General features: G+C 38.9%; 1 protein-coding gene across 4 annotated transcripts; it reads left to right on the top strand.

Annotated features, from left to right (window-relative positions):
* Positions 1 to 46953: 46953 nt before the first annotated feature.
* On the top strand, positions 46954 to 49258 carry LOC148880014 (uncharacterized). 4 transcript variants are annotated; one of them, XR_016104421.1, is made up of 4 exons: positions 46986 to 47500; positions 47780 to 47871; positions 48223 to 48707; positions 48910 to 49258. XR_016104421.1 is itself a non-coding variant. In XM_088961807.1 (4 exons), the coding sequence occupies exons 1-4, from the start codon at positions 47254 to 47256 to the stop codon at positions 48958 to 48960; spliced, it is 435 nt and encodes a 144-aa protein (XP_088817933.1). In that variant the 5' UTR covers positions 46986 to 47253; the 3' UTR covers positions 48961 to 49258. The 4 variants fall into 4 exon arrangements, 2 of the variants coding, with proteins under 2 accessions (XP_088817935.1, XP_088817933.1); XM_088961807.1 differs by having other exon boundaries at positions 48663 to 48707; XM_088961809.1 differs by lacking the exon at positions 48223 to 48707 and having other exon boundaries at positions 46954 to 47500.
* Positions 49259 to 72089: the final 22831 nt, after the last annotated feature.

Below are 72089 nucleotides of genomic sequence, written 5' to 3'. Positions count from 1 at the left end.
ATATCTGTGGAGACACAGAAAGACCGAGGTTTGTGTCTTCAAGGAAGCCCTCATTGTCGGGCTCTGCTTTCCCCTTCTTCTATTTATCCACGAAATCCTCCGACACTATGGCTTGACACTGGATCAACTGCACCTGAACTCTATTAGATCCATTGTAGGCACCATTTCTCTTAGCTATCACCTTGGTTTCCCCTTAGATATTGAGATCTTCAGTGAGATATGTCATGTAAAAAGAGTGCCAAACGAAAACCATTACTTCTACATCAGTTACCGACTTGGGTTTAGGCTTCTAGGCGGTTTTCCGTCCAATATCACAATCTAGAAGATGAAGTTCTTCTTTTTGAGCTGCTAGGAAGGATGGCCTATGCCGACGACTTGGAGGGCTGAGGCAAAAGGTATGAAGTTGAGTTTGACAACGAGTTGTTGAACGACCTTAGACTCCTCATTGAACGGTGCTCCTTGGTCGAACCGATGCTCATCAAGGCCGGCCTTAGCCCCATAGGTAGGTCATACTATATTCATTATCTTCGAATTTTATTTCTTGCCCTTCATATCTCAGTTGATTTGCTTTTCCTTTTAATCGTAGGGATGGCTATCTTTTCTTCGATTGTAAACGCATCATGAAAGCAGTCTAAGAAGAAGAGGAGGGGGTTTGGTGAGTCTAGACGCGAGGTCGAAGAGAGGTTGGTAGAAGGTTGTCGTGCTGCAGTTGACCTAGAGGAGGGCAATGACCCAATTCAGGTCGACCCTACTCACGTTGTTCCAGTACAACAAGCGAGCATGTCCCACTTCGATGAGACGATGAGTTTTTACGGCTCAGAGGTCCCTCCGTTTGTTCCCCAGGTGAATTGCTTGATCATTGATCATATTCATGACCCATACGTGGCACTTTGTATGGGAAGGGGCATTCTCCTTCCTTAAGATGTCCATGAGTATCATGAGCTTGATCCCTTTGAAGTAGGTACACAGATTATTCGAAATGCCATGCAGGTAGGCATCTTTGCGACACTTGCTTTGCTGCTTTATTTGTCCCTTACCAAGTTGTTTTTCTGTCCATTGATCAACTCGCTAGGTCAAGTCATACTGGACCAGGTCACCGCCTCAAGATGTGAGTCCCGTGAGATGAGAGCCAACATAGAGACCCTTTAATCTCAACTAGAGTGTGCCTGTCTCAGTGCCGAGGAGGACCACCAACGATATTGTTCCCTTAGTGCGAGTTTGAACCACGAGCTAGAGGAAGCTAGGGGGATGATTGCCAGTTTGAGCAGCGATTCAGCTATAGCAGGCCAGACACTAACGATATTCACCGAATTGAAGTTGCTGCTGTTGAGCACCTTCATCGATTTCCGGAGTTTGAATAGGAGTGAATTGAAGCGGTGATACCTTCTCTGAAGAGGGATTTCAAATTGTGCCATCGCTTTAGCCGACGCCAGTACTCGAACCTTGATTTAAGCTCTACCTTGCTTAGGTCAGTCCTAGACGATCTGACCTGAGAGGTCAAGGAAGAGGCAACTACTCCAAAGGAGGTAGATGGTGATGAGGACAATGGTGAGGGCAGCAATGAGAATGATGACTAGTAGTGAACTCCCCCTTTTTTAGACTATTGTACACCGAGCATGTGAGCTTGGTAAAACTTGAATTTGTTGTGACATGTCCTCTATTTCCTTGGTTGTAAGGAATTCTCTCTTGAATAGAACTTCTAAAGTCTTCCCTTACTCTTCGTTTCTTTCTTTTATTAGGTCGGCGATGAGATACCAACGTCCTTTAAGATCGATTCAAGTGTGGTAGCGACAAAGTCAAAACACTAACAAGCTAGGTAGATGGGGCCGACCTATATAGATCGGTCTACCTGTTGCTAACGCATTTCGAGGTCGGCTTGAGGAGGCCTTGAATCTGAAAGTGGTTTAGTTTCCTCTTAGAGTTCGGTTTGACCAAGTCCCCAAAGCGGATGGTCATTTTGTATTAGCTTTTCTACTCCACTTCAGTTGGACATATGTAGGTATTATACTCACCCTGCAAGCTAATCAATTGTCTTGAGGCTGTAGGTGCACCTGAAGCATCTGGAAGCTGAGTACGAAACATGGCTGCACCTATGCCATCACGAGGGAGTGACTCTCCCGGGTCTGCATTCACAGGTCAATGCCGCACATGTACTGCACTTGCTCTTGGAACTGCTAGCCATCCACTCCTACTAGATCCATGGGGGGCTCACCTTGAGGGGTGGCTCTACTATCTGTGAATCACCTACTCTCACAAGAACCATGAAAGGTTTGACCTATGAGGCTGGCACCACAGTTAGCTAGCTACTAACTCTCATGGGAGCCATGGAGGGCTCTAGGGGTGTTCACGAGTCAAGTTGGGTCAGTTTGAGTCATTTTCTTCAATCGACCCGACCTACTCGGTTTACTTATTGACTAAACTAAAACCGACCGACCCTGAAGCAAAACTGACCCAAACATGAAGGGTCAGTTGGGTCGGTTTATCGATTTAGTTGGTTTTTATATATATTTTGAAATATAATATCTATTTCTAAATATCTGTTTATATTTAAGTTTATTTATTTTTAGTTTTTCTACAAGATCAAAATATATATTTAAATCGATTAGTTTTTTATGCAAAACTGATTTTTTTTTGTTAATATATTTTTAAGTTTATACAAAATTGAATTAAATTTTGTACCATTGTATTAAATTTGTATTGGTTTTATTTTTTAGTTTTTATCATAAATAACCATTTTTTTCAAAGTTTAAACAAAATAAAAATAAAATATATCAACATTTAACATATAGGGTAGGGACTAATTAATAGTTACTTAAACATATAGGATCGGTTTGGTTCCGTTTGGTTTCAGTTTACTTATATAAAAATTGAAACGGAACCGAGTTGTCAGATTATTTTCTCATACAAACCGAAACCAACTGGTGGTTTTGAAAAACCGACCAACTCGGGTTGGGTCGGGCCGGTTTGGTCGGTATGGTCGGTTTGACATTTAATGTGAATACCCCTAGAGGGCTCGATCAATAGTGAGGCTTTGTAGTTAGGGCTGGGAGACTATCTAGGCCAAATCACCAAAGCTTGTCCGAGCTGGTCATTCAGATTATACCCCCTTGTGATAGCATCGTCAATACATATGTTGTTGTTGGCATTGGACGGCAGATCGGTGCCATGGCTACACTGAGTTAGCTCTCGGTGACACTGGTCGTCTACTCCTACGATAGCCATAGGGAGCTCAACCTATGGGGGCGGCTCTACTATCTGTAGGTCACCAACTCGCACGAGAGCCTTGAAAGGCTTGACCTGCAAGGGCAACTACATAGTCCGTTGGCTACTGACTCCTACGAGAGCCACAAAGGACTTGACTTGTAGAGTTGACCTCGTGAACAAAGCTGACAAGGCTCATTCGGGCTGATTACATTTGAGCATGAATTTAAAATGATTTGAGAACCTAGATTTTAAGTAGTGGTTCCCACAGGCGATGCCAATTGATGATGCGCGATCTGGTAGCTCTCTGCTGGAGGTAAGCTTGGATGCCGATCTGGCGAGTTCGTCGGGCCAATCTGCAAAAAGACAATATTAGAGTGAATGGGCTGCTTTACCCTGGGTGGGCACTCTGATGCATAAGTCAGCGAACTAGAGATTTTGGAGAGAGCTAAAGAGATAGAGAGCTGTAGGAGCTAAATTGTGCATACCTCTTGAAGTTGGAAATAAGACCTTTATATAAGTATTGTTTGGCGTGAGCTCCATGCACCGCAATCGAGATCTCTAGGAAGACGTGGCTGATTGGTCCAAAGTCCTCGGAGGTAGTTTCACATGCAGACTAGGCTTTTGTGCCTTCCTCCATAATATTTGGTATGGGAGTTGACTTTTGGAGGACCCAGGAATGGTGAGATGCCTACGAATGAAGTCAGCAAGCACGTCTCACAGGTTGCCACCTGGACCTCTGTTAGGTCGACAAGTCCTAGAGGGAGGTCGCTCCCCTCACTGATGTCCCTTGGACCGGTAACGACGAGGTACCACAAGTTGACCCTAAATGAGGAGCTGCTAGTCGCCCTGTCAAGGTGCCCGAGCTGTGTATGAGGTGCCTTGGACTGATTCTGAGGTGTGTCCCCTTGACTCGGCAAGATACGTGTCTATTTGTGTGGCGTTGAGGTGTCAAGCAACAAAGATGAATGGCACATGTTGCTAGGTCACTAGAGGACCAAATCACCCCTCATCATAAACTTCATTAGACCTAATGCTTTTGTAGAGTAAAATTACTTTGTTTTTTTTAATCTTAATCGAAAAAATTTAATTAAAAGTGAAAAATTATTTTGAAGGTATTTTAATAAAATTCCATATGAATTGATAGATATAATAGTAAAATTGGTAATTTTGAAAAATTAATACATATGGCCAACTTTTTCCCCATGGGAGGTAACTTAGGTTTTTTGAATACTACAAGAGAGGTTTTTGTGAAAACGAACCTCATGGGAGGTTTTTATATTTTACCCTTTCATAATGATACCAGGTGAGTGGATATGTCTTTCCTATCAAGGTTTAAAATATTGATGTGTGATGCAAAAACAAAATTGCAAATTGTACTTCAAATTATGGATACTTATTTTTTTTTATTTTTTATTTTTTGCCTTGATAACCGAAAGTTAGATTAATATGAGTTCCAACATCAAAAGTTTTAAACCCCCAAACTCCCAACATTTATGGTATTCATGACCTTTGATACCAATCTCTCTCTCTCTCTCTCTCTCTCTCTATCTATATATATATATATATATATATATATATATATATATATAACAAGAGGGTCCACGTCAACATGTCTCTCCTTGCTCCACTATCTTCACCCAGTATTCTCCTTAGCTCTTTCCTCTTCTCTTCCCACTAATACCATTAAGCCATGTCACCATTCCCAACCCAACTACCTATAAATATTCCTAAAATTTTTCTCCTAGTGTATCTCCTCTAAGTCATTAGTAACTTATCATGTTACCCCACTCCCCAATTAATTCCCAAAATCTCTCCTCCCAACCTATATCCACTTTCTATTATTTAAAATATTCGTATCAATTAATAAATAGTTAAATATGGTTAATATTTAATCCAACCCATATTCAATTAGTATTAAATAGTGTTATTACCAAAACTTAAAAAATACGGCTAGTAAATAACCAAAAATTAAGTATTCTTATTAGTACTATTAATAAATTACCAAAAATTAATAAATATTGTTATTAATTAACCCATCATGACTTTTTAAAAGTGTTTTGGGTAAATATTGTTATACTAATGTTAATTAACAACATTTTATAGAAATTGAAAACTCTTTAACTAATTTCTATAAAATTTAGAATTATATTTAACAAATATCAAACAATATAAAATTTTAGTTATTACTATTACTATAGTTAATAATCGAATGCAGATGGGGGAACAAAATATTATAATGTTGGAAAATGAAATTATTAATTAATTTATATTGGAAAATAAAAGATAAATTAGTGTAATTTTGTTAGTAAACTACCTAATAAAAATAAATATTTAATACCAATTTAAAATAATTTTCAATAAATCTCCATAATTACAAAAATGTAATAAAATTTTCATAAAACTACACTTTCGTAAAATAACATTTTTTAAATTAAAAGATGTAACATTTTTTTAAGTTTATTTAAATTGTATTAAATAATTATTGAAAATTATTGGAATATTTTGGAAATTTTAGGAAAAATTATTACATTTGATATATTTTGGAAAACTATTGAAAAATTATGTAATTTTCATTGTAAATTATTGAAAATTATTAAACGTAAATGAGTATGGAAAAGGGAAAATTGTAGTTTGAACTAATAATAATTACTCAAATTAGTATAATATTGGAAAAAGGAAATTATTGATTAGTTTATATTAGAAAATATAAGATAAATTAGTATAATTCTATAAATAAACTATTTAAAAAGAAAATAATTTATTTAATAAAATTGAAAAATAAATATGAATAAATTTTCAAAATTACACAAATGTAATTATTTTTCCAAAATTTTTATAAAATTATATTTTTGAAAAAAGACAATTTAGTGTACTTTTAGAAATTTACCATGTAGTTGATACTCAATATATCCTTTTGATCATTTTTGTCATCAAATTGAATATTGGGTTGATGGGGAGTGGGTGTCATGCCTTGAACTCGCTCAACAGTGGGGACAGGGTGGGAAAATTCGAGGATTCCCCATCCTTGATGGGGAGTGGGTGCCTTGCCTTGAACCCACTTGACACTAGGGGCGGGGATGGGGTAGAGTGCCTTGATTATGGGGAAGGGACAGGGATGGAGTTAGGGTTGTTCATGAGAATGCCTAACCCGACCAAACCGACCAACTCGGACCGACCCAACCTGAGTCGGCCGGGATTTCATCAGTATCGGTCGATTTCGGGTTGGGCAAATATATAAACCGATATATCGGGTCGGTTTCGATTTTCTTGTGTGAAAACCGAAACCAATCTGACTCGAACCGAACTAGTAGTTTCTACTAGAACTAGAAGGCCCATTAGGCAATTACAATTAGAATAGGCAATCTATCATAGTTTCTAACTTTCTATAATCTTTTACACAAAATAGGCAACCCATTAGGCAATTACAATTAGAATAGTAGTTTCTACTAGAACTAGAAGGCCCATTAGGCAATTACAATTAGAATAGGCAATCTATCATAGTTTCTAACTTTCTATAATCTTTTACACAAAATAGGCAACCCATTAGGCAATTACAATTAGAATTCAATTAGGTGTCCTTTTGCACAGGAGCAAAACTGAAACCAACCCAAACCGACCAACCCGACTCAAACCGACTAGGTCGATTTGGCCTATCAGCGGGTCGGTTTCGGTTTCCACCTCAGGTAACCCGACTAGGTCGGGTCGGTTGGGAAAACCCCAATAAACCAACCCAACCCGACCCATGAACACCCCTAGATGGAGTGCTCCGCTCCATTGCCATTCATATATAATTGTTAAATATTAGTAGCATTAATAAAAATGTTAGCTTTTATAATTATTTTTATTTCAGTACTACAAATGATTAATAAAATTAAATTTATTAAAAGTTATGTATTCATATTAAATTAATAATAATTATTTTATGTAAATAAACATTAAATGAAAAATACAATTATTAAAATTTTAAATATTAACAATAACTTCAAATACTTTTAGTTAATTAACAACAAATTTTGATTATTAATTTATCCATTAATTAATAATAAATAAAATTATTCAATCTTTCAGATTTTTTCTGCATTGCACGGGTCCGTACTAGTATATATATATAGCAAGACGGTCCACGTTACCATGCCTCTCCTTGCTCCAAACCGCCATGCTGCTCTCTCCTTAACTCTCTCTCTCCTTTTTTCTTCTCAACCCTCTATTAAGCCAAGTCACCAATGCTTTTAGCCTATCCCATTAGGCCACATCATCTCTTTTCTCAAGAATTTTAATCTTAATTTAACTCTTCACCAAATCGTGTTTACCAAAAAGCTTTGCCACTCTCTCTTTTTTATTAGGAAAGTGGCAAAAAATTCAGGAATCTATTTCTTATGGGATTCTTTTAGAAGAGCCCAGATTTCCTACAAACTTTTCCTACCCATTCTCTACCCACCGTGAATTGGAGCCACACACATCTTTATTATGAATTAAGAGATTTGTGGCTCCAATTCACGGCGGGTAAAGAATGGGTAAGAAATCCCAGAGTACTTTTAAAAACCTTCACACTTAGCTGGTTTTCCCACCTTTCTTCTTCTTCTTCTCACTTCTTTTTTCCCTATTCTGTGATTTTAAGAATGCATCTATTCTTTTTAATATTTTGTCCATAGGACGATTGGGATTTATTGAAAATGATTGAGATTGATTAATAATGGGTTCTAAAAATATTTGGTCGTGTTATTGCAAATATTTTGGCTCTAATTAAATTGTTTTTGTCAGGATCCATTTTGTTTACGAGGTACATTGATTTGAGTGTAGAGAATCCTACTCTGCTCTGTTCCAACGCGTGAAATAGTTTTTTCCATAATAAGAGACAATCGGGCTGAAAGGTTGGTGCTTTTCTCTGTATTTTGTTTTGAGAGTTGAGTGTATAGTAGGAGGATCCATTTAACTCTATTTTTTTATTTTTCGGTTCCAATTTAGTTGTTATAATTGCAAATTAGTTTGGCTTATTGAAAAGTTGGAAAAGGCCAAATCAGGTATGCTTTTATACCTCTTTTTTGTGTGGTTGTGATCTCTCTACTCTTTACACTAATCCGCCTTCACTCTCTTCTCTGCCACCCATCTTTCCATCATATGAGGAAGGCCACTTAGCCAGGGGCGGAGTCAAGAATATTTTGAGGGGGGGCAAAACTTGTGGATCGACCATAGGGGGGGCCAACCGTGAGGGGAGGGAACAAACTTACATAGAAAAACTGTATTGAGTGTGTAAATTTCTGACCATAGGGGGGGGGGGGGGGCATGGCTCCCCTGGGTCCACCCTAGCTCCGCCCCAGCACTTAGCCTATCTAAGTGTGACAATCATGATGGAATTGGTATAATGAGGGTGATAGGTTGTTAGTGATGTTAGTGAGAGAGATGGATGAAAGTGTCGCCATTTGAAAAAATGATTAGGTGTGAACTGCGCAAGCTCCAATGGCACTATGATTCTACGATGTTTGCTGATCTGTGAATGTAGAGGTGATCACGAGCCGAGTTTTTCATGAGCTATTCGAGTTCGACTCGACTCGGTTTAAACCGAGTTTCGAGCTGAATTTGAGCCTAATATATAGGGTCATTTGCTAATCGAACCAAGCTCGAGCCTAATGAAGTTCGGTTCATGAGGCTTGCAAGCCTAGTATTAAATAAATAATTTTTATTATACATACATACATACATATATATAATAAATTATTTTATTATATATATAATAATATTTTTATTAATATAATATTTTTATTTTTTATGTATAATAGTAAATAATTTTTATAATTCTTACTTTCTTGTATGTAAAATAAAAATAACTTTTATAATTATTTTTTGTATATATAATATTTAATAATTTTTATAATTCCTAGTTTTTTGTCTGAAAAATAAAAAAAATAATTTAATTTTTTTTTTCAAAATAATTTGGCTTATAGTCGAACTTAAGCCAAGCCGAACTCGAACTTACAAGCTATGAACCGAACTGAGCTCGATTTCAACTCTCTAACTCGAATCGAACTCGAACCTGATACTATTCCTACAAGCCGAGATCGAAAAGCCAAATATTTGGCTCAACTCGGCTCGACTCAAATCCACCCATAGTGAATGGCATTGTAGCATCAAACGGTGAGGAAGAATGTGTATTTGGGTCCGATGTAACCCACTTTTCTTTATTTCCACGGTCAACTCGAATACACTATTAATAAGCTACCCTTAATTTCTTTACTTTATTAACCAAATGAGAATAACCATTAGTCAAAAATCCCAATTTATGGATAAAGGGCCCCAGTTGTTTGACAGGTCCCGGATAACAATTTCAGTAATTATTGTTTATGAATAATTGCTTATTAATTAAATACTATCATGTTTGAACATCATTAATTGACTAACAATAATATTGTATATTTTTAATAACAATAACATTGTTATTGTATAATTAATGAATAATTATTGATATATTACTGAATTATTGTATATTTTTCAATATAATTACTAAAAATTTACATTAAAAATGTTAAATATTAATTATTTTAATCAGTAACTACCAGAAAATTAATAATTAAAATTTATTGAATAATTACTGATATTTTTGGTAATATCAATTTATTTTAATAAATTTCATTTTTAGTAATATCAATTTATTTTAATATTTTCAGAAATTAGTTATTGATATTTTTTCAAAATATCAATTTACAAACAATTACTTTTTAAAATATTTTTTGATATTTTCAAATATTTATTGAAAATTTTTAGTAATTTTTAGAGTAAAATTAATTTCAGTGAAAATTAATTTCTTATTTGCATTCTCAATATTTTTAATTTCTGAAATTTTAGTAATTTATTTATATTTTCATTAATTTAAATGCCAATGAAAGGTTAATAATGTAACCCATTAATAAAATAATGGTTGGATTGGATTGGATTGGCTCACCCAACTTGGGAAATGGTTATTTTGCTTGACAGGGCCCATGTATTGCTTGGGTCCATGTGTACCCAGTTTGGGTAGCAAATTGGGTACTCGATCAGTAGGTTGGGTAATTTATTTAATTAACAAAAGAGGAGTTAAACATAAATTTATCACATTTTTAATTCATTGTTAACTAACAACGCATTTTAATTAACCATGAATTAAAACTCTATTAATTAATCATAAATGTAATTAATAATAAATTTTATATGTATGTATGTATGTAATGTATGTAATGTATGTATGTATGTATAATTTTAAAATGATTTCATTGACCAACTCAAGCATGAGCCCAATTCAAATACATCAAATTATAGTACGAATTGGATAAATCAGGCTTGACCTTGGATTTGGTCCGAGTTCAGACCTTAAGTCCAAATTTTAGGATTAGTCCTAGATTGACCAAAAACCTGGCCCACCACGCCTGACTTGCACCCCTATGGACATCTTGTTGCAACAGCTGAGTCCAGCAACTATATTGGGGGTGGTGTTGGTGGTTCCCGAAAGGACAATTGACTCGGGAGAAGGAGAAAGTTTGATCTTTCAAGCACTGTTAGTGGTGTTGTGGTTCCCGGAAGGACGATTAACAGGGGGGGAGAAGGAGAGCGTTTGATTTTTCAAGTGGTGTTAGTGGTATTGATGGTTCCCAGAAGGACAATTGACAGGGGAGGAGAATGTTTGATTTTTAAGTGGTGTTGATGGTTCTCGGAAGGACGATTTTCAAGGCAGAAGGAGAATGTTTGATTCAATTTATTTTTCTGCGTGTATCATTGTTGTATGTAAATAAGTAGTTCCAGGATGTATACATTACATGGGAATAAATTTCAAGTCTAAAACTCTGAACGTCCAAACCTTATTATGGGCCGTCCTTCTACTTTTCTTTCTATAAAAATTAGGGGTGTCAATGGTATTTAAAAATTCGATATTCGACATAATCAAATCGTATTTAGATAATTCAAATATTTAATTGGTCGAATTTGGATATCCTATTCTTACCAAATAGTTAATTGAATTCAAATTTAGATATGACCTGATTCGATTCGATAAATATCCGAATTCGACTACTTATTTAATTCTTATATATAATATATAAAATATTTTATATAATATATATAATAATTAAGTTATATAAATCATTTATATATTTATATACTTTATATCAATAAAATATTTATTTTATATATTTATTAATTATCTAAAATAATTAATTAATCAAATTCGAATCGAATCGAATATTTAAATATTTAATTAGATTCGAATTCAGGTATTACTTGATCTAGTTCGAATTCGATCCATTTGCACCCTCACAAAATCAATCTCAAAAGCCTAAAACACAATTCTTGATCTCTGGATAAGCTCTCACTTTTTCGATCAATTTGGCAAATCATCCCTCTTGAATTAGATATTGCCTAGATTCTATGATAAAGACACAATGGGAGAAACTCTAACACGGGAATCACCGGAGAATGCCCACGAGATCATAGAGTACAAAAGGGGGTAAAAAATGGCAATGCACTCTTTCTATCTTTCAAAATTTTGTTACATGAAAGACAATCATCTAAATAGAGGTAGAAGGGTATTTTCAAAACTTTTGAAAAATGTATGGCTCACGTGATGTCATATATTATGAAAAGTTAACGGTGAGAGAGGTTTTAAACAATTGTGAGAAAAATGTACTCTAAAATAATACGTAAATAGTAGTAATTATGGGTATTTGGTAAAAAATATGAATTATTAAAAAAAAAAACACTTTTTAAAAAAGTGACTGACTTATTTTTCAGCACATTTTGAATGAGTATTCTTCATTCAAATGGGACAAACCTGTCCCTGTTTTTTTCTTTAATGACAAAACTAGCCCCACTTGAGTTTATTTCTTCTTCCATTCGAAACGGCAGCAGCAGCGTTTGGTTGAAGGTCCATCGGCGACGTTCGACAGTGAGCAAAAGCCAACCGGCGGAGTTGGGTGTGTAATACAGCCGTTCTTGCCGGCGGAATTGAGTGTATAATACAGCCAACGGGGAGAGAGAGAGATGGCTGAGTCATTGCCGCAGCTTCTGAGCTGCTTCCTTGGACTTCATAGAAGAATAACTGACCACTGCTGTAGCCTTTTTCGTCTGCTGGGTTTCCAAATGTTTTCGATTAAATCTCATTTTTTTGTTTTTTTATTTTATTTTTTGTTTTTTTTTCCCCTTGCTTTCCTGAATTCTAAGGTGAGATCCATTTGGTGAGGGAGGATTTGGTGTTGTTGAGTAGAGATTTGCTGTTCCTTCTTCCTCAGAGCATCGGTGAGTTTCCAATTTTTTATTCAATTTCCTTCTTTTATTTATGAAGAAAATAGGTTTGATTTTTTGTACTGTTGTTGCTTTCAAGCTGGTATTTGTACAAGATTCTGCAGGAAATTTCGGGTTAGGGTTGATGTATTGATCTACGTGTTTTAAGTGTTCAATGTGTTCAGTGTCTGATGGTTATACAAATCACGGGAGTTAGGTGGAGAATAAGAGTTAGGTTTCTGTCATTTTCTTTTGCAGCTCCAACACTGTTTTAGCAAACTCCCATTTTTCTTTTTTTTTTAAAGAAAAGGGATTTTTTCGCTACACAGCTCTTCTTCCGAAAGTCGAACTTCCATACTCTTTGGTCTTTTTTATCACCGATTGTTGGTTTTGTGAGTGGAATTTAGTTATCTAATAAGTAATTTCAGTGGCCTCGTGTCTCAAAGAGCGGTGTTGATTTGGCTGTGTGGTTGTTGCTTCAATTGTTTGATCGTTGTTATTTATTGGTTTTGATGTAGAATCCGTGAGATCTACAACAGAAAGTTGGTTAGAAATTATTTGATTTGCATTTATTACTATTGGTTTGGACTGTTCAAGGAGATTCTGAACAAGAAAAAGGAAGAAGTATGAGATGGAGAGGGCTAAAATTGTCATTTGTATAAATATAAGCACTTATTAGAAAGTACTTAAAAATATAATAAGTGATTTGAAAAAGTAGATTATCAAACAGCTTGTTAAAATAAGTTTTAACAAATACTTAATTATCAAACAGGGCCTTGGTCAATTAGCTAAACAAATTTGCCCATTTTAAAATCCCTATCTCAAAGCGACATAAGTATTTTGAGAATGCTTTCATTATCAAAATGTTTCCAATACAAGACTACATTGGATTGAGAGCATTTTTTGTATTTGATTTTGCCATTGAAACTGCGTTTGAAAGGAATACAAATACAAATATGTGGAGTACAAAACAAAGATGTCTAGTTCATATGAGTGCAAAGTGGTTCAAGATTTACACACCCACTTTGCACCCAACTAAGTTTTAACAAATACTTAATTATCAAACAGGGCCTTAGTTAATTAGCTAAACCATAAGGGTAGTTTAAGAAATTTTCCCATTTTAAAATCCCTATCTCAAAGCGACATAAGCATTTTGAGAATGCTTTCATTTTCAAAATGTTTCCAATACAAGACAGAATTGGATTGAGAGCATTTTTTGTACATGATTTTGCCATTGAAGCTGCGTTTGGAAGGATTACGAATACAAATATGTAGAGTACAAAACAAAAATGTCTAATTCATGTGATTGCAAAGTGGTTCAAGATTTACACACCCACTTTGCACCCAACTCATTTGTTTAAAACAATACAAATAACAATACAATTTCTGTGGATGTTTGGCACTTTCATCAATGCAAATACAACTGGATCTTAAGTATCCCTCCAATGAGACAATGATTGTATCTCTGAACTGGTGATATCCACGTCCAAAGCAATGTGGTTTGCATTTGAGATACCGGCAACGGCCCCAATGAAGTTTATTATTAAAAGTGTTTTGGAGGGCTAAGCAATGTGGTCCACTTGAATGCATTTAACTTTGAAAACTCCTCATCATCCTCAACCTTTGATGTCACAGTGAAGTTGGTATCTATACCAGCTAATACTTTCAAGAGTCCCTGGAAGACTGCAAAAGGATGTGAAGAAACACCTCCAATGATCCAAAACTGCTCATTCCTCCACCAATCATCAAGACTCCATCTCATTTCGAGGATACTTGTAGCAAAGCTACATATGAAAAGTGATATGAACCATAAACTTGCAAAGATTCTTAGCTACAATAGAAACAAGATATTAAAGAAAGGTGTTCTGTCACTAATATAATGACAAGTTTCATACCTTTGGTGTGATAAATTTTCTTGTGAGCAAGCACGTAGCAGGTAAGGTACACTATGCCAACAGTAGAATTAATGTCAACAGGTATACTGTAGCACCTATGTAAGACCAATGTTCCAACCATTTCAAACCACCTTCAAATCCATACCATATAGGGTAGTGCCTATTCAAGAAAATTTCTACAAAACCAAGAGAAAATCGAAGGACTTGGTGCAGACGATCAGAGAGATTGATGGGTAAAGATCCCTTAAATTCTGGCCTTGGTGGGATACAATATATTGATCACCAACCATGGTAGTGCATCTTAAAACCAATAAAGATATCTTCTGCAACAGAACCATAGATCCAACCAACCTGGAGAGAATATATGCTTAGTAGAGGGTAAATGTGAAGCCTGAAAATAGACAAATAACTAGAGAAGAATCCAACTAGTGATTTACCTCTTTTCCCCAATCTGTTTTATCTTCATAGCCACAACTGATGACATTAGTTCTCGTCAGATATCATAACTGATTTTGCTCTCTGTGAGCTTTCAAGAAGTTTATCATTGAAATTAAATATAAAATCTTAGGCTCCATTAAATTTCTATTTATATAGAAAGATTTTTTTTTAGATTTTTGTATATTAAATCTAAAATGAACAGAAGTAAACATTTATTTTGTAATACATATTCTTTTAAGTAAATATTTGTTTTTTTGTTTAAGTATCTATAAAACAAAATAGAAAAGATTGTCAATTGAATTATCTTATATTGTTCTTTATGCTCTTAGAAAAAAATAGTTCTTAGTTCTTACTATACCTAAAAATAAAATAAGCAATAAAAATATTAGAAGCATAACAAATATGAAAATTCTTGAAATTCAGATAACAATATATAGGCTTTTGTCTTTTCCTCTTCAATTTTCAAATAGCTTTAGTAATGTAAAAATTATAACATTAAGTTAGTAACTGATTAAAATACGTGATAATGTCAGAAGTTAAGAAAAAACAAGCTTTTAAAAAGAAATTAAATTTGTCGATAAATTCCAAGTTTTTGGAGAGAATCAAAGCTTAAGTAATAGAACTTGTTCTGAAACTGTATGTTATCAATAAAATGTCCAAGATATTATCTTATCCAAGCTATTTGTCTTCATTATACCTTCGTTTTCATTGTTATCTATCATCATCTGACATACTACCATCAACATGAATGGCTTGGCAGTTCAATAGGAGTTCTTGTTCTCCATAATGAGATAACACAAAGGGTGAATCCTCTGTTCAGGCATTTGGTCCAACAATTCCCACAGGGGAGGATGATGGGAGAATGGAATATAAAACCACCTCCACAAGGAAGCTCTAGATTGACTGAGGAAGAGCAAAAGATGGTTGTAGAGAAATTGAGAAAGAAAGTCTATAATCCACCTAGGAAAATTAAAACAAAGATTTACTATAGGCCCAATATCAACAATATTAAAACTTGGAAGAAAGATAAGGAAGATAATCAAGGTAAAGGGTGTGTGATCTGCTTAGAAAGCTTTAGGTAACCAGTTTGTTTGATAGTTGTAATGGTTTACAGTCTACCAGATTTGTTTTATGGAAATGGAATGGGTTTTACAAGGTTCCAAAAATAAAGAACCTCGAATCAGGTACTAGTTTATAATTTTACAAGGTTCCAATTTATCATTTTCATAAATGGGTTTTGAAATCCATGTGGGAATCACTTCATTACACTTCCAATTGAATATATATGTTCTCAAGTGTTTGAACAATTCATCGTCGAAGAAAAGTTTCATCAAGTTGACATTAGAAACAGATTTATTTCTTGAAATCATATGACGATTTTTTTTTTGCCACATTCCAAATAAGATAACTTCCATTCAAACAGTTCAATTAATATTGACAACTGAAATTTAAGGACAAGGTTTTCAATAATAAGCAAGATGCCACGCAGGGCTTAAAAGCTATCTTACTTATTTCACATATAAAGAATTATTGTAGTCACTTCATTTAAAGATGACAACTTGATCTTTCAAACCAAAAGAAGTCACAATGCATAAATGATGGATGCGATTGTTAGGCCATGCATCCATTATTGAGGTGTGCCCAATTAGTATTTTACAAGATAGATATAGACTTACAAGTGATGCTCAATGTTCAACCGACAATATTTTACTACTCAACTACTAAGATATTGAGTAATACGATCAGACAAGTCCTTTCATTCTTATGCGCTTGTACAACTTTGGTATCTTCATTCAGATTGTGATAAGGTAGATGGTCATGGAAGTATGACGATTGATCAGATTAAAGACTTCATGAAGCTTAGGTACTATTGATGCAACGGAATAAATAAGTCTCTACCTGATCTGCCTCCACATCAAGTTACTGATTGAAGTGGATTATGTCTTATAAATTGATTTGCAAAGGAAATAGGGAAGTGTAGTTGAACAAGGATCGAACATTGGTTAATCTGGCTTTAGATTACACTAAAGAACTCAATGTAGTGTGTAGGGGTAGGACAAGATGATCATATTACACCTAAAATAACTAAATTTCCCTTTTTCTCAAGTGTTTCAGCACCATAGGCATATTATAGGAAAATTCCTATGATTTCCCTATATGAACTTGTGCTTTCCTCCTCTTGCCTACATGCTATATTCAGTTCACTCGTCATGCTCTCATTAGCTGAGTATTGGCCCTTCAATCTAAAATGCTTCAATTTATAAGTCATTTTTCTTGTTACTAAGTACTATGAGTAAAGTCGTAATTCTCTCAACCTTCAACTACTCTTAAAAAACAAAAAGTTTACTGTGTAATTTAAAAAAAATATATCAAGATTAAAGTTCTAGTTTATTTGCTCCTTACTCTATAGATGACCACTCTCTTTTGTTTTTTTTTGGTAATCTCTATAGATGACTGATACGCTCAAGTTATCTAACAAGAGGGAGAAGGATCTAGAATAAGGAGAAGAGAGAGAGAGAGTTTGTTTGTAGAAAAGCCAATGCCAACTCCATTCATTCAGGCTATATTTATAGCCTTATGGTGCTACAAACTGGGAGTAGAAATAGGAACTACTGCCCCTTAATCTTAGGAGCTTATCAACAAAAAAACATAATGCACTTATCTAGGAATATAAATTGAAGACTTATCTAATGCACTTATCTAGGAGCAGAATTGAAGACTTATCTATTCTAACAGAATTAAAACTGAATGGATAAGGCTTATCCCAACTAAGAGCTAACATGACCGGGTCTTCTGCTGCTATCCACTTTGACCGGGTCTTCGGCTGCTGCATGCATGCACGTATCATTCTCCTCCCCCCTGAAGGACCCTTGTCCGCAAGGAAGTCGGGATAAGCTTTTCTGAAGCGCCATTCATTCTCCCAGGTTGCATCCTCAGCTGGCGTCCCAATCCATTTGACCAAGACTTCGGATTTTGGGCGGTATTTGCCCTTGTGAATAATACGGCGATCCAGGATTGCTTCCGGTTGGGGTAGGATGGTCGAAGTATCCGAGATTGGAGGAAGCTGAGTGTAAGTAGGGGTGATGGGTCCCAAGTGTTTCCGCAGCAAACTGACATGAAACACATTGTGGATTTGAGAGCCGGGGGGCAAGGCTAAGTGGTAGGCTACTGGACCAATCTTCTCAATGATTGGGTACGGCCCAAAATAACGTGGGGCGAGCTTCATGGAACGCCGAAACGCCACCGAGGTCTGCCGGTAAGGCTGTAGCTTCACATACACGAAGTCACCTGCTACGAACGAGACTTCTCGTCGGTGCTGGTCCGCTTGACATTTCATCCAGTTCCGGGCTACCTGGAGGTTATGTTGTAGCTCGTGTAGGATGATGTCCCGGTCACGCAAGTATTCGTCAACTGCCCCTACTCGAGTTGTACCCGGTACATAGGTCAGGAGACTAGGGGGTGGGGTTCCGTAGACTGCTTCGAAGGGTGTCATTTTGGTGGAAGAGTGAGTGGAGGTGTTGTAGCTGTATTCTGCCCAAGGAACCCACTCTATCCATTTTCGCGGCTGGTCACCTGCAAAGCACCGTAGATATTGCTCCAACATCCGGTTAACAACTTCGGTTTGCCCATCGGTTTGGGGGTGGTAACTGGAGCTCATACACAATTTCGTCCCATGCATCTGAAAAAGTGTATGCCAGAATGAGCTGATGAATACCTTGTCACGGTCGCTAACAATGGATGTTGGTACTCCGTGTAGGCGGACAACGTTGGCAACAAATGCCTTCGCGACTGTGGTGGCAGTGAATGGGTGTTTTAAGGGAATGAAGTGGGCATATTTTGTCAACCGATCCACAATTACCATGATAACCGTGTACTCATTGGAGGAAGGCAATCCTTCGATGAAGTCCATGGAGATGTCTGTCCACATTTGAGTAGGAATTGGTAATGGCTGAAGCAATCCCGTTGGTCTCATGCAATCTGTTTTGAAGCGCTGACATACGTCACATTGTTGCAAGAACTCCTTCACCATCCGACGCATGTGGGGCCAAAGGAAGTTGTGCTTGATGCGAGAGAGGGTCTTATGAAACCCAAAGTGTCCTCCTACAGGGGATGAGTGGCAGTTCGCCACCACCTTTGAAATCAAGGTGGAGGTGGGGCTCAAATAAATCTTGTCCCCCTTGAACCATACCCCATCCCGTTGAAGCAACTTGTGGGAGGGTCGCTTTTTCATCAATTCCCCATAAAAGGTGTCTTGTTTGACCTCTTCTTGTAGCGTCGGCCACCAGTCTGCGTGTGGTATAGAGATGGAAAGAAACTAAAATTCAGCCATACGTGACAAGGAATCCGCACCTTGGTTCTCAGCCCCTTTTTTATACTCGATCTCATAGTCGTAGCCCAGTATCTTTGGCAGCCACCGCGTTTGTGCCGGTGTGGTTATCCTCTGCTCGAGTAAATATTTAAGACTTTTTTGGTCAGTGCGGACTGTGAATGGTTTCCCAAGCAGATATGGGCGCCATTTCTTAACGGCTTTGACAATAGCTAACATCTCCTTCTCATAGGTGGATAATGCCAAGGCTGAACCTTTCAATGCTTCACTGAAGTAGGCCACCGGTCGGTTTTGCTGGATGAGGATGGCGCCAATCCCGGTTCCACTCGCATCGCATTCAATCACAAACCGTTGGGAGAAATCTGGTAGACGTAGGATTGGCGGTGAAGTGAGTGCCTTCTTCAATTGCTGAAAGGCCAGCTCTGCTGCCTCGTTCCATTGAAATGCCCCTTTGGTCAACAGTTGGGTTAAGGGAGCTGCAATGCTTCCGAAGTCGCGGATGAACTTCCGGTAATATCCTACTAACCCGAGGAAGCCACGGACCCCCTTTGCTGATGTCGGTGTAGGCCATGCGAGAACAGCTTGTATTTTGGCTGGATCAACGGACACGCCTTGTTCTGAAATCACATGACCCAAGTACTCGACATGCGAAACCCCAAATTGACATTTTGACATTTTTGCAAATAATTTGTTAGAGGATAATACAGTTAGAACAACTCTCAAATGAGATAGGTGGTCTTCCCATGATTTAGAATAAACCAGAATGTCGTCGAAGAAGACCAAAATAAATTTCCGGAGGTATGGGCGGAAGAGGTCGTTCATGAGGCTTTGAAAAGTTGCAGGTGCATTCGTCAAGCCGAACGGCATCACTAAGAACTCGTAATGCCCTTCATGTGTTTGGAAAGCCGTTTTAGGAACGTCTTCTTCTTGCACTCGAATCTGATGGTATCTCGACCGTAGATCTAGTTTGGAGTAAAATTTGGTGCCGTAGAGCTCATCTAATAATTCATCAATCACGGGAATGGGATACTTGTTTTTAATAGTGATTTCGTTCAGTGCTCGGTAATCCACGCAAAACCGCCAAGCTCCATCAGCCTTCTTCACTAGCAAAACCGGCGATGAGAATGGGCTATTGCTTGGTCTTATCAGCCCTGTCTGCAAAAGCTCCTTCACCATCTTCTCTATTTCGGTCTTCTGGTAATACGGGTATCGATATGGCCTCACACTCACTGGTCCTTTGTCGGGAAGCAGTGTAATTCGGTCGTCATGTGGTCGTTTAGGAGGCAGGCTTGTGGGCGGCTCAAACACATGGGAAAATTCGGTGAGAAGGTGGTCCATCTCGGGTGGAAGAAAACCTGGTTGGCCGCTGCTATGTGAAGGAACTATTTGAAAAAAAAAATCCCATACCTTGTAACCCATTGCATTCCTTGTTGGTTAAGGCTTCGATGCTGGCTCGTCCCAATCCTTGGAAGGTGCAAGAGAGTCCCTCCTTTTTGAACGTCAAGGTTAGTTGTTTGTAATCCATCTCGACGGGTCCAAGCGTCTCTAGCCACTGTACTCTCAACACCAACTGGCATGCTGCGACGGGAAGAACATAATAGTCAGCGGTAACGGGGTGTCCTTGAATGGCGAGGGTGAGAGATCGGCACTGCCCCATACACTCGATCTTTTCACGGTTGGCCACCATAACTTGAAATTTCTTGTCTCGGTTCACTGGCAACCCGAGCTTGGAGACGATGGCTTGGTCAATGAAGTTGTGGGTGCTGCCGCCATCAATTAATATGGTCATGTTCTTGTTTTTCAGTTTCCCAAGAACACGTATGGTTTGCGGGTGCTCAGTTCCTGCAATAGCGTGGAAGGAGATTTCAGGGATGGCTTCTTGGTTTTCCTCCTCTGATTCGACAGTCTCCGCGTCCGCCGGTTCCGGATCCTCAATCATGAACAGTTGTGGACGTGCACAACGGTGGCCGGAGGTGAACTTCTCATCACAATAGTAACACAGCCCCTTCTCACGACGTTCTCGCGCCTCCTGGTTGGTGAGTCGCCGGAATGTTGAGAAAGGAGCACTGGAAACCTGGTTCGCACGCGAGCTTGGTGGAGGCTGATGTGTGGCTCATTGTGACACTAGCAAGTGCACTAGCCGTTCAAGTAATAAAGTAGAGAGTGAAGTATCGTTCCCACGAGGATTTAGGAAACAATTACCAATACTAAATTGAGCACTTCTTATCTGATCAACAAATAAATCAAAACTCTAATGAAAGCTAAGAAATCCTAAATTAAAATCTATCTAAATCATTGGTCCAATTGCCTTCAATTCAGGTTAGAAGAGTAAGCAGTAAATGTCAATCTCAGAATTCAGCAATCTATCAATTTGGATCATTCGAATGAATCATGATTGAGCCTTGGTTTGGTGAAACCCCAAGGTCATGAACAGCCTCTCTCAAGCGCATGTTCATCCTATGCATGAGTGATGGTTCTTCTATCTCTAGCAAGAATCTAATCCTCATGCATGCATTTCTTCAAACACTTCTAAGGCATCAATTCAAATCTGAATTGATCACCAACTGAATTGTGCAAGTTATCTCTAACCTTGCACTCAATTCAGTTCTTGAATAGTAGATCTGAATTCCTAGAGTCTCTCTCAAGCACTCTAGGAATTCCAAGCTATAGATTAATTCGCCCAATCTGAAAATTGCAGATCTGAATTCTCTTTCAAGCAATTCAGATCTTGCAATCTCAGATCTGAGAATTCAGATCTGAGTTTTGAAGGTTAGTTGGCCGAATTAATCTACAATCACACCCTTATTCAAGAAACTTCAAGTACAATGCATGACCATTTGAATGAATAAAAAAGAATTAAATTGCTGAACTGAAATTTTACAAGCTGAAATACATCAAGGAAGAATGGAAACAAGGAGAAAGAAGAAAGAACATATAACTAAGAAACTGAATTCAAATCAAAAGAGAATGAAACTACAAATGATTTATTACAAAAGATCTTTGAATCAGAAACCCTCAATTCGAACTCACCTTCTTCTTCTAGCTTGCTTGTCTTGAACTTCCTTCAGCCCTTCTTCTTCTTCTTCCTTGCGCCTAGCCTTCTTCTCTTCTCTTCTCTCAAGGTGGCCGAACCTCTAAGAGTGGGAGAGCCTTCCTCTCAAGCAATTGAACCACTTTCTCCCCTCCTAGAGGCCTCCTTATATAGTTTTTCAAGGGGGCTCTTGCCCCTTCTTGAAGTCTCTAGAATTGGGTGTATTACACCCCTCATGAACCTTCTAGAGTGCTCCCTCCTTCTCTTCAAGAAACATCTAGGAGTTGCCGCCCCTAGCTCCCTTTGGGCTGCTATTTGGGCTACAACTTAGCTTGCTTTTGAGCTCAAGTGGGCTACACTCTAGGCTGTTATTTGGGCTAAAAATGGGCTGGGCCGAAATTTCCTTCTTGCTAGGCTTCTTCCCTTGGATTTTCCAAAGAGTTTCACTTGCTCTTCTTGGGCCGAATGAAATTCTCTTGCTCTCATGGCTGGGCCGGGCTGAACTTGATAAATTTTGGGTTTTCTTTTCCTGCTTTTGCCTTCTTTTTGTTGATTTGGCTCCCCCTGAAATCTTTCTTGCAATCAAGTTAAAATAGGGCAAAATTTAATTAAACCATCATAAAATTTCATGCAAAAACCTCATAAAATATAGATAAATTGTAGGTTCATCAGAGGCCCAAGTACACCGGCCATGGGGTTGGGCGACGCCTTCTGGGTTGTCATGGCTGATGGGGATCGAATCGGTTGGCTAGCTCTCCGCTGTAAGTGATTTCGTTCCTCAATTAACCGGGCCACTCCAATCGCCTCTATCAAAGTTCAAGGCTGCTTGATCTTCACATCTAAACGAATGTCATCACGAAGTCCTGCAATGAAACAGCCAATGAGAAAGCTCTCAGGCAGGCCGTCAACTTGGTGAGAGAGCCTCTCGAAGGCTTCTTGATAAGCCGTCACAGTGGTGGTTTGCTTTAGGCGGGTTAATGCCTCTGATGGGTCCTCATAGTCGGTGGGGCCGAACCGTTGTAACACCGCTTTGGAGAGTTCTTCCCATGTGAGCGGTCCGCAATGCTTGGTCAACCACCTGTGCCACTGTAAGGCGATGCCTTCCAAATGGAAGGAAGCTAGCTGCACCTGTTGGTCCAGAACAATATTTTGAAATTCAAAATACTGCTCCGCCTTGTAAATCCAACCGCTCGGATCATCCCCATTAAATTTTGGGAATGACAACTTGACGTGTTGATGAGGGTGGTCATGGGTGGAGCTTGAACGGGAAGTATGGGGCTGTGAGGATTCTTCATGGGTGAAGGGGTTGGTCTCGGGAGTGGTATTGGGAGTGGTTCGTGAGGCTCGAAGGGCTTGGAGTTCAGTTAACACTGCTTGCAAGACAGTGTTCATTTGGTCGAAGCTCGACTCATGTCGTGCTAAGGTTTCATTGACCTCATTGCGGAACTCCGGGTTCGTCTTTCCACGGGTGTCCATGGTCGAACCGGCTCTGATACCAATGATACGCTCAAGTTATCTAACAGGAGGGAGAAGGATCTAGAATAAGGAGAAGAGAGAGAGAGAGAGAGAGAGAGAGAGAGAGTTTGTTTGTAGAAAAGCCAATGCCAACTCCATTCATTCAGGCTATATTTATAGCCTTATGGTGCTACAAACTGGGAGTAGAAATAGGAACTACTGCCCCTTAATCTTAGGAGCTTATCAACAAAAAAATAGAATGCACTTATCTAGGAACATAAATTGAAGACTTATCTAATGCACCTATCTAGGAAATAGAATGCACTTATCTAGGAGCAGAATTGAAGACTTATCTATTCTAACAGAATTAAAACTGAATGGATAAGGCTTATCCCAACTAAGAGCTAACATGACCGGGTCTTCTGCTGCTATCCACTTTGACCGGGTCTTCGGCTGCTGCATGCATGCACATATCAATGACCTCTCTCAAGGCTGGAAAATGGTGGTGAATTCCTCAACTACTAGAACTGTGGTTTGGATGCAATGGGAACAGGCTAGCAATGATCTAATTAAACTAAACGTTGATGGTAATTGATATGAATTATAAGAAGATTCAAAGTTAGGTCATTAGGGTTTTCAACAATAAATTCACCACACTATGCTTTGATTTTTTATTTGAAAAGTAAGATCCAGAGATGAAGATGACACAAATTCTGACTAGACGATAGGGGTAAATCAAGGGAGACCACCGCCCCATTAAGATAACACAGAGCATCACAGTTGATGGCTACAATGGTATGGGCAAGACCGTTCGTCAGGCGACTGATAGCCTGAAAATGAACTATAGGGAGATTAGACGTCAGCGACCCATATATAATAATTCAAGAACAAGGAACTAAAAGAACCCTGGAAATTTTGACACAGGAATCTTAAAACAGGAAAAATTTTAAACTACAAGTTACAGGGAAAATTTTTCCAGATCTGTAACAAATACAAATGACATTGAGAAAATGAAACAAAAAATGAGAATCCAAAACTGAAAAACAAAAACCAAAATCCACCAAAGAGATTAATAAAGATATGGAAATGATCTTAGTTTCAAGTATTCGAAGGACGTGGATAGGAGTATGATGAAGGGGATCTCAGAACGAGCGAGGTTCTGAAGTTTCGAACAAGAGGAAAACTAAAAAAACAACAACATAAAAAAAAAAATACAGATCAGCATGTACTTGATAGGTCAGATGGAAATAAAATAATCGTTAGTGAAAGTTATAAAATTAGAATGTTGCTTCCCTATCCTAACATTCATGGGACCATCTACATTAGTATGTTTTAGGTCAAATGTGAATGTAGTTCTTTCAGGCTTACCTGTAAATAGCCTTTTTGCCATCTTGCCTTGGAGGAAAAACTCACAAGTTAGTAGGTCTTCCACAGTGAGAAAATTTAAAATCACCAATATTGTGATATGTTCTATATTAATATGGCCAAGTCGATAATGTCCCAAGCATCTTTTCTTAGGGATGTGCTCTGATACGGTTTCGGTCACATTTGTTTCTACAGAATGATGGAAAACATACAAACCATTCCTAAGTTGTCTGCGAGTAAGGAATTTTCTATTCAATTAAATTGTAATCTTATTACTAAATAAAATAGATTAACCATCCTTCTATGTTTCATCTCCATTTGTTCATCTTTGAAATTTTCCTCCTATCTCAGTGACGAGGACATAGTTCGTCTCCCTAATGTGGGAAATCACATAGGTGCATGGGGCCAACTGTTCCAGCTACATAACCCCATCACTTTCTGATGCGGCACGATCCAGGCACTCCTAGCTGGCTGCTGACTGGCTCCTTGTTGGCAACAGACGACACCTGAGAAGATGAATGGAAGGATTCCTGGGAATTTTACCCAGTGGGAATACTCTGATGCTTAAGTTAGAATGCAAGAAAGAAGGAAAAGAAGAGTTGGTAACTAAGAGTGTAGGTCGCACTTTATCACTATACTCGAGAGATTAGAGGTCTCAAGAAGAAGCTTCTCTTCTGCACTGAGGGCTTTTATAGGGGCACTCTTGTGAGATTGGGCATAACCGCCACTGGGCCTCTGCCACAACCGTTACCTGCCAGGGCTGCACAGGTGGCCATTGTGACGTACTCCTCGCCTGGGTGAGTGACATGTCTCCAAAGTGACTGGCACGCCTCCGCCTGCTGAGAGACGTGGGTGCAGACTGCCAAAAGGATAGGGACTGCACCATTGGTAAGGGGCATGGCGCAGTCTGATCGGTATGGCCTGTCAGATAGAAGCTTCCTGATGAATGCTCGTGCGACCCATTTGCGAGCTACTTTGCAGCGAGCTCGGAATACATTAGGAGTACCCTTAGTAGAATTGGTCCTTGGGATGACTTGTCTGCTTGGGAGCTCGGGCGAGCTGGTTTTCTTAGCTCGCAAGCTAAAGTTGCCTCAGAATATCCCTTTAGAGGTAGCTCGGGGAACCCAGAGCTTGTGTTGTAGCGAGCTCCTCCCTTTGTGCGCTATGATGTAGCGAGCTGCTTTATGGGACCGTTACTTGGTTGTATTGGAACACAATGCTGAGTTGTCGCTTATGCTGAGTTAGTGTCTACATGTCACCGTTTCATAGGTTGGGTCAAATCATCCTTCATCAATTGCCCCCCACTCCTCGAGCTAAGAGTACCACCTTAGCGCAGGGAGTTTATGAAGTGTGATGGACTGATTTGACCGAAATTCAAACTTGATTGACTGCCCTCATTAAATGCATTTGCGGGAATCAAGAGATTTTCTAACTTTCCTGACTTTTCGGATTCCGAAAACGTGCCGAGGTGGCATTTAACTCTGAACGTCGTGCGGCTGCGACTACCATAATTATGGAAGGCGTGCCACCAATCGCATTCGGTTTTCAAAAGGCGTGCGGTCAGGGGGGCCGTAGACCGTTGGATCTACTTTGATCCAAGCTGTCAAATTAAAAGGGTGGAGACTATAAATAGGGGGCCCCCTCAGGCCCTATTTTCTCTTTTCTTTCTCTTTTTTTTTTGAAGTGACAATGAGAGTTCTTTCCTTCTCCTGAGTATGATGAACTCCCTTTATTTTTGCTAAAGCAACCTCATCATTTGAGCTTTTAGAGCTACATGCCCGAAGTAAGACTTTTCGGTAGTCGGTATCTCGATTTTTCCTTTAACGTTTAAGGCGTCTCTATAGTATACTGCGAAGTGATTACCATGCATGCCCGAACTATGCATTGGTTGGTTACTCCTCAGTTCAACCAACGTATTGAGATGAGGTGTGCTTCGTAAGGCGTCTCTATGGTATACCGCGAAGTGATTACCATGTATGTCCTTTGCCACTGAAGTGCCTAAGTCTTTCTTGATGCCGAGGTCTTTGTTAGCTCGGTGTTTTGGCCCTTTGGCTAAGGGGGTGACTTATAGTCTGCCCTTGAAATTTTCCCATGCCATTGAGGCGACTGGGTCTTATAGCGCCGAGGTCGTGTTAGCTCGGCATTTTGGCCCTTAGGCTCTGGGAGTGGCCCGTGGCCTACTTGGTTGTTACAGGTAGTATTGTCTCAAGTTGACGATATTTCATGCCCGAGGTACTTGTTTCCCTTCAAGGGTCTCGAGCTTGTACTTTCCTTCCCCGAGCACTCGCTTCACTCGGTAGGGGCCTTCCCAGTTGGACCCGAGCTTGCCAGCGCCAAGCTCAGGTACCATAACTTTACGAAGGACAAGGTCGCCAACGCGGAGGTTCCGCCTCTTGACCCTGGCGTTATAGTACCGAGCTACTCTCTACTGGTAGGTTGTGGTTCTGATGTACGCAAGGTCCCTTACTTCGTCGAGTAGATCGAAGTTGGTACGTAGCTCATCTTCGTTTGTCTGATCACTGTATGCTTCTAGTCGCAGCGTGGGCACTTCGATCTCTGTAGGGATTACTGCTTCAGTGCCGTAGGTGAGATTGAAGGGAGTTTCTCCCATGGCAGTCTTCTCTGTGGTCCGGATGCCCACAGAACACTAGGTAGTTCATCTGCCCACAATCCTTTAGCTCAGTCCAATCGTGCCTTTAATCCGTGGAGGATGGCTCTATTGGTTTCTTCTGCTTGACCGTTTGCTTGAGGGTGTGCGACTGAAGTAAAGTTTTGTCGGATTCCCATGTCTTGGCACCAGTCTTGGAATTTGATGTCTTCGAATTGTTTGTCGTTGTCGGAAATCAATACCCGAGGTAATCCGAAGCAGCATACAATGTTTTTCCAAAAGAAGATTTGAACATTTCGGGTTGTGATTGTTACGAGGGGTTCGGCTTCTACCCACTTGGTAAAATAGTCCATTGCTACCACTAAGAACTTCCTTCCACCCATTGCTGGCGGGAATGGCCCGAGTAGATAGATGCCTCATTGTGCAAAGGGCCATGGACTGGTGAGATACTTGAGGTCGGCAGTGGGTTGGTGGTGGATATTGGTGTCTCTGACATTTGTTGCATTTTCTAATGAGTTCAATGGCATTTGCCTTCATTGTTGGCCAATAATACCCTTGTCGAAGCGCTTTCTGGGCAAGGGCTTGCCCCCCAAGTGCCCGCCGCACAACCCCTCATGAGTGTCGCGGAGTATGAGTTCGGCTTCGGTAGGCCACAAGCAATGCAGATAGGGGAGCGTGTAGGATATCTTGTATAACCGCTTGTCTATCATGACGTATTTGGCTGCCTAGCGCTGCACCCTTCTGACTGCATTGCGATCAGCAGGGAGGGTCCCGTGTAGCAAGAAGATCGCGAGCGGGTCAATCTAGCTCAGCTCTGCTTGGACGACGGGAGCGACCTCCTCTGCCCCCTTGAGAATGCTAGGCCGAGACAGGTCCTCTATGTACACGGTTCTCATGGTGATGTCGCTAGTGCTGGCTAACTTGGACAAAGCTTCGGCCTTAGTGTTCTCCGACCTAGGGATCTGTCTGATGAAGTATGACAGGAAGTTGAGCAGGGCTTCTCTAACTTTGGTCAAGTAGGCAATTATGGTTGGCTCGCGAGCTTCATACTCGCCGGTGACCTGGTTAACCACGAGCTAGTAGTCGTTGCAGATAACAATGTGCCTTGCTTTTACTTCTCTGGCTATGGCTAGTCCATCTATCAATGCCTCGTACTCTGCTTCATTGTTAGACGCCGTGAACTCGAAGTGTAGCACGTATTTCGGTTTCGTACTGCTTGGGCCATGCAGAACTATTCCGGAACCGCTGCCCTGTTGGTTCGAGGAGCCATCTATGCGAAGGATCCAGGGCTCCTCATCCCAGCTCGCGGTTGGCCGAGCTAGGAGAGGTGCCACACTGGCTGCTACCTCACGGGGTTCGGGTTCAGCCAACCTGGGAGCTATGGGCTCACCCAAGGTGGGAGCCTTGCGCTCAACCGGCCTGGGAACTTTGGAGCTGAATGTGTATTCGGCTATGAAATCTGCTAAGGCTTGGAACTTAATGGTAGTTCGCGGCTTGTACTGGAGGTTGTACTCGTTGAGCTCAATGGCCCACTTCGTCAACCGACCAGAGACCTCGGGCTTAAGCAACACCTGCCTCAGAGGTTTGTCGATGAGGACAATAATAGTATGAGCTTTGAAGTACGGGCGAAGCTTCCGAGCTGCGATTATCAGTGCGTATGCTAGCTTTTCCATCTCCGGGTATCTCGTTTCTACTCCCTACAATACTTTACTAACATAATAGATGGGTCGTTGGACCTGATCTACTTCCTTTATTAGTACCGAACTTACCATTTCGTCGCTCGCCAAGAGGTACAGTTCTAAAACATCGCCCTCCTCGGGTCGGGTTAAAATCGGCACACTAGCGAGGTGTTTCTTGAGCTTGTCGAACATGAGCTGGCAATCTTGGGTCCATTTGAACCCTTTGCTCTTAATTGACTTAAAGAACGGTAGACAGCGGTCCACCGATTTAGACATGAAGCGGCTCAGGGGGGCTATGCGGCCATTCAACCTCTAAACCTCCTTCAGCTTCCGGGGTGGTCTCATATCTAAAATGGCCTTAACTTTATTCGGGTTGGCCTCGATGCCGCGCCGGTTAACGATGTATCCTAGAAACTTGCCCGAGGTCACACCAAACACACACTTGTTTGGGTTTAGTCTCATATTAAACTTACGCAAAATTTCAAAAATAGAATGCAGATCTTGTATTAATTCACGTGAGAATTGAGTTTTGACGACCATGTCGTCTACATAACATTCTATTTTTCTACCGATTAACAGCGCAAACAACTTATTTACAAGCCTTTGAAAGGCTGTCCCTGCATTTTTCAACCCGAAGGGCATAACCTTGTAACAGTATAGGCTGAACTCCGTGATGAAGCAGTCTTTTCTTCATCCGCCGAGTCCATCTTGATCTGGTTATAGCCCGAATAGGCATCCAAGAAACTTAGCAACTCGTGTCTTGAGGTTGCATCCACCAACCAGTCAATTTTGGGGAGCGGGAAGCAGTCTTTTGGGCAAGCCCGGTTCAAGTCGGTGTAGTCGACGCACATGCGCCACTTGCCGTTGGCCTTCTTTACCAGGACGGGGTTGGCTACCTAACTCGGGTAGTGGACTTCTCTTATGAAGTAAGCTGCGAGGAGCTTTTCGACCTTCTCGTCGACCGCTTTCCACCGCTCCGGGGCTAGGTTACGTTTCTTCTGTCTAAAGAACCTAACTACAAGATCAATGTTTAGCTTGTAAGTTGAGTTCGGGGTCTATACCGGGCATCTCTATCGCAGACCATGCAAAAATATCTAAATTTTGAAGTAAGAAACTTACCAATTCTGATCGTAGAGTTTTTTTTATGGAAGCGCCGATCTGAAGCGTTCGAGTTGGGTTTGTTGCTAAGGTTGGAACCACGACTGTTTCTTCTGTTGGCGCGGCTCGTTCTTCACCTTGCTCCGTAGGTCGCTCTAGCTCGAGGTCATCAGCTACCTTGGTTTTCCCCTTCAGGGCGGCGGCGTAGCACTTATGGGACTCAAGCTGGTCACCCCGCGTTACTCCCACACCGAAGTCGGTTGGGAACTTCATAGCCAAATGGTAAGTGGAGACCACCGCCCGTAGGACATGGGTGATCGGTCGACCTACTATGGCATTGTAGGGGGAGGGAGTCGCGACCACCAAGAAGTCGTGCTTGAATCTAACCACACAAGGCCACGTGCCGACTTCCATAGGTACTGTTATTTTCCCAAGGGGTTGGATTTCTTCTCCGCTGAAGCCTACAAAAGGAGTGTCTGCATGCTTCAGGTTGCTTCTTTGCAATTGGAGCTGATCAAATGCAGCTTTGAAGAGGATGTCGGCTGAGCTGCCTGAGTCGACGAGTACACGTCTAACCTCAAAGTTGTTGACTCCTAGTTTTATTACGAGCGTGTCATCGTGAGGGTAGTGGACTCCTCGCACATCATCTTCTGTGAAAAAAATTGGCTCTTCTGTCCTCGATCGTTTTGGGGGGTTCTGCTTCTCCCGAGTGGCTTCACGAACCAAAGTCCGAGCTGCTGCTAAAGTGCAACCCGCGACGATAGAGCCTCCCACTATCATGTGGATGGTTCCCCAGACTGGCCTCTACTCTGGGGGCTGCCTCTGTGGTTGTTCGACTGGCCTGCTGCTAGACTCGGGAGCATCCTTACCGTGCTCCCCTTGCCGACCTGTTTTATTACTATTATTATTATTTTGTACAAAGTTTCTTAGATACCTGCGACGAATGAGCTCCTCTATCTCATCGCGGAGGTTTTTACAACTCTCGGTATTGTGAGCGTGATCTTTGTGAAAACTGCAATACAAATTCTTATTTCTTTCATTATGATTCCCCCTTAGACGGGGTGGCCACTTCACGTACGGGGCGTCCTTGATCGCCATCAGGATTTCAGCCCTCTTCGCATTCAGTGGGGTGTAATCGGCTCGATCTGCTACAAGAGGTCAGAATAATTGACCCGACCTTGCCCCCCGAGCTGTGTCCTTTTTCTTTCAGCTGTCTCCTTGACTAGAGAGCTCTCCTTCCCTCTTTCTTTTTTCGGGTGCCCTCACCCTTTTGGTTGATCTTCTCTTCGGTGGCTATGAACCTGTCCGCAAGCTTCAGGAACTCGGTTATGGTCGCTGGTTGGTTAACAACCATGTGCCATTTAAACTCTTTGTGTGTCACACCCTTCTTAGCTGCTGCAAGGCATACGGAAAGGTCCAGGCATGGTATCTGCATATAGGCATTGTTGAACCGCTTGATATAGCTTCGGATGGATTCTATCTTTCTCTGTACTATGCTGAGGAGACTTTCTTCAGTTCGCGGACAGCGCTTGCTAGTAATGAAGTGGGACGTGAAGGTTTGTGCAAACTGAGCCCAACTTCTTATTGACCCGGGAGCCAAGTTCCAGTACCACGTATGGGCTGCTCCCCTAAAAGTAGTGGAGAAGGCCATGCACATGCACGACTCACTAGCTCACGCCAGGTGCATCTGTGACTGAAAGGTATCTACGTGATCATTTTGGTCAAATGACCCGTCATACTTGTCAAGAGGGGGGAGCTTGAAGTCTTTGGGCATCGGGACTGCTGGTGATGGCTGCGAACAGAGGGGTCCTGCTTAGAATCTGTTGCCAGGACCTCGTACCGGTTCTCAAGGAGCGAGGTTTCAAACTTCAACTGCCGAGGTGACGTAGACCTGGCGAGCTGGGGTCCTCTCAACCTGTCCACCCGCGGTGAGATCGGGGTAGCCAATTTCTCTCGTCTACTGCGGGGGGAGGCTTGATTTTTTGGGAGGTTTGGAGGGACCTCTCCTTGGCTTGAGGGGCGCTCATCTTGGCGGTGAGACTTAGCTTGCTGCGAGGCTGGGTGTCGAGGCGGGAACTGCAGCTGCTGAAGTTGAGGTTGAGGCAGCTGGGGGAACTACTACTGATACTGATACTGGGAGACCTGGTGCAGTACGTGTTGTTGATAGAGCTGAAGTTGTTGGAACTGTTGCATTTGGGCATGCATGGCCCGCATGCACTGCATCAAGTCCTCCAGTTGGTTTGAGCTGGACGCTGGGGGCACGACCGAAGGTTCGGTGAACGTCGCTCCGACTATAGCAGGGAGTGGGGCGACGACAGGTGTCACTATGAGAGGCACATTCAAGTTGGGGATTCCATCCACAGAGAGGGGGACGGTGAACTATCCGAGACAGACAGTAGGAAACTGGGGTTGTTCCCTAGAGTTGTCCATTTTCGTGCTTCGTCCGACGTTGCTAGAGGAAGCCATGAGCGTTGGATTGTTTCGAGGAAGATAAGAACTGAGAAAGTTTAGAGAGAAAGGCCTTTTGAAGCGTTTCCCACAGACAACGCCAAATGATGCGGCATGATCTGGACACTCCTAGCTGGCTGCTGACGGGCTCCTTGTTGGCAACAGATAGCACCTGAGAAGATGAAAAGAAGGATTCCCGGGGATTTTACCCAGTGAGAATACTCAGATGCTTAAGTTATAACGCAAGAAAGAAGGAAAAGAAGAGCCGGTAGCTAAGAGTGTAGGTCGCACTTTATCACTATACTCGAGAGATTAGAGGTCTCAAGAAGAACCTTCTCTTTTTCCCTGAGGGCTTTTATAGGGGCGCTCTTGTGAGATCGGGCACAACCGCCACTGGGCCCCTGCCACAGCTGTTACCTGCCAGGGCTGCGCAGGTGGCCGTTGTGACATACTCCTCGCCCAGGTGAGTGACACGTCTCCAAAGTGGCAGGCACGCCTCCGCCTGCTGAGAGACGTGGGTGTAGACTGCCAAAAGGACAGGGACTACGTCGTTGGTAAGGGATGTGGTGCAGTCTGATCGATATGGCCTATCAGATAGAAGCTTCCTGAGGAATGCTCGTGCGGCCCATTCGTGAGCTACTTTGCAGTGAGATCGGAATACTTCAGGAGTACCCTTAGTTGAATTGGTCCTCGGGATGACTTGTCTGCTTGGGAGCTCGGGCGAGCTGGTTTTCTTAGCTCGCAAGCTAAAGTTGCCTTGGAATATCCCTTTAGAGGTAGCTTGGGGAACCCGGAGCTCGCGTTGTGGCAAGTTCCTCCCTTTGCGCGCTAAGATGTAGCGAGCTACTTTATGGGCCCGTTACTTGGTTGTACTGGGCCACAATGTTGAGTTGTCGCTTATGCTGAATCAGTGTCTACGTGTCACCGTTTCATAGGTTGGGTCAAATCATCCTTCATCACTTTCTATGAAGGATCACATACCCATCCATCCAATTAGTTTTCCCTTCGGCCATCCATATGATGGATCCTAACCCTTCCAACATTGGCAACGTTTATCAAATAAATGGAAAACATACCAAATATGGGTGAGCAAAAAAAAACTGAAAAACCAAACCGTTTGAAACCAAGCTGAAAATTCAGATAACCAAACCGGTTGGTTCAGTTTTGGTTCAATATTAAAAAAAAACTGAAGGTACCGATTCGGTTTTAGTTAACCAAAATAGAAAACCAGCGGTTAACTGAACCGACTAGTCTACATATATTTATATTTATTTTATATATACATTATAAATTAATAAATATGTAGTATATATAATTATATATTTATAATATATAATATATTATTTATTATTTAAAATATAATATTATATATATATATATATATATATATATATATTTCTAGTATTTCATTATATATATATATTTATTTATTTTATAATAAATATTATAAATAATAAAAAGCAAAAAATCGATGAATTAAACCAACGGTTAACCAAACTGGTCAACCAGTTAATCGATCAGCTTCGGTTACCAGTTTTCCAAAAACTAGTAACCCAATTCGATTTCAAAAATTAGCCCACGATTCAGTTAGCCGTGAGCACCCCTACCAAACACCATGAATATTATTTACGAGGGCTGCAAATCAAGTTTTAAACCCAAAAAAAAAGAGCTTTTAGGTTTCATCTTCCACGAGAATTTAACCAACTCGTGCCCTTATTTCTGCTACTGGGTCTTTGATCGACAGTTTGACCATCTCTTAAATCATTCATGTAAATCCCGATTTCAAAAGCTAGCCCATCAAACCGTGAACATCCTACCAAATGCCGTGAATATTATTATTTATGAGGGCTATAAATTAAGTTATAATTCATAAAAAATTTTTGGGAGAATGATGATTCAGCCCAGGATCAAAATTTATAGGCTGAAAATACATTTGAGGTAGTATTAACTCGCAATTAATTGTAAATTGGGTATTGATGCATAAAATATGAATTTTTGACCTTTTAAATGTTTATAATTTTACTGTAGAAATCTGCATTAGCCATGTCCGCATTTGGAAGATTTTTTAGTTTCATCTTCCATGAGTATTTGACCGACTCGTGCCCTTATTCCTCCTACAGGGTCTTTGATTGACAGTTTGATCATCTCTTAGGTCATTTGCATAAATCCAAAAGATTCACGACTCCCTTTTCCCAGCTTTTCCCGAACTCGTCAACCTCAAACTCCTAAGTCCCATCTTCCAAGCCATTTCGTCAATGATCAAGGTCATTTCTTCCATTTGATACTCCGTCTGTAAACGATAATAATTAAGAAACGTCAGGTGTCATGTCGATGCCTCCGACCTAATAATATCCAGCACTCAGAACCTCTAGTATTTTACCTTTGCCCACCTCGGCCCACTTAGCTATGTCTCAATGTGGAGCCCACTATCACGTCTGTCCGCCAGTTCAACCGGCAACCGGAACTGATTATCTGAACTGAACCAACTCCAATTATCCATCCAACCACATGAAATGAATCAAACCCACGTTAATAGTGGTACCCACCATCCAGCTATGCAGCTCGTTCTTTTCTTGCTTGCTGCTTCCGGTGAAAAGACAATCAAATATTTATTTTTCGGTGATATAATAAAAAAATTGTGTTCATTTTTTAAATTATGCTTATGGTTTAACTATTTAACTAATTTGTATCCTTATTATTATTTTTTATAATTGTTTAAAATCTTCTTTATTATTAATTTTCTATCATATATATGACGTTATGTGATGGATATTTCATAAAATACCCTTTTTAGAATTTGGATGGTTGTCTTCCTTGTATTTCAGACGGTGATAAAGTTCTCATAGCACATCCAAACTGACGAATAACTTCTTACGTCTCGTAGCTAGTTCGATTTAAGCAAGGAGCCAAAACAAACGATTATTCAAACTTGTCCTGATGACCACACAAAATCAAGGAAGAAGAGTGACGAATTAACATGTCTTCTCAGAGTTACATCGAGAATTCCAATTCCAAGAACAAGACTATGATAGCATGGGGGGAATGCTCATGTGGATGATATGGATATGCCGGAGTTAGAATTGATAGAGCACAATCCGGCCGGTCTTAGCTATTAACGAATTCATCTCTGAACTGGAGTATCAAGGAGCCTGAAACGAGAAAGATGAGAGAACTCTGGGGGAACCCGGTGTAATAACTCCGAAGCTCAAGTCAGTAATCTCTCAAAGGCAAAGTATAGATCAGATAGCGCAAAGTTCACATACCTTGTTTGTTGGGGGCAGGGGGCCTTTTATAATCACTTTGTGCACTCGCTCTGAGGCCCTTGTCAGGTTGGGTATGATTACCCTTGCGTCTGTCAATTCGGGCGTCGTCATTTCTGCTGGGACAGAACCGTCACTGCCTAACCGTCTCTCTAACTGCAGATGGTGGTGTTAGGAGGCGGTGGCAGGTGACCGTTTAGAGTGCGGCCGTCAAGCGTCAAATCCCAAGTCAATCGGGTGCGGCGCCCTCGGGTACGGACTTCCTCGGTGTCAGGCGTAGTACGGTTTGTTTGGTTTTGGTGCCCTAAAGGTGATGTGGTGGAGTGGTGAGCGAGGCGAAGTCTTGAGTTCGGAGGTATGTATAGGGAAGGTCAGTTCGGCGAGGGGTATCCCGAGCTGTTACAAGGCAGGCCAGTTCGACGAGGTGTATCCCGAGCTGTTACAAGGCAGGCCAGTTCGGCGAGGTGTATTCCGAACTGTTACAAGGCAGGCCAGTTCGGCGAGGTGTATCCCGAACTGTTACAAGGTAGGCCAGTTCGGCGAAGTATGTCCCGAACTATTACAAGGCAGGCCAGTTCGGATTACTTTCTGGTTTGGGGCCAACGGTGAGTTCGAGCCCCTAGTAGGGAGTTCGGACCGCTGGTTTCTCCCCTTGGTGCTTGCGCCTTAGGCTTGCTTTTGTGCCGAGCTGTTGCCTTTGCCACGTGTCGCATAACTGTGAGGTTGGGCCAAATCTTCCTTCATCAATTTCCCCCCACTCCTCGTGCCAAGGGTCTTGCCCTAGTGCGGGGAGTTTTGCGAGGTGGTAGGTGGATTTGTCTCATTCTTCGAATCTTGACTGCGCGAGTTGCTTTTGCCAGGGTTCTTCAGTTTTCTAGGGTGTCCTAGAAGGCGGGAAACGTGCCTACTGCTCATAAATGTTTGACAGACGTGACAGCGTGCATTTAAGTTTCAAAAATTCGTGCCGCTAGGACATGACAGCGGGTCATTTAAATTTGAAAAAAGCACGCCGCTGTCGTTCTAAAGGGATGTGCACTGGCGGTTTTGTCAGTTGCAGGGAGACGTGCGGCGCGTTGTCAGTTTCAGAAAGACGTGCGCCGGCGCGATGTCGGTTTCAAAAAGATGCGCGCCAATCACGTCTCGACCTCAAGGGACGTGCGGTCAGCGCGAATGCGGGCCGTCGGATCGTCTTTGATCTGCACTGCTAGTTCTTGGTTACTGTAGCTATAAATAGGGGGGACCCCAATCGATTTGTCACTTCTGCGGTTTGCCTCTTGAGCTCGCGTCCAACTTTTCAACTCGCGGCCAAGTTTTTTCAGCCCGCGTCTAGGCTGGTTACTTAGCCTTCAAGGTTTTTGGCTTGTTCCCGTCTCCGGAGCCTTCAAAACTCTCTTCCGGTGAGTACCTTCCTGAATCCACCTCTTTTCCTCGATGTCTAGCTTTGATAGCTCAAACGACTCTTCAAGTAGGACTGACGTAGGTTCTATAAACCGAGCCGTATCCTCCGATTGCCTTAGTGATCCTGAGGTGGAATTCGATGATGACTATGAACCCGTAGGCCGAGCCGCTTCGGGCAGTTTGGCGTCTACCTCTCACCGAGGTCGGATGCTAGACAGGTTTGGTCCCTCGACCATGACGCCCGAGGGGCTTCAATCTATACTTATGTCTTACAATCTGCCTGGGGGGTATACATATTTCATTCCTTCGGGTAGCTTTCCTTGGGAACACGGTCCTGATGAGATCGTGATTTTTTGAGAGCAGCTCGCTACGGGGTTGTGACTGCCTTTCCACCACCTTCTCGTCGAAGTCATAAACCACTTCGGTGTCACCATTGGCCAGCTTCATCCAAACTCTATTCGAAACCTGGTGGGGGCAATCTCCCTTTTTTGCGAGCAGAATTTTCCTTTAGATTTGGATATATTCTCCTCCATCTTGATGCTCAAGAGGCAAGTGGGTTCTCTTCCTCGGGGAAGACGGGCGTATTACCTTTCTCCTTGCCCGGGCTTTAAGGTTCTGCATGATCTTCCTAATAAGGTCCTGGCGTGGAAGCGGGACTACTTCGGTGTGCGAAGTGCACAAGGATGGCCCTTTCAGACCAGGTGGGGTGAAGCCGCTCCTGATTCAGGTGTCATTCTCGACAAAGAGACGATGAAGGGCCTCCGACAATGGGCACAACAAGGTTTAAAGTGTCATCAGTACTTAACGGAGGCCAAGCTTATTGCGGCCGGCCTGAGTTCGGGTAGGTTTCTAGTTCTGTGGTTTCTTGCTTGCTTTGTTCCTTCATTTTTTCTGATGTCGAACTCATTTCTGCAAGTGTGATGGACGCGGAGATGACTCATGGGGGGCGTCTGTTCCAAGGCATGAAGAGGAGGAAGCGGGTCGCCAAGCGAACTCGTACCGAGCTGCCCACGGATGAGGAGCCTCAAGCTCCAGGCCACACGCCGGAGGATCTGCCCAGGGAGCCCGAGGTGACTCCACCGATGCATGAAGCTGCTGGGGCGCCTTACACTGAGACCACTTATACGGGTGCTCCTGGATACTCCAGTGCTCCTGCTCACTCTGGGTTCGCTCATACGCGGGCTGGGCCCTTGGGTTCGGGAGATCAAGGGGAGTTCAGGAGCGTGTTGACGCCAAACTACGCTCTTCAGAAGAGTAGGGAGGCTACTTTCCCCGAGGAGATCGCGGCGTGGACCGATCTTCCTTTGAACCAGGTCGCCTGCCGCGCCGTAACACATGCTATGGTGGTAAGTAAGATTTCGTTTGCCTTCTTCATTTTCTATCGCTTTTGCTATTATTGCTCACTTGTTTCTTTTGGTAGGTGAATTCTTTAATTCACGCCTTAGCAGCCTAAGTGGAGAGGATCTCGGGATAGGCGCGAGCTGCTGAGGCTGCCGCCCATGCTACTGAAGAGGCTTTCCGTGCCGCCGAGGCAAATACCCGAGCTGCTGAGGCGGCCGCTTATGTTGCCGAAGAAGCTACTCGCGTCGCCATGGCCAGGCAGGCAATGTCTCAGCGTGATGCCGAGGCCATGGGGGTAGTCGTCAAGCACATGGCGGACTTGAAGTTGGATTTGCAGCATCAAGTCGAATATCTTCAGGAGAACATCAGGGAGAAAATGCAGATTTTTTCCCAAGGCATTGAAGACGCCAAGAAGAAGGTCGTTGAAGACTATATTGCCTCTCCGCGTTTTGACGATCTGATGGTGGATTCTTACAGAAGGGGAGACAGGGCCTTCGGGTGTTGTTGAAGCGCCTTCTAATGGCGAAGAAGTAGCTCCGAGCATGTAAAGATTTTTTTTTGAAGTGCCTTCTGATGGCCAATTTACTCCTGTTTCTTGCAACGGAATAGACAAATCCTTTTGACTAAGTGTTCATTTTTCTGAACTGATTCTTTGTTGAACTAATAATATGCCACTGTTTCTTGTTCGGGTTATTGTATTTACGCGACCTGTTTCGGTGCTAAGGATTTTGTAGCGAACTGATTTTTTGCCGAGCTGATAATATGCCCGACTTTTCTTTGCTTGCGTACGCCGAGGTTCATCTTGGCTCTACATCATGGCCCTTGGGCCCTTGAAGAGATTTCGTCCACTTCGCTTGGTGGTTTATAGGTAGTATCGCCTTAAGTTCACAATGTTCCATGCTCGAGGTACTTGTTTGCCCCCCCGAGCGCTCTCTTTACCTTATAGGGCCCTTCCCAATTTGGTCCAAGTTTGCCCATGCTGGGTTCGGGCACCATAATCTTACGAAGGACCAGGCCGCCGACCCGAAAGCTTCGTTGTTTTACTCTGGCATTGTAGTAGCGAGCTATCTGCTGCTGATAGGCTGTTGTCCGGATGTGCGCGAGGTCCCTTACCTAGTCTAGTAGGTCAAGGTTGGTCCGTAACTCATCTCCGTTTGTCCGATCGTCGTATGTTTTTAGTCGCAATGTTGGTACTTCGATTTCCGCTGGGATCACTGCTTCAGTGCCGTAGGTGAGGTTGAAGGGGGTTTCTCCCGTGGCAGCTTTTTCTGTAGTTCGGTGAGCCCATAAAACGCTTGGTAGCTCTTCGGCCCACAATCCCTTAGCTCGATCTAAACGTGCTTTCAGTCCGCGCAGGATGGCTCTATTCATAACTTTCATCTGACCGTTTTCCTGCGGGTGCGCGACTGATGTGAAGTTCTGTCGAATCCCCATGCTCTGGCACCACTCTTGGAACTTGATATCCTCGAACTGCTTGCCGTTGTCAGAGATTAGTACCTGAGGTAACCCGAAATGACATACTATGTTCTTCCAAAAGAAGTTTTGTATGTTTCGGGCCGTAACTGTTGCCAGAGGTTCGGCTTCTATCCACTTCGTGAAGTAATCTACTACAACAACTAGGAATTTTCTTCCACATGTTGCTGGCGGGAATGGCCCTAGGAGGTCGATGCCCCATTGTGCAAAGGGCCACGGGCTGGCAAGGTATTTGAGGTCGGAAGCAGACTGATGGTGGATATTGGCGTGCTTCTAGCACTTGTCACATTTTCTGACGAGCTCGACAGCCATCGTTGGCCAGTCGTATCCTTGTCGAAGTGCTTTTGGGGGGAGTGCTCTACCCCCCAAGTGTCCGTCGCATAGGCCTTCATGAGTGTCACGGAGTACGAACTCGGATTTGGCAGGTCGCAGGCAACGCAAGTAGGGGAGCGTGTAGGACCGTCGGTATAACCGTTCGTCTATTATGACGTATTTGGCTGCTTGGTGCTGCACCCTCTTGGCCGCATTGCGTTCTGCAGGGAGGGTTCCGTCTATCAAGAAGCTCGCGAGTGGGTCGATCCAGCTCGGCTCTGCTTCGAGGATGGGAGCGACCTCCTCTGCCCCCCCGAGAATACTAGGCCGAGGTAAATCCTTTATGTACACGGTTCTCATGTTGTTGTGACTTGTGCTGGCTAACCGGGACAGAGCGTCGGCTTCAGTGTTCTCTGACCTCGGGATTTTCCTAATGAAGTGTGACTGGAAGATGAGCAGGGCCTCTTTTACTTTCGCCAAGTATGCGATATGGAGAACTCGCGCACTTCGTATTCGCCCGTAACTTGGTTGACCACGAGCTGGGAATCGCTACAGATGACTAAGTGCTTTGCACTTATCGTGCTAGTTTCAGCCCTGCTATCAGTGCTTCGTACTTTGCCTCGTTGTTGGATGCCGCGAACTCAAAGTGTAGCGCGTATTCCAATTTTGTGCCGCCCGAGCCGCATAAGACTATTCCAGCTCCGCTGCCTTGCTGGTTCGAGGAACCATCTATGTGAAGGATCCAAGGCTCCTCATCCCAGTTCGCGTTTCGCCTGACCAGGAGAGAGGCCATGATGGCTGCTACTTCACGGGGTTCAGACTCAATTGGCTTGGGAGCTCTGGGTTCGCCCAAACTGGGGACCTCGGGCTCAACCTGTAGGCCTTCGAGGCTGAAAGTGCACTCGGTGATAAAATCTGCCAAAGCTTGGGCTTTAATTGCGGTCCGTGGTTTGTACTAGAGATCGTACTCGCTGAGTTCGATGGCCCACTTCGTCAGCCTACTGGAGACCTCGGGCTTCAGCAAGACTTGTCTTAGGGGTTTGTCGATTAGGATGACGACGGTGTGAGCTTGGAAGTACGAGCAGAGTTTCTGAGCTGATATCACCAGTGCGTAGGCTACTTTTTCTATCTGCGGGTACCTCGTTTCTGCTCCTTGCAGAATTTTACTAACATAACAGACGGGTCGCTGGACCCGATCTACTTGTTTTACTAATACCGAACTGACCACCTCATCGCTCACCGACAGGTACAGTTCTAAGACCTCGCCCTCCTCGGGTCTGGCTAAGGTTGGTACGGTGGCGATGTAAGTCTTTAGCTCGTCGAACGCGAGCTGGCAATATCGGGTCCATTTGAACCCTTTCCCTTTGATTGCCTTAAAGAAAGGCAGGCAGTGGTCTACCAACTTGGACATGAAGCGGCTCAGAGCGGCTACGCGGCCGTTTAGCCTTTGAACTTCTTTTACTTTCCGAAGTGGTCTCATATCAAGGATGGCCTTTATTTTGTCCGGGTTGGCCTCAATACCGCACCGGTTGACAATGTACCCTAGAAACTTACCCGAGGTGACACCAAAGACACACTTGTTTGGGTTTAGTCTCATGTTATATTGACGCTGAATTTGGAAGATAAAATCCAAGTCATTTATTAATTCTCACGAAAACTGTGTTTTGACGACCATGTCGTCTACATAACATTCGATTTTCGTGCCAATTAATGGCCGAAAAAGTTTATTTACAAGTCTTTGAAAGGTCGCGCCAGCGTTCTTTAGCCGGAAGGGCATGACCTTGTAACAGTACAGGCCAAACTCGGTAATGAAGCTGGTTTTTTCTTGGTCAGACTGGTCCATCTTGATCTAGTTGTAGCCTGAGTAGGCGTCCAGGAAGCTTAGAAGCTCATGTCCCAAGGTCGCGTCCACTAGGCGATTAATTCTCGCTCTAATTCGAGGTCGTCGGCCACCTTGGTTTTTCCCTTTAGGGTGGCAACATAGCATTTGCGGGACTCAAGTTGGTCGCCCTGCGCTACCCCCACACCGAAGTCCGTGGGGAACTTCATTGCCAAATAATAGGTGGAGACCACCACACGCAGAATATGCATAATTGGTCGCCCTATTATGGAGTTGTATGGGGAGGGGGTCGCGACCACCAGGAAATCGTGGTTGAATCTTACCGCGCACGGCCATGTGTTGACTTCCACAGGTACTGTTATTTTTCCCAAGGGCCTGACTTCCTCTCCGTTGAAGCCTACCAGAGGAGTGTGAGCGGGTTTCAAATCGCTTTTCTGCAACTGCAATTGGTCGAACGCCGATTTGAATAGGATGTCCGCCGAACTGCCTGAGTCTACCAGTACGCGTCGGACTTCGAAGTCGCTGATCCTTAGCTTTATGATGAGGGCGTTGTCGTGGGGGTAGTGAACACCTCACGCGTCGTCTTCTGTAAAAAAGATAGGTTCTTCCTTCTTCGGCCTCTTGGGAGGGTTCTGCTCCTCTCGGGCTGCTTCGCGAACTGACGTCCTTGCTGCCGCCGAAGTGCATCCTGCCACCACCGAACCGCCCACTATTACGTGTATGGTTCCCCAGACTGGCCTTTCTTCTGAGGGAGGTCGCTGCAAGACTTCGGCCAGTCTGTTGCTCGGCTCGAGGACATCCTTCTCGTGTTCCCCTTGCCAACCTGCTTTATTACTATTGTCATAATGTACAAAATTTCTCAAGTACCTGCAACGGATGAGTTCTTCTATCTCGTCGCGGAGATTATTACATTGCTCGGTGCTATGACCGTAATCTTTATGAAAACTACATTATAAATTTTTGTTCCTCTTGTTGGGGTTGCTCTTCAGGCGAGGTGGCCACTTTACGTAAGGGGCATCCTTAATCGTCATCAGGATCTTGGTCCGCCTTGTGTTCAATGGTGTGTAATCCATCCGAACTGGTAAGGGAGCTCGGGAAGGCTGGCTCAGCTTCGCCTCTCGGTTCTAGCCTCTTCTATTGCTGGGGTTGGAGGGCTCGCCTTCTCTTTTTCTTTTTTCAACCCCGCCTTCGTTTCTCTGGTTGATCTCTTCCTCTGTTCTCATAAACTTGTCCGCGAGCTTGAGGAAGTCGGCTACGGTTGCGGGCTGGCTGGCTACCATGTGCCATTTGAACTCTTTGTGCATCACGCCTCTTTTGGCTGCGGTGAGCTGTACCACGGGGTCTAACCGAGGGATCTGCAAACATGCTTCATTGAACCGTTTGATGTAGCTCCGGATGGATTCTCCCTCTCTTTGGATTACCTCGAAGATACTTTTCTCGGTTCTGGGACACATTTTGCTGGTAACAAAGTGCGCAGTGAAGATCTGCACGAACTGGGGCCAGCTTCTTATTGACCCGGAAGCTAGGTTCCGGTACTAGGTGCGGACCACCCCTCTAAAGGTGGTGGTGAAGGCTACACACATGCACGACTCGCTTGCCCTAGCGAGGTGCATTTGCGACCGGAATGCGTCGACGTGGTCGTTGGGGTCAAAGGACCCATCATACTTGTCTAGAGAAGGGAGTTTGAAATCTCTAGGCAAGGGGATTGCCAGAAGTTCTACTGAAAAGGGGGGAAGTAACTGATAGAATGGGGACGGTTTTTACCTCGCCCGAGCTCGTTTCTTCCTTGCCTCTGAGCTCGGGTAGCACACGGGTAGCAGTTCGGTGACTTCGTCGGTGCCTTCTTTGAGTGGGTCTGGTGCTGGCGCTGCTTGCCTCCGTGTTGCCAAGCTCGATGGGCCCGAAATGTTGGCCTGCTGCTAAGGCGCTGAAGCGGTTCTTCATGAGTGGGAACTTGGGTTTGGAGCGCCGGGGTGACTTCGTGGGCGAGGTTCCTGACCCACCCGCGAGCTGCGAGGCGGGGGTGATCTTCCTTTGCTTTCGGCCCGGGGATGAGACCTGACTATTAGGTGGGTTCTGTGGTCGGGAAGCCTCTCCTTGGTGAGGTCATCCACCTTGAGGGGGGGCATTGATCGGCTTTGAAATAGGGTGTTGGGGGGGGGAGCAGTGGCTGGTTCAAGGGTAGCTGAGGGAATTGTTGTTGATAATGGTGTTGGGAGAGGTGGTGCAACACCTGGTGTTGCTGGAGTTGGTGCTGCTGGAATTGCTGCATTTGGGCCTGCATTGCCCGCATGCATTGCATCAGATCATCTATCTGGCTTTGGCGGGCTACCAGTGGGACAACAGTTGGTTCCGCGAATTCGTTTTGATGGGGAGTGGAAGAGGAATGTTCAGCGAGGGAGTGTTCAGAGGTGCCACCACCTATGGCACATTCAAACTTGGGATCCCATCCACTGAAAGGGGGATGGTGAACTGCCCAATGCACACCGCCGGAACATGAAGTTGTTCTCCGGTAGTGGTTGTTTCGGTTCCACGTCCGGCACTGTTGGAGGAGGCCATTTTGGTGTTGGAGTGGGTGTTGGAGTTTTTGAAAGAAGGGTAGGTAAAAGAGATTTAGAGGGAGGCTTTTAGAAGCGTTCCCACAGACGGCGCCAATTGATGGAGTGCAATCCGGCCGGTCTTAGCTGTCAACAAATTCGCCTCTGAGCTGGAGCGTCGGGGAGCCTGAAAAGAGAAAGATGAGAGAACTCCAGGGGAACCTGGTGTAATAACTCTGAAGCTCAAGTCAGTAATCTCTCAAAGGCAAAGTGTAGACCAGATAGCGCAAAGTTCACATACCATGTTTGTTGAGGGCAGGGGGCCTTTTATAATCACTTCGCGCACTCGCTCCGAGGCCCTTGTCAGGTCGGGTATGATTACCCTTGCGTCTGTCAATTCGGGCGTCGTCCTTTCTGCTGGGACAAAACCGTCACTGCCTAACCGTCTCTCTAACTACAGATGGCGGTGTCAGGAGGCAGTGGCAAGTGGCCGTTTAGAGTGCGGCCGTCAAGCGTCAAATCCCAAGTCAATCGGGTGCGGCGCCCTCGGGTACGGACTTCCTCGGTGTCAGGCGTAGTATGGTTTGTTTGGTTTTGGTGCCCTAAAGGTGATGTGGTGGAGTGGTGAGCGAGGCGAAGTCTTGAGTTCAGAGGTATGTATAGGGAAGGTCAGTTCGGCGAGGGGTATCCTGAGCTGTTACAAGGCAGGCCAATTCGGCGAGGTGTATTCCGAGCTGTTACAAGGAAGGCCAGTTCGGCGAGGTGTATCCCGAACTATTACAAGGCATGCCAATTCGGTGAGGTGTATCCCGAACTGTTACAAGGTAGGCCAGTTCGGCGAAGTATGTCCCGAACTGTTACAAGGCAGACCAGTTCGAATTACTTTCTAGTTTGGGGCCAAGGGTGAGTTCGGGCCCCTAGTAGGGAGTTCGGACCGCTGGTTTCTCCCCTTGGTGCTCGTGCCTTAAGCTTGCTTTTGTGTCGAGTTATTGCCTTTGCCATGTATCGCATAACTGTGAGGTCGGACCAAATTTTACTTCATCACGAATCATCCTTACTGTCCCCATTTTGAGGTTATCCAGTAACCCAAGAGACTTGCTTCAAATTCTTGCAAATGAATTGAACCTGGTAGGATGCTCATCTAGCATGATTTGGAATTCAGAGATATAGAATCTATAAAAGAATAATTTTGCACATCAGTAAGAATGAGAGGTTTTGAGATTATACTTTCATCCACAGAAGCCAAATTTTAGAATAGCTTAGTATAAGAACTATGTTATTCCTTATGTTGATTAAACTTCAAATTCATTTAATGGAAATTGCATACACATCTCTGTGGGCCGTGACGTATGTTCTCAGAGCAGCTTTGCAGTTCGCACATTCTCCCCTGCTCCAAACTGCCCCTGTTCTCTTCCAATTTTCAACCTCCCCCATCCTCACTTTTCTTTTCTCATTTTCTGGTAGGTGGTCCCCCAATCAGGTCCACACAGCTTCGGATTGTTCACGTTCTCTGTCCCTACTTGACTATGGATTTCAGAATTCAGATAGGTGGGTCTAAAATTTTCATCGCCATTTAATATGACTTATGGAATCAAGTCGATTGTACAGGAGTGGCTGAAACAAATGAATAGATATTGCAGCCTGTACAACCGCTTTCCATTGTAACCTGAATACTGACCATTTTCTGATTGTCATTTGCAGTCTTATTTGCCTTTACTTCATTTTCCCGATCTCAATTTTTAACATTTGAGTTTTATTTTGAAAAATTGAAGAATAGTAAAGAATAAATTTAATATTTTATTTTTTCTATTAATACTAAATAATGATGTCATAACAAATTATAAATAATAAAAATAGAATCAGTCAATTAGTTAAACCATAAGAATATTTAAAAAAAATGTCCAAAATTTATTTATAAGGATAATCTTGTCATTTTCAAAAAGGGCCTCCCGTGGGCTGAGGTTTATCGGAAACTGGATGTACCCAAATCACCAACTTCATTTTATATTTATTTCCAGCCTTCGGGGGAATTTTGGAGTCTTCTGATCTCTATCTTGAAAATATCTTTCAAACTCGCCAAACTCCAAACTCAACCCCAACTCCCAGATATTTTTCCCCCACCACGGCCCCAAAAGGAAGAAAAAGGGAAAAAGAAAGCAAAGAGGAGGGACAAAAGAATATCATCGAACCACCACTTTTATTTATAACCCCGAAAATCCCCCAAAACTAGCTCTCTGCATTAATAGCCACCTCCTCTCCTCTCCTTCTCTAGATCTCTGTCCAGCGGTTTTCCGGTGTCGAATGTCGATGGATTTGAAGGAGACCGGTGATCACGCCGGGTTTTGGACCAACGAGAAGCACGTCAAATTCCTTAATTCCATTGAAGCGGCCTTCGTTCAAACCATGCTTGAAAATGGTGGCTGCTCCCTGTTAATGTATGCCACTGATCTTCGTCTTCCCCTCGACCGCTACCTCCCCGACAGCTCTGAGTCGACTTGCGATCTAGAAAGCAAGAAAAAGACAAGGAAAACTGTGCATTTCCACCATGGTATATGTTTCTCCTTATCTTTTCTGCCCTCCTTTACCTTGGCACCCTCGAATGTATTACTGAAAGCTTTTGCACTTCCTCCATCATGTACCGGAACTCCGACTCCACTTCCGGTGTATGTTAGCCGGAGGTCGGAGCCAGATGAACGAAGACATTAACTTGAATAACCAATATGCCCTAGAGATATTTGTGTAATGAACCGACCCTTCTTGTTCTTCTCTTTTCGCCATTATTTTTGAATCTGGAGGATGAAATGCTGTTTGACTTCTCTTTGCGTAGATCTTGCTCAACCAAATATCACGAACGTTGTTAGCTCGGACGTGAATACTCAAAGAAGGTCATCACAACCGTACGATGCATCTCAAGATCAGGTTAGTAAATAGCAAGTAATGTGTAATACTCTCCAACGTAGGCCGTTCTGTACTCTATCATTTTGATTCGCACAAGATTAGCTTAGGAATAGGACTCGTGTATATCGTACGTACAGCAAGTATCTCTGGCTTCCACGTGTCCCGACTGACCACCCAACTCATTAGATCAGATCACGATCAGATTCAGTGAGCTATAATTCCCCATTCACCTTCCAACTGGCATGAAAAATAATTATTTTATAAAATAATTAAAATAAGATAGCTTTTGGAAAAAGATATCGAAAAAGGGCATTCGCACTGTTCATGGTCCTCCTCTTTCTCTGCCTGTATTCATGCCAACCGTTTCAACAGGTAAACGACAGCCCGCGTTGGCTTCTGCAAACCCAGCACCTAGGCCGTCGTCTCCAGACGCCAGACCGGTGTTGCCTGCATTAGTGACGCCAGACCGGTGTTGCCTGTGTTTCTACCACTGCCTCTTCTGTTACTATCACCCAGCTGCTGCTGATTATCGCCGGTACCGATCATCTTGCTTTCTTATCGATCAGACGGCGTAGATAGAAAAAGGAACAAACGAACCTGCTCTTTGGTCTTGTCCACTCCGACCATGGCCGAATCGGAAATGTTTGAGACAGTATCCGTCATGGCTGGCATGAATACAGGCAGAAGAAGAGGAAGACGATGAAGCCAACGCGGGCTGGCGTCTGGAGACGACGGCCTAGGTGCTGGATTTGCAGGGAATGAAGCCAACACGGGCTGCCCTTTACCCGTTGAAATGGCTGGCATGAATACAGGCAGAGAGAGGGGAAGACAATGAACAGTGCGAATGCCCTTTTATGGTATTTTTCCCAAAAAGTTAATTATTACTTTTTATTGATATTCAGAGCAAAAAATTGCCCTTATATTATTGTGAGTACAACTGTGAAATATCTACGGACCTCTCGTCTCTTCTCTCTCTTTTGAGTCTTGCGGCAGCGTTGAACGTTGATTCGATATTTTCTTCGAAAAAAAGTTTAGCTTACGTGTCTTTTATAAATACAGGTGGTCCCACAGATTGGAGATAGAAAAGGTGATAAGGTTGTTGCTACTTGAGAGTGCTGCAGACTGCAGAACCAAATGCGTTGCTGTTTTGGGAAAGATCCTACGAAACCGGGAGAGAAATCTATTGGACTGGTATTTGATGGTTTAATTATTAATGATTTATATTAGGAAAAAAAAACCCCTAGATTTCTTTTCTTTTCTTTTCTTTTTGGTTATTTTTCATTTTCTTTGTGATTTCTTGTATGGTGCTTTTTTGTTGTAAATAAATTATTTAATTAATCTAGATTCCTTTATGTTATGTTATTATCACTACGAAATGAAGATAAGGAGATTAGGTTATTTTTAAGCATATATTGATGTTGCATGATCATGAATTTTTTTTTGGTATGGAATCATCGCCTTTTGCCTCCACTATTCTTTCTTAAAGGTATGGTGGTGGGACCCGATAGTGGGGCTCGTTGCTTCTGGAATACCCAGACTAAATACCAACCGAGCACCACTCAGTTGGCCTTTTCAGCAATATCAACAAATACACGTGTAATCATATAAAGTTATCTATTTATTTTGTATTTATACGTGTACACATTTATTTGACAAAGAAAAAGAGGGATCGAGGTGGTGGGGCCCCAAAATAAATGTGATATTTGGGGTGTGGTGATATTTATTTGACCCGTGCGATGCACATGTTTTATTAAAATAACTGGTGTAAGTGTGTAATTTGTGTAGGTTCAATCTTGATCCAATTCAATCAAAGATTTTGTATAGGTTGGGCTTGAATTTTCAACTTAAAGTTGGGTTTAGATCGAAAAATTCAAGCTTAATATTAGGCTTGGGTAGCCCAAGTCCAATTCAACTAATTTGAACCCATCTAACATTTTGTGATATATATATCTACATATTATCAATATATTCTACTCAGAAATTAGGCTCTAAAACTTAATACATCCAATCCTGGATTAAAGCTTGGGTTAAGCTTAGGTTGGTAAGAGAAAAAAATACTGGTAATTTTCAATAATTACTGATAATTTATTAATATATAACAAAAATAGAATGAAAATACTTATTGATAGTTTATTAACACAGGTCTAAGTTTACCAACTTAGGCCTAACCATAGCTTAACCTAACATCTTGAGCTGGACTTGTGCTTGAGCATATTGAGCTTTATAGCCCAATTTACATGTAGAACATATTGATAAAATTGGGTTGGGTCAAGTTTAAACTACTTGAGGCCTCAACTCAAATCCAACTTGAGTTTGGTTTAGCCTTAAGCTTTTTTGCCTAAACCTAGCTTGAAGGTCAAAAAACTCAAACCCAACTTGTGTAAAAGCTTGGGTTGAATTGGGTTGGGCTTGAGTTAGGCCCAAACAACCCAAGGTACAATCGTATCTCCTTTTGCCTCAAATTCTTTTAACAAAACTCATGCATCGCAGGGTCCCCCTAGTAATTAATAGCATTAATTTTAATTTATAGTTACTAAGAATAGTAATATTTTGTTTTATCAATTATGAATTAATAAACTTTATAATTCTGAATTTATAAAAACATTACTATTATTAGCAATAAAAATGTTAATTTAATAATTGATTTAATTATTCATGAAATAATTATTATTTTTTAAATTTTTATATTAATAAAAATATTTAATTATTTTTGGTAATTAATTAATTTGTTGGTAATATATCACTAATTAATTAATCCTGAATTATTAATATATCACTAATATTAATTAGTGAAAACAGTAATATATTTTGGTATTAAATTTTGGAAATTTTTAATAAATCAAGGATATAAATAATATATTTTAAGTAAATTTTGGTAATTATCAGTTAATCCTAAAAAGAATTAAATAATTTTGGTAAAATATTAGTAAGTTATCGACAATATTAGTAATTAATCTGAAAAATATTACTAAAATAAAATTTATTAATTATTAAAGATAGTAATATATCATTCAAAGTAAATGAGTTGTAAGTGGGTTGGACTAATGAAAACCAAACCATATTTGATACAATAAACCACATCACTTTAGTTAAATGGACCGAATAGTGTGTGTGTGTGTGTGTGTGTGAGAGAGAGAGAGAGAGAGAGGTTTTAGGAATATTTTAGGAATGAGGATTTTAGGAATTAGGACTTTAGGAGAGTTTTAAGAACAACTCATTTAGATACGTTTAATATTTAGGAACGGGTTTTAAATATTTTGTTATAAAATTATTTAGATACTTTTAATATTTTTATTTATAATATTAAATTTTTTTCTAATTTTAATTTTTATTATTTGAATCACATTTAAATGAAGTTTCAAAGTATCGACACGTATCGGCAATCGATACGTATCCTTCCGGGACCCCTTCATTACGCCCCTACAGTGTGTATCGGGGGTCTAACCGGTTCAGGGTGTGGAGGAGGCCTAAACCAGCTCCTCTGAACCAGTTGCGAAAAGAAAATAAAAAAAAGAGCACCAAAAGCTATATCGATATCGATTCGCTTGATACGCCCATTTCGACGTATCGGGTGAATCAATATTTTAAACCTTGATTTAAATAATTTTTATTTATATTTTTAAAATATTATTTAGTTACTAAATTGTATAATCCATAAAATTATAACTTATATTGTTATTACATGATTTCATTATGAATTTCATAAAAATATAAAATTATTAATAATATAATATTATTAAATATATTATAATTATTTTTTGTGTTTTTAATAAATATTTGAAATTTATTACATAATTTTTTTATAATATTTAAATAATTGTTACAATTTTTAATTGAAACTTTCTATAAATAGAGATAGATGAAAAGTGGGGGAGAGGATACATAGGAATTAGAAATAATTTAGTAGATAAATAGGAATTAGAGATAGTTAGAGATAATTTAAGAGAAAGTGGGGGATAGTTAGTTTCCTAATAAAAAGGAGAGGAAAAGTGGAGATAAGCCATGTTGAGGTGGCAACTCCATGGGCTTCTAAAGGCAATTTTGAACCCCCTTTAGAATTGCTCTATTGGGGTAATAAAGCAAGGAAAGGCCCTCTAACATGGCAACTTCTACTTAGTGTATAAACTAGCAGGCCTGTGTGATGCATGGGATGGGGCACTCCTCCTTGTCCCTCGCTCCATAGTCAAGACACTCTACCCCATCCCCCTCCCCGTCTTCAATGGTGGGGTAGGTAAGAGGCAAGCCATATGACGTGGCATGTTCTACTTTAGTGTATACTAGCGGGGCCCCGTGATGCACGGGATGGGGCACTCCTCCCTGTCCCCTGCCCCCGTAGTCAAGACACTTTACCCCCATCCCTTCCCCGTCCCTGATGGTAGGGCAGGTTCGAGGAGAGGCACCCATTCACTATCAGGGATGGGAATCCTAAATTTTCCCCATCTCGAGGCAACCACCTAAAAATAATCTAACTTGTGAATATATAAATAGGATTATGGGAATTTGGGGGTATTTTAGGAATTGGATTATGACAATTTTGGAGTATTTTATAAATGGAATTATAGGATCTCAGGATTATAAGAATATGAGGAAAAATTAGTGATATTTCAAAAATCAATATTAAATCTATAGATATTTTACTAATTTACCATCGGGTTTGGGGAATTATATGCAAACCCTATCCCTGATTTGGAGCAAAAATATTTTCCCCATCCCTACCCTATTCTTCCCCATCCCTATTTAAAATTTGAGAAAACTTGCCCTATTTAGGGTGGGGTAGGATAGGGCCCTAGTTTTATAGGGAAAATTGACATCCCTACAATTCTAATAGTTTTCTATAACTAATTAACTAACAGTAAATCAATAAATTACAATATTTTATGATAATTTCAAAAAATTATTGAAATTGGTGTTGATTAGCAAAAATGTATAGTAAATTAGTTATTTACAATAACAATAAATTAATGTGAATTAATGTAAACTATTTATTTTTAGGCCTAAATTATTTACTATTAATCAAAGTGATGTAATTATAGTAAATTAATGTAATTATGGTAAATTACACTAATTTTAATTAAAAGTAAATCATTTGTAGTTAATTAATGTAAAACCAAATATGGTTGAAGTCAACCAAGTGGTCTAGACTGTTGTGGATAGACTTAATAATTTTCCTAAATTACTTTATAATTATTTATTAAAATAATAATAGTGGATTGTTATTTAAATAAATATGAAACAAATTCTGATAAATTAGTTATCCTAAAATTTTTAGGAAGAATGACCAATCAGCCCAGGGTCAGAATTTGTAGTTTCAAAGTATTGTCAGGGTAGGTGCCAGCTCGGAATTGATGCCAATTCATGGGCGGGTGTTGATGCATATAGTGTGGGTTGTTAACCTTTTGAATGTTTATAGCTCTATAGTGGAAATCAGAAATATGCATTGGGCAAATTCGTACTTCTCCAAAATTTTTAATACTTGTTTATTTGAATAATAATAATGGACTATTATTTAAATAGTTTTGGAGAATATCTTTTTGTAGATTAATTTTCTAAATTTTAATTGTTATTTATTTAAAAAATTATGGGTTATTAGTTAAAGAGTTTCCTTGAATCATTTGATAATTGTTAACTATAATTATTGATTTTATAGAAATTAGTAAATTACGCCAATTAGTAATATCTTTTGTGAATAAATAATTATTGTACAAATTTAATGAAAATTTATTAAATTACAATTATTAGTGTAAATTATGCTAAATATTAAAAATTTGAACATTTATTAATTAACCAATGGTTAGTGTGAGCTCTGGGAAGCTCATGGTCGGCTCAAAAGAGTTGGAGTCGCCACCCATTTTTTAAAGGAAATGGGCCCTCATTTTTGGGTTTTAAAACTCAATTTCGGTATTTGATAGTGACTTTGTTTTCCATGGGAAAGGCACACAACTGAGAAATTTCGGGTTTCAAGGATTGGGAGAGGGAAGGTGTTAGGCACCCCTCTCTCCAAGCTGTTGTAGCAGTCCAATACGGGTGTTGTTCAGACTCAGCTTCTTTCAGAGTGAAATAGAAATGGTTGCAAGAACTTCTTAAATCTAGAGGAACATGTTTTCAACTTTTCCTAAGACTGATTTTGAGGTGATGTTATCAGATCTTGGGTATTAATTTCCCTAAGACCCTCGCCTCTCTGCCTCTATTCTCAGCCAAGAAGAAACCGCAAACAATGGTTATCCAACATTTCAGAACCTCAAGCAACCCAGAATGACCAAATGAGACTTACCTTTCGTATGTACCTTCCCCAAAGATTTCCAGCAACTAAAAGACTTCAAACGAAACCTGTAAGGCAGGAGCAGGGCTGAACGTTTCGGGTGTTAAGTTGGAAAATAGGAGATGAGGCTTGAGCTTGGCTTCAAGGGTTTGAGATTTCAAGTAGAATAAGTGAGTTATGGAAGTTGGGGAAACTCTTCTCCTCCCTTCTCTCTTTTTCTTTCTCTAGGAACCTCTTTCAGGCTTCCTCCCTTTAGTCCCCCTTGGTCTTACCTCGGGTCTTCTTCCCTTCAAGGTCGAGTTGGGCCTCTATTTATAGAAAAAATAGAAGGAGATGGGTCTAAAATTTGCTCAGCTACAGTGTTTATAACTGAGCAGAGTTCTTTCAATGAAATAGGCAGAGATTCTTCGAAGAAATAGGTGCTCAGTCAAGCTTTCTTGTTTGGTGAAATATTTTCTTCGATTTAGGGGTGGTTTATATGGGTTTTGTGCTTCCAATAGGAGCTTGGCGTGCGAGACGTTGCAGTCTCGTATTTGGGGCTGTCAGTGGCATAAAATGTAAGTTTGAAGAACTTTTAAATGCTATTTTGTCTTTTCTTGGTTTTAAAAGGGGTTTATTCGGCATTTTGAGCTTTTTAAGCCTATTAGGCTCTGTTTGATTGGTCAAGGTGTTTTAATGGGTCAAGAATGATTGACATGAGCCATCACCTTTTTAAGGCTTCATGTTGGGCCGGATGACATGGCAATTTAATCTAGTGCATTGAAACGATATCTTTCTAGTTTAACGGTTAAGCGAATAAATTAGGATGTGAAATTTGGCGTGCTAAGGTTTTTTGGGCCCCTAAACACAGTGGTGATGGCTGATTGGTCAAATAGGGTTGGGATGATTGAGATCTATGGCTGCCAAGTTCAGATCAATGAGATTTGCTGAAATGGAACCTTTGTTTGATGATAGGTCAACTAGGAGAATTTTGGGATGAAATTTGGTGGGTTGGCACTTTTGAACATCCTAAATCTAATGAAAGTGATGGATATTTGACCAAAGGTGTAGATTGACTGTTTTAATTCAGATCACGGTCTTAGGTTATGATTTTCCAATCAACGGGAGGGCCCAAAATGGAATCTTACTTTTTCAACGGTCAAATGTATGTGTTTCATTGTGAGATTTGACATGCTATGTTTTATTTTGGGTCTCCGAACACAATGGCAAGGTCTGATTTGTCATGTGAAGTTGGGATGGCGAATAATAGGCTCTAATTAATGAAATTTGTTGGAATAGGATCTAGGCTTGATGGGGGGTTAAACGAGGGAATTTGGATGAGCTACAATTTGCTAGGTAGGCATGGATTAGGGTGAGGAGTCAAGTGGATGAATGGTTATGATATGAAAAATATATGGTCGATCTTGGTAATCATTATGAAAGTCTCAAGTTGATCTATTTGTGTTTCAAGTTTTTGGAGTGCAAAAGGGGGGTACAAAGAGGTAGGGTGAAGGAACTGAGCAAAAATTGGGTGCTAACAATTAGTTTTCACTAATGGTTGGTCAGTTTCAAGTGACTAACTCCCTAACATGACTAGATAAGTTTGGCTATCCAAACAATCTCCAACCGAACTGAATTGCGTAGTGAATACTCCTAATTTCAACTAAATTAATAGTAAAATCTTTAACAACTAACAATAATAGTTTAATCTCCAATAATTATTGAAAATTTATAGTGAAAATACACAATTTCTGAAAATATATTTATAAAAAGATTTCTGAAAAAACACAATTTCTGAAAATATACTAATAAAAAGATTTAATACCTCTAAGTTAATTAATTTACTTCCACTATTTCAATAATATTTATTTTTTCATTTATTTATATTTTATATTCTTATTAAAGTTACTATAGAATTTTGTTATTTAATCTATTTTTTATTTTTAGATAATATTTAAAATATGATTTAGTATTCAATTTTTTATATTTGAAACATTTAAAATTTCTTCAAAAAATAGTATATAAAACATAAATAATACCTTGCCCCATCCTAACCATCTCCATCAAGTATCAAGCCTCCCTGATCATGTAGGGATGGGGATGGGATTAATAGGAATACCCAATTGGGGACGGGGACGGGGAATGAAGTCCACATCCTGCCCCGACCTCGATTGTATATATTAAATAGATGTGTATATATATATATATATCAAAGTATATTTAAATTTACATTTGCATTTTATTTTTCTTTTATTTTAAATAAATACCTTTTTTGAAAACAATGTTTTAATTAAAAAAAATAGGAATTCAGGTCCCTGATTGGGAACTCATCTCCACCGAGGATTGGGGATGCAAGCTAAATTTTTTCTCAATGGGGGTTGGGGTCAGAGACATGAATAAATTTAAAGCTCAAGATTGGGGTGGGGAGTATGATCCCTGCTTTGAACCCTCCCAAACCCATAAATATAGTTCCAATAATTATGGAAATTATTAAAATTTCCAATTATTTATTTGAATAATTGGAAGTTTTATAATTTAACTTCCGCTAAATTAAATTACTAAAGTCAGTAACTTTTAGTAATTAAATACCAAAATTACTAATTATTTCTCAAAAATTATAGTAAATATCAAAATTACTGAAAATATAAAAAATATATTTATATTAATTAAATTAATTTTCCACTAAAAATAAATTATTGAAAATTTGTAATTATTATCTGATAATTTCATTAAATATTAATAAATTGACCAGAATTATTGAAAATATCAATAATTAATTATTGCCAAAAAATTACTGATAATACCAAAATTATTAAAAATGTAAAAAATAAAATTTTCAAAAAAATCTGAAATCAAATTTACCAAAATCAATAATTTTCAACATGTAGTTTTTAGTAATTAAATTTTCCAATTTACCAAAATTATGAAAAATTATACTTTAGGTGTTAATATTTAATGAATAATGCTCAATAATATTAATAATTATTAAAAATGACAAAAATATTTTATAAATTAATTTTATGAAGTTTTTGGTTTTTAGTTGGTTTTTGGGACATGTAATATAGATTAAGAGGTGTTTTAGGAGGAATTTTAGGTGGGAGAGATGGTTTAGGAGAAATTTTAGGAGGGGGAACATGAGAGAGAGAGAGAGAGAGAGAGAGAGATTCGAATGTAGAAGAGAATGCTGCCACATGACTACATGAAAGGGCTGGGTTTTAGGCAAGTTTCCATTGTGTCAATTGGGAGAGATTATAGGAAAAGATTAGAGAGAGAGAGAGAGATTATAAGAAAATATTTTCTAAGTTATTGGGTTTTCTTTCTAAAATAAAGTTAGTGAGTTTTCTTCCTAAATTAATGGGGCAAACAAGGGGAGATTGCCATGTAAGTGGCAACTCCATGGACTTGTATTGGAAATCTTGCACCCCCTCTAGAATTGCTCGGTTTGGGTAATGGCGTAAAGAGAGGCCATCTGACATGGAAAGCTCTACTTTAGCATATACTAGCGGGGCTCGTGCGATGCACGGGATGAGGCACCCATTCCTTGCCAAGGATAGAGAATCCCTAAAATTTCCTCACCATAGGTAACTACCTAAAAAAGTCTAATTTATTGATATTTTACAAACATAATTATGAGAGCTGTGAGGTATTTTAGGAATTGGATTATGACAATTTGGGGGTATTTTATAAATGAAATAATGGGATCCTAGGATTATAATTAAGAATATGAGGAAAACTTAGAGATATTTTAAAAATCAATATTAAAACTATGGATATATTACTAATTTACCATCGAGTTTGGGGAATTATATGCAAACCCCATCCATAATTTGGGGCAAAAATAATTTCCTTATCCCCACACCGTCTCTGCCCCGTCCCTATTCATAATTACAGGGAAAGCTGCCATCCCTACAATTCTAATAATTTTCTATAACTAATTATCTAATAGTAAATTAAATAACAATAAATTAAAATATTTTATGATAATTTCCAAAAAAATTATTGAAATTTCTATTGATTAATATTTATTGAAGGAATAATAATGGATTATTATTTAAATAATTATGAAACAATTTATGATAGACTAATTTCATAAAATTTTTAATAATTATTTAGTTGAATAATAATAATGGATTATTATTTAAATAATTATGAAACAATTTATGATAGACTAATTTCATAATTTTTTAATAATTATTTAGTTGAATAATAATAATAGATTATTATTTAAATAGTTTTGGAGAATATTTTTCATGGATTAATTTCTTAATTTTTTAATTACTTATTTAAAAAATATATATGGATTATTAGTTAAAGGGTTTCCCTAAATTATTTGATAATTGTTAACTATAATTATTGATTTATAAAAATTAGTAAATTACGCTAATTAGTAATATCTTTTATCAATAAATTATTATTGTAAGAATTTAATGAAATTTTATTAAATTACAATGATTAATGTTAGTTATGCTGAACATTGAAATTTTGGACATTTATTAAGTTATTTAATATTTGTTTATTAATTTTTTGGTATATTATTAAATTATTTAATATTTGTTAAATAATGGATCATTTCTGAAATAATTATTTCATAATTTTTGGTAGAATATATTATAGAATTTTTTAATAATTTTATAACTTAATGGATTATTTAACAATAAATTATTATTTAAGAATAGATTATTTAACAATAATGGAAGATGCTCTGAATATATAGGAAACATCGAATTCCCCTTATTCCCCTCTCTTTGCTTGAAATCATGTCTATAAGTACAAATAATGTTTGACTTATAAAACTAAATCTTAATAAATTATGGCCCTATTTGTATAGGAAGGTCGAGAGAATATAGGAGAATTAGAGATAGAAGGAGAGGATAAAACATATATTGAGTTAGTTAAGGAGAGATGTTAGGTCGTTATAGAAAGTGAGATATGTGAGTTGAGGGGAAAGAGAGAACCCAATGGGAAGGGAGAGCAATGAAGAGAGGGTGCTGAGATGGGCAAGTTGGAAGTGGTGGGAAGGGGGAGAGGAGAGAGAGTCAAGGAGAATGCAAGGTTGGGGTGATAGAACAAGGAGAAGCAAGGTGACGTGGACTGTCTTGCTATATATATACTAGTGGGGACTTGTGTGATGCATAGGCTTTGTTAATAAAACTTGAGGCAAAAGGAGTTAGGTGTGCAGCTTGAATAGGCCTAACCCGAGCCCGACCCAAACTCAACCAAAGATTTTGCATAGATTGGGCTTGAGTTTCCAACTTCAAGTTGGGTTAGGCCAAAAAACTCAAGCCTAACCTAAATTCAGGTTGGGCTTGGGTAGGCTGAGCCCGATTCAACCAATTTGAGCCCACCCAACATTTTGTGATATGCATATCTATATATTATCAATATATTCTACCTAGAAATTGGACTACAAAGCTCAACACGTCCAATCTCAAGACCGACTCAAGATGTTGGGTTAAAAGCTCGAGTTAGGCCTAGGTTGGTAAGAGAAAAATTACTAGTAATTTTCAATAGTTATTGATAATTTACTAATATATATATATATATAACAAAAATAGAATAACAACAAATACTAATAATTTACTAACCCATGCCTGAGTTTACCAAATTAGGCCCAACCCCGAGCTTAACCTAACATCTTGGGGCTGGATTTGGGCTTGAGTATATTGAGCTTTATAGCCCAATTTCCAGGTAGAACATATTGATAATATGTAGTTATGTAAATATGTATATCATAAAATGTTGGAACAGGCTCAAATTGGGTTGGGTCAACCCAAACCCAACGTGAGTATAGGTTAGCCTTAAGTTTTTTGGCCTAAACCCAGCTTGAAGTTCAAAAACACAATAGCAACTTGTGCAAAAGCTTGGGTTGAACTAGGTTGGGCTCGAGCTAATCCCACCCAGCCCAAGGTACATCCCTAGTTCCTTTTTGCGTCAAATTCTTTTAACAAAACTTGTGCATCGTAGGGTCCCCTGCTAGTAATTAATAGCATCAATTTTGATTTATAGTTACTAATAGCAATATTAATTATCAATAATAGTAATATTTTATGGTAACATTCTTAATTTATAAAAATATTACTATTATTAATAGTTATAATAGTTAATTTAATAATCAAATTAATTATTTATGAAACAATTATTAATTTTTAAATTTTAGTATTAATGAGATAATTAATTATTATTGGTAACATATCACTAATTAATTAATCTTGAATGAATATTATATCACTAATATTAATTACTAAACATAGTAATATATTTTGGGATTGAATTTTGCTAGGGATTAATTTAAAACTTGAGGTTAGGATGGGGAGTATGATCCCTACCCTGAACCCACCCATTGCCATTCCTACCCTAGGGATCATCCCCTAAACCTATAACACCCCCAAACCCATAAATATAGTTTCATTATTATGGTAATTATAAATGTAATATCCAATACTTATGGAAATTATTTAAATTTTCTAATTATTTATTTTAAAAATTAGAAGTTTTATAATCTAAGTTTCACTAAATTAACAAAACCACTAATTATTGATAAAATATTATAGTAGAATATCAAAATTACTGAAAATATAAAAAATAAAATAAATTTATATTTATTGAAATTAATTTTCCAGTAAAGATTACTAAAATTTTTAATTATTGTTTGATAATATCATTAAATATTAATAAATTGACCAAAATTATAGAAAATATGAATAACTACTTATTACTAAAAATTACTGATAATTTGTAATTAATTTTTAGTTTTTAGTAAATATTGATTTCAATAATTAATTTTCAAAAAAATCTAAAATTAAACTACCAAAATCAGTAATTTTCAGCAAGTAATTCTTAGTAATTAAAATTTTCAATTTACCAAAATTATGAAAAATAATAGTTTAGGTGTTTTTGGTTTTTACATGGTTTATAATATACATATGGGTTTGACTATGATATGGAAATGATATGATATCCAAAAAACTGACCAATCAATTGGAATCATCAATATGGCAGCCAATCAGGTGTTATTTATCAAAATTCATGGGTGGGTTTTGATCGGTCAAAACTCTTTCCATACCATGTATGAGAGAGAGTTTAGGAGAAATTTTAGGAGGGGGTTGAGCCGATTGGTAACATGAGAGAGAGAGAGAGAGAGAGAGAGAGAGAGGAACTCTAGTGAAGAAGAGAGGGTTGCCACGTGGCAATATAGATTAAGAGGTGGTTTAGTAAGAATTTTAGGTGGGGGAGATAGTTTAGGAGAAATTTTAGCGGGGGGGTGGCTAAGTGATTGAGAACATGAGAGAGAGATTTGGAATGACACTAGTGTAGAAGAGAGGGCTGCCACGTGGCTACATGGAATGGCTAAGAAGGGGTTAGGGCTAAACGAGGGAGGTTTAAGGAGAGAAGAGAGAAGGGGGAATGGGAGAAGGAGAGGGTTGTGGACGTGGGACCTAATCACTTTATAATATAGTAAGTATAGATTTAGTTATTGAAATATTTAAATAATGTTTTATATTTTAATGTTAAATTTGTATTATTTAAATAGCATTTAAATTTAATAATTCATAAAATTACAATTTACATTGTTACTACAAAATTTCATGATGAATTTTGTAAAAAAATTAGAATTATTAATAATATGGATATTATTAAATCTATTAATTTTTGTGTTTTGGATAAATATTTTAAAGTTAGTATATAATTTGGTTATAATATTTAAATAATTCTGAATATTTTTAATTGAAACTTTCTCTAGGTAGATGTAGATAAAAAGTCAGGGAGGGAATAAATAGGAATTATAGATATTTTAGGTGGGAATCTCTCTACTAAATTAGAGATAATTTAGGAGATAAATAGGAATTAGAGACAATTTAGGAGAAAGGGGTGCCACTTGACTAAACATTAGAAAAGCAAATCCCTCTTTTTTTATGGTTGTTGAAAATAGTTAAGCCTATGTTATTTTCTTATTGGTTTAATGGGTAATTATGTGAAATAAAAAAAATAAAAAAATAGGAAATTAGGAAGGGGAGTTTGGAACAAGGAGATGCATGATGATGATGATGATGATGATGATGATGATATATATATATATATAATATAATAGAATAGATAGATAGATAGATAGATAGATGTACATAATGGACATTATTTAAAGTCATCATGAAAAGGAATTATCTCGTAGACATAGAAACATGTGTGTGTTTTGAAAAATACAATCTACTTAAGCCAAATAAGAAGTCAAAGAGACAAAGACTTAAAGTGAATAACAAATTAGAAGAAAAATAGGAATTTTATTTCATTTAAATTTGAATGATGTAAAGCATACAATGGTTGGGTGAATGAAATATGAAAGTTGGAAAATGGAATAAATTAATAAAATATAAAAAATATAATATAGTTACAAATTGAAAATAAAAAATTACGTTATTAAAGAATATCAAATAAATTAAACAAAATTTACGATGATTTGAAAAATGCCATACAACTATTGAGTATACAAAAAATATTGACTTCATCATTTTCTCCTATTGTTCTTGACTTTGATCATTGTAAGAATTAAAAATGCCGGAGGATAGGGCTATTTATAGGTATTGTTGAATTGGTGTGATAATAATGGTGGATGATAGGGCTATTTATAGGAATTGAAAATAATTCAATTGCCTAAAATACCCTAAAAACTAGTCATTTTTTAGTTTTTGGGAGGGGTATTTTGGTTATTATAAAGTTATTTGTCGCTTTATCCAAAATGCCCCCCAAACTAACTGTTATATAGCTTTTGGGGGCATTTGTGTCATTTTTCTCCCTCCCCCCAAAACCAAAATACATAAATACACCCTATATAGTTGTTGGGGGGTATTTTTGTAAAGAAAAACTCTATATAGCTATGGGCCCGCATGCCATGCCATGGGTTGGGCCATGGGCACACAGTTGTGTCGTGTCATGCCAGCCCGTGGACCTAGAACCCTAAGCCTGGTACGACCCAGACCATCGTGTCAGGCCATTGATGTTTCAACGGTCATGATTCGATCAGGTGTGATCAAGAGTTACTATTCAAAATTAACAGTCATTAATTGTTAACTACCTTTTTAACAGTCACAATGTTTGAAATTGTGACTATTCAAGGAGTTTTTTTTGACCCAGCACACTCCTTTGCTTCATGATTCTTCAAAAATTATTTAAGGAGCATGAATCAAGCAAATGCAAACACAAGCTTTTTCGAAAATCACTCTTGTCTCTCTCTATTTGATCTGTCTTACAAAAGGTTTTTTTTTGGAGAATCTTCAACTTTGCTGGTTGTATACTCTCACCCATGGCTTTGTTGTGTCATGGGAATGGATTTGCTTGTAACCCAACAACAAACTCAGTAAATCTAAGTGGAGGCAAATAACATTCTAAAGACAATGTCTTTAGGCAAGCCTCAAAGCTTCTCCAAGTTTCCGTGACCCCATATCTTCCAACATATGCCTATTTTTACTTTGATCAAAAGGCTATTTTGGTTATAGTGCAATTTTATTTGCACTAGTACAAATACATGAGAGTGCAAATGTAAAAAAATGCAAATTTTAGTTTAATTTTGTTTTGGATTTTACTTTATTCTGCTTCATGTCTTAATTTATTTCATTTGTAAGGCAATCATCAAATGAAATAAGTTAAAATTCAAAACAAAAATAAGTCAAAATTTACACTAAAATCATTTGCACTGCCACAAATTTGTATTAGTACAAATTTATTTGCATTGCAACCAAACACAGGCAAAAAAAAAAAAAAAACGCTTGAACGGTAAATTAATAACATGGCATGATTATCCCTAAAAAAGTAATTTTTAATATAGTCATTCTCCTTTTTGGTATTTTATTTACTTACCCTCCACCAACTTATAATATGTATATGCTATGCATTTAAAATAGAGAATACCAGCCTTTATAACAGTGGTGATTTAACAAAGGGCCCTTATCACTGGATAAGGGGTACAAATTTTAGGTACGTACGGGATTTGAAGACTTTGAATTGCAATGGGCCCAGGCCCATGCCCGCCTAAGTTGAACTCGAACAAGTTACACCTGGACCGGAGTTTGGAGAGCCATTGGTTAGAATATATGTACCAGTACCATACCCATATCCATATTCATACCCGACGCTATAATGCCACGTTCCATCCGACATTAATCCACTAGCAAAAAGGTACGAGGCCCCCAAGATCGAGTAGAAAATAGAAAAAACCAGTCACGACCATTTGATGGGAAAAAAGGGGAAGTGATAGTTAATGTTCGCTTTCTTTTTTAAAAAGCGATGTTTGGGAGTGATTTTTTGTTCCTTGAAAAGTTTTTCAAATAAGGTTGCATTTGGAAACAATTTAAATGGAGTGTGAGTCTTGGTTCAAGGTAAATTTGCACTTTGGTTCATTTTTGCCTGTATTTGGTAACATTATATTTATGTATTGATAAATGACAGACCAATACACATTTATATTGATAATAAAATGTAAAAGTATATCAGTAATAAAGAAGTAAATTTGAATTTAAAGGGCTTTTGATAAAAAAAGCATATGCTTTATTAGAATTCATATTTGCATCCATTACAATTAAAAGTGACAGACCAATGCATATTTACATTGATAATAAGATGTAAAAGTACATCAGTAACAAAGAAGTAAATTTGCATTTAAAGGGCTTTTGATAAAAAAAAGCATATGCTTTATTAGAATTCATATTTGCGTCCATTACAAATAAAAGTTTGTTTGGTAAGAAGGTAAATTTGTCAGTGCAAAACTAAGCCAATTTGCAATTTATATGAACCATTTTACACTCTACACATTAAGGTGGTGTTTGGTTTTGTGGATTTTTATTAAAAAACTCTACCACATTAGCAGAGTGTTTAGTATGGCTTCCGTTTATTTGTTAAATGGTACCAGGTTATTGCCATCTGGGGAAGCTTCATTTTAACATTTCCCCTAACACAAATGTATTTATTTACTATTCTGCTTATGTGGCGCTTAGTGGCATTTACCTGTCAACAAATACCAAAAAAAAAAAAAACATTTATCAATCGCTTTTCTCAATTTTGTAGACAAATCAAGTACACACATTTATTTAATAAATGGAAGCCATGCCAAACATATAATATTGCCACATAGGCGTTGGTGTTTATTGTATATGAAACCACTGTTTAATTTCAACGTTTATCAAATAAATACTAAAAAACATAAACTCTTGGATTTATGTGCATAAGGCATTTGGGAAAACGCCTTATTCTTGTTTTCCCCAATGCCCCATCATTTCTTGAAATGAAATGCTTATGTGGCATACTTTATGGGGTGTTAAATCTAAGATGAAAAGTAAGAAACATTTAAACTAATACCCAACCAAACAACAAAAGCAAGAAGCATTTAAAGTAAAGTTTTTCAGATAAACATTTAAAGCAATAAACACACATCTATAAACTCCATGAAACCAATCTATATATTTTGATAATTAGGTTATATATATATAACCTAAAAAGCAAAGGGTTGTATGATCTATTGCGAATTATGCATTTGACAAATGGAATCTTTCTTTTATATAATGTCAATGAAATCTTATAATTTTATAATCTTTTCCTTTTTATGCTTTTAACCATTACCATTACAAATTTAATTAATTACATGATGCCATGGAATGAAAAAAAAAAACAATCATTACTTGTCCTTTCTCCATTTCTTCTTTCATATTTTACACTAATTATGTAATTATTTACATTGGTGTCACTACTAACTATTTACAATAATGTCACTAAACTTTACCTTTTTCATATTTGTTAAAAATTGGACCATGCCGTGTGGGCCATGTTTCCCTCTCTTGGAATACTTTAGGAGGTCGGCCCAACACAACCCTCGATCCGAGCATGCGCAAGCCTGTGTTGTGTCACAGGACGGGCTGGTTCAAGGGCCAAGTCTTAGGCTAGGCTGGGCCACGAAACAAGCTAATGCTTATTTTTTAAAAATCTTTAAAAATAATGAATAAGTTAACATAAATTAAAAAAATAGATAAAAAATTAAAAAAGATCTTAAAATTTTATTTTATATGAATTTTGATGTATACAATTGTTTATATATGCAATAATAAAATGAAATAATATAATAAAATTATATATTATATAATTATTATATATAATATACAGCCCGAGCTCACACGGGCCCGTGCCATATTGTGGGCCAAGTCTTAAGCCATGCCAAACTATGGACTGGGCTAAGCCATGTTTTTTAAAAATTTTGAAAAAATAATGAAAATTTTAACATAAATTAAAATAAATGGACAAAAAATTAAAAAAGATATATGAATTTTGATGTGTACAACTGTTTATGTATGCAATAATAAAATGAAGTAATATAGTAAAATTGAAAATAAAATTATATATTTTAATATATTATATAATTATTGTATATAATATACGGCCCAAACTTGAGCCTACATGGGTCCGTGCCATGCCACGGGTCAAGCTGGTCCATGGGCCAAGTCTTAGGCCAAGTCGAGCCATGAATCAGGCTAAGCCTGTTCATGGGCTCGGTAGCCCAGTAGTTCAGCCTGACCCATTAATAGTGCTAAATTAATTAATTAAATGATTTGAGATAGCCTTTACCAATCTTGTGTTGATAATGCATAAGGTTTTATTTATTTATTACTTATTTTACTAAATTGTTTAATTAGTTAATAATTTAATAATCTAACAAATTATTATTGCTAGCAAAGTAAGACATAGAATCATGTATATATTTATATAGGGTTTGAATATGATATCCAAAAAACATCTGACCAATCAACTGGAATCATAAATTTGGTAGCCATTCAAGTGTTATTTATCAAAATTTATGGGTGGGTTTTGATTGGTCAAAACTCTTTCCATACCATATCTTTTCCATATCATATATATATACTCTCTCACTCGATTGTCTAGTTATTTCATTTATTTTACAAATTTATTTATTTATTAAATTAAACTAATTATTATTTAACCATTTACAATTATTCCACTATATAAAACAAAAATACAATGACAAAAGTCATCTCTCCCTCTTTCACTCTTTTGTCTTATGGTCATGATTTTTTTTTTATTGTTTTATTTTATTAAATTAAATATACGATTATCCATATTTTTTATTTATTTTAAATAGATATTTTTTCCAATAAACTTTTAATTAAAATTTTACCTTTTGCAAATTTTTTTCCTATATAATAGTTTACCTTTGACAAACCACTTACCATCATGTTTTGCCCCTGCAATGCAGGGCCCCTCTGCTAGTATGGATCAGAAAAGCAAAAGGGCTATGGATTAAAAAAAAAAAAAGAAAAGAAACACGATGAGTGCTTTTCTAATAAGCGCTTATAAAAAGTCGGGGGGGGGGGGGGGGGAAGCACTTATTGGGCCTTTTTTCACTAAACAACCAAATAAGCTTTTTTCAGATGCTTTTGTTAAGTGCTTTCCCAATAAGCAGCTTAGGCTATGTAATATAGGGAAAGGAAAGGAAAGGTAGGAAAACTTTACAAATCTTGTATTGATTTCAAAAGGAAGGCTAAATGTTGAGCTAACTAGAGATAAAATAAATAAAATAGGATAATTCCCTTGTAAATTTAAACAAAAGTACCTGTTCGGGTTATGGTTGAGCTGGCTCTGGATGTCACGTGGCGCCTATGTGGCCGTCCCATCTCTTCGTCCACGTCAACACCAAGCCATGTCTGCAGCTTGCTTTATCTCCTCGGCCACATCAGCATTGCGTTACCTCTGCGGTCCTACTCCACCTTCTTAGCCATTACATGTGGATAAAAACGACCAAGACAAGAGAATAGATGGGGACAACTTCGCTGGGGATTATGTCTTATTTCGAAAACCTCAGTGGCTAACTTCATCTTGACAACCCCAGAAGCCTAATCCAATCAGAACATGGATCTTTGGCTATATAAAGATAGGTAAAGGATCCAATTCTGAACACCCATACTGTTACTTTGCTCAGACCAGCACTCATTGTCAATTGCTTGGCTCGACCACCTACTGCCTTCTACTGACTTGAGCATCGGAGTACCTACTCGGGGATAACTCCTCAAGCTTCTGACTTGTTTCTTGCTCGTAGATCTCAATGCGCGATTTCGTCCTTCCACCATGGCTCCACCCAGTGGGCAAGGATCATCTAACTGTGACTTCAATTCTTACCCCACTAGGATCGATCAACATCAATACCCTTTGAAAAATTTGTCAAATAATGTCAACCCTAGTTTTCATTAATGAAGTCTGTGTTTGCAATCAATGATTCCTAGCTGCCCAAGCCTTAGCCATGATCAGTGATAGTCATTGATACAATCATTATTTAATAAATTTCTTTGCAAAAATATTTTACTCTGATCCACGACTAATTTCTCTCTATTCCCGTGCCCGTATGAATTCGCCACTAAGGATGCAATTGGTATTCGTTATTTTTAGGATTTATGAACAATAAATTTTTAAAGTAAAAACGAGATAATAAATATTTAAAATAAGAATGACGAATGCAGCCTAATTCTATTAGTGCATTTTGATAAACTATTCCAGCCGTTGAAAAATTTCAAATATTTTATGAACAGAAAACGACATAGAAAAGGATTGTATATATTTTGAAAGCCCTAAGTCCAATTCCATTCACCAATAATTTCAGTCAATATACAGATCACCAATAATTGCAAGTTCTCTCGGGATACAAGAGACAAAAGTACAATAGGGAGAACTGAAGAGACTCCTGCAATCGGCAGGTTGCAACAAGGTGGACTGAGGTTTTCCTCCAACAGGAAGTCAATAATGACTTTGGTATCCCCTCTAAGGCTCTAACATAAAGGACGGGAAATTTTAATGAAGACTCATTTTCATTTTCAGACCAACGTGTAGGGTTGGCAATAGGGCAGAAATTCCCCGACCCCAACCTTCGTTGGGGACAGTAGGGATGAGAAAAATTGTCATCCTTAGACCTTTTCCAAGAATTTGAGTTTCGGCTTCCTAAGTTGGTCAAATAAGATATGTGATACATAATGAAGAATCAAGAATTCCTTCTTACTATATCCTCCTCACACCCACCTATTCTAAAATATTCCTCCCTTCCCATGTTTGGTTTGTGGGATGATGTCATGGAGATGAGAAAAAGGTCGTAGGATTATTGGTCCCAATTCTTGGGATGTGGAGTACTTGTTTAACAAAGAAAACACCTTGTAGTATTTATAAGAATTAATATTAGATCCATGACCCATAAATGACTTACTAACTATTTAATAACATGTTAATTAAACTAATTAATAAAAAAGTTAAAATAATAATTAATAGAAATATTATTCAATAAATAATTTAATAATTAATTATTTTTTCACAATAAAATATTAAAATTATTAATTAAGCCATAAGTATTAATAAAATAAAATATTAATAATAACATATAAATTGATAAAAATTAAAGTATTAATTAATCTTAATAATTAATTGAATAATTAATACCAAGTTAATAAATAACAATAAAATATTAAATAATAAAATGTCATTAATTAACTAATAATTAAGAGCAAAATATTTAATAATTAATTAATTTACAAATTAAATAATAATTAAATGATTATTTTATAATTAAAAATTTAATTAAAAGAAATAATTTACCAATGAAAATTATTTAATAATTTACAAATAATTAATATAAAAATATAAAAATTATTCATTACGTCATGGGTATTAATGATAATTTATAAACTAATGAAATGCAAAATATTAATTAATAGAAATAATTAATTAAATAAATATGGATTTTAAATAATTAATATCTAATTATAGATTCAATAAAAATGTTAAATAATGAGAAATAGTTAATAATAGAAAATAAATTATTAATTAGTTCATAGTAAATATTAATAAAATAAATTTTAAAATATTAATTCTTAATTAATAATAATAGTAAAATATAAAATAATAAACATATTTATAATTAATTAATTAATAATTATTACTAGGGTTGATTTTCCCACAATCTTCCCTTTTGCAACCAAAAATGGAACATAAAAAATTTTCACCCATTTTCTCTTTCCTATTCCATTCAATCTCATATTTTCTCATCCCACCAAAATCTTCCCACAAACCAAACACAACCTAAGGTATATTAGGCTTTTCCTTTGGTATAGATAAAAGTTAATTAATGCATGGAGGTCTTTGTTCAATATAAAAAAAGTAGAGATATTTCAGTATTTAGGAGAAAACTCAAAGGTAAGTCTTTTTAATCCTATTTTAATCCATGGTTTTCGAACCACCATTGAACCGAATAGTTGGACTGTTCAGTCCAAGAACCGTCTAGGCAATCGGTTCCGTTTTACCCCAAACCCAGTCCTTGTCGAAGAAAACGTTGAATTGGTCAATGACCCATTGACCTAGGTGGTCGAACTGTTGACCCGTTCAACAGTTTTTGGCCTTTTTTATTTTAATATTTTTGTCAAGACGAGCTGTTCGTTTAGACCGGGCAATCAAACCATTGACCTGAAAATCGGTGACCAGAATGGTTCTAGTTCCTAGTCATTTTTTAAAACATTGATTTTAATTTTGGGTCATTTACTAAAACACACCCTATAATTTCATGGATTTACTAAAACCTACCTTATAGTTTATGTTTTACTAAAACTCCCCTTATAGTTTGTAGCCAATTTACTTAATCGACCTTCTATCAAGAATCTTTTATATTGTTGTCTGAAAATGGTATCTTGACCACCTATACTAAGTGAAAACTGTTCAATAGCATGGGCCTATACTATTTTATTACAAAATTACCACTAATACATCATATTGAGCTTTTAAAATGAACCATGCTTGATTTTTAGATCTACCACACAATGATTTCTATAAAATTAAGAAGGGAGAACATTGGATACGACTTACTAGTTAATTTGTAACATCATGTCTTCCTTCTTCAAATAGAGAATAAAAGTGATTGAAAACAATTGTTTCCCATGTTTTACTAAGGGCAAGAGTGTCATTTCCATTTATTTATTATTTTTTTTGTAGAATGTATTGCTCCAAACAGATCCTAAGTCAAAACTGTCATTTTCCACTTCAACCTAATGGAAAGTGGATTAAGTAAATCAGTTGTAAACTGTGGGGGTATTTTAGTAAAACACAAACTATAGGGTAGGTTTTAGTAAATCCATAAAACTATAGGGGGACCGCTAATAAATGACCTTTAATTTTCAAATATTGATAAGAAATGGTATAAAATATGATGTGCCTAGCATTCTTTGTCACTTTTTTGTTAGTGAAATTACCCTCCACTCTTCTCATGCCATTAGTGGGATTTATCAAATTTTGGTTGGGCTTGTGAATATTTGCCCGATCCATTCCTGGGTGTAGTTTTGTCGGAGATCCATGAAAAGTAGGGGTGGGCAAATGGTTTATTTGGTTAAAAATCAAATCAAAATTTTAAATGAAAAACTATTTCAACACTATATATTATAGATATTATATATATATATTATATTAAAAATATATATTATAAAACATATATATGTAATAAATTATTATTTTAATATGCAATATAGTACATTATAATACATTGTGCATATTATATATGTATTATATGTTACTATATATCTATTATATAGGGGGTTAACTATGATAATGAAAAAACATGATATCAGAAAATCTCACAACCAATTAATAGGTATCATATAAGAAATGACCAATCAGGTGGTATTAAACAAAATTTACAGGGGTGTTTTGATTGGTTAAGTCTCTACTGATACCATGTCTTTTCGATATCATACATTTTCCCATTATATAGATAACAAAATTCAGTTTTTTTTTATTAACCAAATTTTTAAATCAAAAAATTAAACTAATCAAATCGAAATAACCAAAAAAAAAAAAAACAAACCCAAAAAATTTTAGGGTAAATTTCTTAAACTATTCTTATGAATTAGCTAATTGATTAATTCTACCTGTTTACATATTGTCTTAGGGTAACCCTAAGTTGTTTAACAATTGTCTAAAACTTCCTTGC

Source organism: Nelumbo lutea, chromosome 1 (assembly GCF_056320005.1).
Source record: "Nelumbo lutea isolate HS-2025 chromosome 1, American lotus-T2T, whole genome shotgun sequence".
In the NCBI taxonomy this organism is placed as follows: Eukaryota; Viridiplantae; Streptophyta; class Magnoliopsida; order Proteales; family Nelumbonaceae; genus Nelumbo; species Nelumbo lutea.
The sequence above is the reverse complement of the archived record's forward strand: the minus strand, read 5'-3'. Positions and strand labels throughout refer to the sequence as shown.

Excerpts from the sequence above, each read along its gene's own strand:
- LOC148880014 (XM_088961807.1), top strand. The coding sequence starts at position 47,254 with ATGTCGATGGATTTGAAGGAGACCGGTGATCACGCCGGGTTTTGGACC. Across the intron at positions 47,501-47,779 it reads AACTGTGCATTTCCACCATG|ATCTTGCTCAACCAAATATC; the intron begins GTATATGTTTCT and ends CTCTTTGCGTAG. Across the intron at positions 48,708-48,909 it reads AGTGCGAATGCCCTTTTATG|GTGGTCCCACAGATTGGAGA; the intron begins GTATTTTTCCCA and ends TTATAAATACAG.